The following is a 72089-nucleotide window of genomic DNA, read 5'->3' as shown; positions in this document are numbered from 1 at the left end:
AATCGTGCAGCTTTTCTTTGTATTTTATTAATTTCACGAATTAAGTCTTTCTGCACCGGATCTATACTCTCGCTGCATATTCAAGGTGTGGCCTGGCGAGTGCGAAATAGCACCGTTCTTTTACTTTCTCAACCGGAAATCCACCCATTAAACGCTTGACGAATCCCAGCTTCTTCAATGCTCTGACAAAAATATCTCTTAAGGCCTGCTTACACGGTACATTAACACGTACGTGTCTAAATGCATGAACGCGAGAAAAAACGCCAAAATGCACCGTGTAACCACTCAACTTAAGCGAATGGATGCACAGAAAATAGAACCTGTTCTAATTAGGTTCATGCATTCATACGCGTTCCGTTCCGATCCACAAAATCATTTATTCACGATACGTTAACTCGTACGTGTCAATCTGTCGCCATAATGTTAAAAACATCCACCGAAAATACATGGAGCTAGTAGGGTGACCCGAACAAAAAATTTCACCGTCGTGCATTTGATCACACTAAGTTCGAGTCCCTTTTCTTGCCTCCACACATGGACGTTGTTTAAATTCGCCGATGGAATTTAAAAGCCAGAGTGATCACTAATACGGCGGGATGGATGGCAACGTCGCATGAATGATGAATGAATGGTTAATATTATTATCAAATTATATGCAAATTACATAATATATGATTAAAATGCAATCATAACATATTAAAAATATCATCAGGAGATACAAGAAACTTGAGACTATTTAACCTCAATAGCAGAAATAAAGTTCAATGTGTGAATTAGGTGTGGGCATTAGTTTTTCCCCCGTCGACAATAAAGGACTTTACTAAATGCTGGGCGTAATTTAGTTAGAGCATATTATTTTTATTTGTCAACGGCAGGTGGCCTAACACCCCCTGCCACATGCTTATTGAGGCGGCTAGCCGGTTAGTATGTAGATGTAGATTTAGGTGATCAAAACAATTGTTAAATAATTTAAATTGTGTTGTGGATTAGTTCTGTAAAAGGGTAACGCACCGTCTAAATAACGCCCGGATGACGAATAACGTTTAATTAATGATAAAATGCGTAAGTGTATATATTTTTATTAATGCGATCATTAATGTATTGTGTGCTTTCGAGTTAATACTTTTATTTATGCTGACAAGAACGCATGTAATCTTCCTTTTTCATTCCGTTAGAATTTTTCAACCGCCCACTTGTCGAGAGTCAGAAATGTTGAAACTTTTACTTTGCGATGTCCGAAGTAGATGATATTAGTTCAAAGGAATTTTACAATACAGAGGATAATAATGGTTGCCGAGGAGAAGAGAGTTGAGAATAATAACTTCATATGTTATGCACTGAGAACAATGATAGGAAAACTACATAGTAGTAGTGATTCTGTTTGATTAAAATTAGCTTTTCAATAATTATTTGTCCGTAGAAAACTGAAATATAAGTTTGTGCTGGTTTTTATGGAAAAAATGAAAAGGGGCTCTTTAGTTTAAAGCTGATACAATAATATAAATTTCTTTCATTCGAATAATTTCATTGAGAACCGGGAAGTACTAATCATTGCCCAGGAAAATTACTGGAATATTTGTTGGAACATTGCCACATGACATAATTGATTCGAGTTCTTTGTATACCGCCAATGAATAAAGTCATATTAATTTTATAGAGTCCGTGAGTGATAAATCTTGCGAAGAAAGGAAGCTAGGACCGTCCAGACGAATATTAACTTTGTTAGTAGCGAATGGGATAATTAGATGTGGCGTTTAGGAGGGGCGAGGGGGTCAAGCCGATTTTCACTCAATCTCACGTGCGGGACTAGTGGTCCTTGCAGAGTATCACGTAATTTTTTTCATAAATAATGATAAAATATTGCTTTTTAATAAATCGAATGAAGGTTAGATAAACGTATTTACACTTTGAATACGCATTCAATTCTGTCACGATAATAACGCATGGTAGTGGGTCATGGTTTTAAGTTATTGATTTTTCATTTTACCACTAAGATAATCCATGAAATATAGAAATAAAGTTCGCTTGACTGCCTCCTTTGTTTCCAGTATCAATTTCAACGATTTATGTGAAGAGAGAGAGAAATTTTTATGTAAATATTGACTCTGATTATTGATTAAAAATGAGCCTCCGTATTAACTTATCCAAAATAAACGTATCCAAAATAAACCAGATAAAGTTAGTTAATTGGTGATCTCGGTGGAACAAAGCAACTTTGAATTCTAATTTGTACAAATCCAATATAGTAAAAGAATCTTGTTCAACTTGTGATACACTAACATCGTGTAGTCAAAAACTTCAATTTTTTGTGTTATATATTTAAATTTTGCTGTCTGCCTATTTTTAAAAGAAAGTAGTCGATACGGTGTAATATTTCCCAAAATTTTTGTTTGCTATGTATTTCTTTGTTACTGTTTATTCTACGAATTCTCTAGTGTTACTATTATAATAATTAAAGTTTTATATTTCTAAGTCAGTTTACATATTTATACAAATCTTTCACTGCTAAAATCAAGTGGATATAAAGAATTCCACATTAAAGTGCAATCATTAAATCTGTTTTCGAGAGATTTTAATATACCTACCCTATTCAATGTCATTTTAGCAAGCTCCCTAAAAAATAGCCCGTTGTTTAAAAGTCATTGAACAAAAATGTGAATTTCTAGAGAATTATTTGTGTCCTTCTTTTTAAATAAACATCCTTTGTTTTTGCATCCATTTCCACGATTTTTAAAGACATACGGGTATAATAGTTTGAGTCATTCCATCTCAATTCCAAAAAGCTTGTCCCGTAGGGTCTCAGATTTTGATGAATTCATGGTTGATAGTTTATAGTTGAAGCTGTAGGTCATACTAATACTACTATGATATAGACTACCAGAATATGAGTACCCGTCCATATACTGGTATTAAAAGTAATCAGAAAGCAGCACGGGAGAAAAGGTAAACGTTAAAATATTTTTAAAAAATCATTCAGGAGTTTATTTTAATTTAATTTTTGTAATTCTAAGACAATGACTGAGCTACATTCTAAAGAATAAATTCTTGAGCCAATTCTGAGATGGATTATTTGAGAAGAGTTGGTTGACAATGTTTTAAACTTTAAGATGTAACAATAAGAGGGAAGTGCACTTTATAAATATTTTACTCAGAGTGGCTTTCGAAAGGACTTAGCTGTAAAATAAGCAGTAAAATATGGCTCTACGACAATTTGATAGTTAAATTGTGGAATTTATATGATTTAAGGCAATTTTTTTGAAAAAAAAAATCGATAATGTATTTAAACCACAATTGAAAAAATGAATCCAGGGTATTTAGTTTTCGGTTGATGTAGACCCATACAAGTATCAAAATCTGTGTCTCTTAGGGACAAACGCTTGTTGAATTAAGGTGGAGTGACCCATGTATAATAATCTAACCCCCGACTTTAATTTAATTTTTTGCTCTCTTCTAGGTGCAAGTCATCCCCGGACGTGAGGGGAAAAATGAAAGGTGGAGCAGGAAGAATGATGAAGAGAAGAAGACGATGGCCTCGCGGGACATCCAATGCTTATTCCTTTTATGTTATTCGGAGAGATTTGACTCGAATATCAATCCAAATTCTTGCTTTTTCAATTTCAGAATGAATATTGAAGAATTAGAACACCATTCATCGACTTGAGTTGAAGGCTGGTAAGAGTGCAGTTTTCCTCGGACGCCCTGCATTGCCGTATATTTTCATCAGGTTTACATCAGGTAATCTTGAACGTGAAATGGTATATTAGGGCCGACCTGAACCACACAACTGGAGTTATGAGAGACTCCTGGTGGAAAGTCAATTCACACTCGATTATCAAAGCACGAGCTCTAGGTAACAACAGTACACGAAAGGTAACGGCTCGAAGGAGCAAGTTTAAAAAGATTTCGAAACAGCGCTGAAACAAAGGTACTAGAAAGTGCACTTTAACGTTATTTACTACGAATGAGACCGGTCCTAGGAGACAAAGAATGCATTCTTAGGCAGGAAATCCATGTGGGTATTTTTGTGTGTAGTTTTTTAAGGTATTTGGGTGGGTTTTGTACTAACACCATTCATTGCAGGAGTGAAGAATGAAGAAAGAAAACGTAGCTGAGGCCCCGAAGATTGAAGACATCGCAGGGGGCCTCGAAGAATGAACAGTGAAGATAATGTGTGTGTGTATCGGGAATGAGTGGACATTGATAATCCCTCGCCTGAACTTAGAGTGCTTTTTTGTACATAATTGTAACATGTCTGTAACTCTTTCCTTTCCAGCCATGAAGATTGAAGACATCAAATTGAGCTCGAAGAACGACAAGAATCCGATTGCGTGTGTTTTTTTATCTATCGTGTGATTTCGTGTGATATTTTTCTGCGTGTGATTATTTATATTTGCGTGTGCTGCGAGTATTTTTCCGTTGCGTCGCGTTAGGGCTTGCATGTTAGTGTTATTTATTTGTTTGTGCATGCACTAATCTTACCTCTTCACAGATTCAAGCCATCGCTGGACTTCAAGGAAGGATGAGTGAAGAATGCACGAAGAAGAGACGATTGAAGACGCAAGTGTTCACAGAAGAGAGAAGAGAATCATCGTAAGAAGACGTGTGCGATATTTGCGGCTTAGTTTTGGTCCCTTCTGGCCAATGAATAAAAATTTGCGTAAGGCTAGGCGTTTTTTCCGTGCGTTAGTTATAGTTTTTTGTGCCGTGGTTTTGCATTGCGGATTCCATTGCGTCATGCATGAATGTGGCTTTGGCGAGGTGGGAAATTTATGATTTCCTATCGATGCCATTGTCACGTTCTTGTGTGCTGCGTTGGAGTAGTGCAAATCCTCGGAAGGGTTATTTATTTGTGTATGCACTAACCCGCTCTCTCCCTAGGTCCGCAAGCCATCGCTGGATGTGAAGAGAAGAATGAAGATTCATCGGAAGAAGAGAAGACAGAAGAGGATGGTATCTCGGGACCAGAAGAAGACGGCATCTTAGATTTGGGCCCCTCTGGCAAATGCACATAAATTTGCGTAAGGCTAGGCGTTTTTTCCGTGCGTTAGTTTTAGTTTTTTGTGCCGTGGTTTTGCATTGCGGATTCCATTGCGTCATGCATGAATGTGGCTTTGGCTAGGTGGGAAATTTATGATTTCCTATCGATGCCATTGTCACGTTCTTGTGTGCTGCGTTGGAGTAGTGCAAATCCTCGGAAGGGTTATTTATTTGTGTATGCACTAACCCGCTCTCTCCCTAGGTCCGCAAGCCATCGCTGGATGTGAAGAGAAGAATGAAGATTCATCGGAAGAAGAGAAGACAGAAGAGGATGGTATCTCGGGACCAGAAGAAGACGGCATCTTAGATTTGGGCCCCTCTGGCCAATGCACATAAATTTGCGTAAGGCTAGGCGTTTTTTCCGTGCGTTAGTTTTAGTTTTTTGTGCCGTGGTTTTGCATTGCGGATTCCATTGCGTCATGCATGAATGTGGCTTTGGCTAGGTGGGAAATTTATGATTTCCTATCGATGCCATTGTCACGTTCTTGTGTGCTGCGTTGGAGTAGTGCAAATCCTCGGAAGGGTTATTTATTTGTGTATGCACTAACCCGCTCTCTCCCTAGGTTCGCAAGCCATCGCTGGATGTGAAGAGAAGAATGAAGATTCATCGGAAGAAGAGAAGACAGAAGAGGATGGTATCTCGGGACCAGAAGAAGACGGCATCTTAGATTTGGGCCCCTCTGGCCAATGCACATAAATTTGCGTAAGGCTAGGCGTTTTTTCCGTGCGTTAGTTTTAGTTTTTTGTGCCGTGGTTTTGCATTAAGAATTCCATTGCGTCATGCAGGAATGTGGCTTTGGCTAGGTGGGAAATTTATGATTTCCTATCAATGCCATTGTCACGTTCCTGTGTGCTGCTTTGGAGTGGTGCAAATCCTCGGAAGGGTTATTTATTTGTGTATGCACTAACCCGCTCTCTCCCTAGGTCCGCAAGCCATCTCAGGGTATGCTAAAAGAAGACACTCGGAAGAAGATAGGATGGTGCACCTTACCGAGCCGGCTTCTTGCGGCTCTACATGAGTTGCAGCAGATAAGGAGCGGTATGATCTCATAATAGTCATTCAAATTTGGTTCATTTTTCCCACATAAATTTTTAAGTTAACGAGTTGCTTGAAAATGTTCAATGTTGCATTTATTAACGGAACTGGGTTGTGCTTATACTGAACTTCTGATTTGCCCCTTATGCCATTTAAATTAACAAATAAACTTAATATCCTCCTCAATTTAGTCATTGACTACTCAGTTTGAAAATTGTACTTGGCGCTTAGTAATTGGAAGTGATATAATTTCATTGACCTATACTAACTTTGCATTGATTTGAAAAGTTATGAAAAAATATTGCAATGGGAAATATATTTTTTGTGCCAACATTTTTGTGGATGACTGATAATAACACATGAACGTATTCTTTAAAAATACTTTCGAGTCAAAATATCACCTCCCTTAAGTCTTCGTAAAATATTTTCACAATATAAAGCAGTCCGAATAACTTTTATTTATAATTAGTACCTAATTATCTGTTTATTCATTACAAATTATATTTTCCATCATGATTTCTCATTCTGAATTAGAATTATTTAACTATTTTTTGCCCTGTTAAAGGTTAGCCACTTCAAAGTCAATCCTTAATTTTTCCTATTTAAACAAAAATATAGTTCCATTTAATTGGAAATATTTTATTATAATAAGTATTATTAATTAATTGAATATTATTTTAATTTCCTCTGCAATACGGGAAATTTTATTTTTCACTTGAAGCTTTATAAATCCAATTAAAAGGTGAGCCTATTCACTCTGTAACGCCCATGCGCCATAAGAAAATTTATTGATTGATTCGGCAATGAAGCCGATTTTCGAGGACATTGCTTTGTCTCTTTATGAGTCTTTGTTTTTTTTTCAATTGCAGAGTTCGTTGGATGGTATTGTGTGAGTTGACTACTCGAGGCCTCGATGAACGCGAAGAGATCGGAAGAATACAGCTCGTTGCCGCAGGCAGATGGTAAGATTTCATGCATTCCTCTTCCAAGTTTTGAGTTCAGTTCAGGACCATTATTTAGTGATCATATAGGTACACTATAATTTTTACATTCAGGAACTTCGATGATAAAAGTTATGATTGCGTGAGAAAATAAATAAATATTTTCACTTTTCCAATTCGAAAATATTTAATTAAACCGCACCCAAAATCAAGATTTCGCGTTTCTTTGTAACATTCACAAAACTTAAGTCCCAAACTGAATCTCAAGGCATTGATTGGTTGACGACGACGATTGCGTTTGATTTCATATATTTCGATTTGAAACTTCATTTCTAATAAATTTAATTATTCGAATGACGGACAGTTATGGGGATTTTGGTGAATCTATCACACGTATTTACTTTGCTGTATAATTTTCTCATTGTAGCGTGGTGGTGGAGGTTTCCATATTGTCCTTGCTTTTGGTAACTCAGCATCCGTCATGCGTTCTCAAATAATTACTTCCTCGGAGACCCTACCTGAGTGAAATACGACATTCTGGTCATATTTTCTACCTTTCTGAAATTTTCCGTGAATTATATTATCCGAGTATAAGTGGTATATTAAAAAAAAGTCGCAACAATAATGTTACAATGATTGATACTCTTTTTTGTTTAATTTTGGGTGCTTAATTTCCGTTGGCGCTTTTTTCCTCGCTATAAAATATTTATTACGCCATTGGTGTCGGAAAAATCAGTATACATTTTTCATTTTTTTTGGCTGTTTTGTTTCTGGAGTGATTACTTAGACCTCTGGCTATTTGCATGCTCTTGAGAATTAACTTATATTATCTCTTTCGTATCAAAGACTTAATTATAAAATTACATCCTACAAAAAATATTAAAATGCATCCTCCTGGATAGGTGTGGTGTCCTTAATATGAATGCCATATTTGTAACTTCTGTTTTCGTCTTTTTAAATAATTTCATCGCATTGATTTTTATAATTTCATTATTGTTTTCCATTTCATAAAATAGTACATACATTAAATGTAGAATGGAATATTTTTGCTATCAAGTTTTAGTAATACCCATGAAGTCAAAGTAGGTCGTAAAAAAAGTTATATTAATTACACACTCAGCTCACTGTAATTATTTCCGGGAAAATTTTTACTATTGCCCAATCATATCTTTAAAATTTTAAAGAATAATGAAAATACATTGAAATATCGCCGATTAGATAAGCGTCAAATAATTTGGAACTCCCCGCTCTTGCATTCTTTTAATTTTAAAAATTTCTAGACACTTAAAATGTTAATATTTTCTGAAAGTCTTCCTCGAAATGATATTTCTGAGCTGAGAGTTAGCTTATTAGGTCTCTCGTTTGTTGTATAATGAGATTACGAAGCCAATTTTTTTTGTTATATTACCACAGGTGAAGCTTGTGGACAACGACAGCGATTGCTTTTGGAGACAACTGTTCAGGTCCATGAAATGGACACCTGAAGGTTACTGCGCCGACAACTAGAGACTTGAGGATTTTATCGTGAAGAAAGGAAGAATGAAGAAAGGAAGAAAGAAGACATCAAGCCTGAAGATAGTTGTTTTTTTTGCATTTTTTGTTTCAATTATTGTACAGGGTGTTTGTATATTTTTTATTAATGCATGTATTTTTTCCAGCTATAGTTAGGATTTTGCGGCAGGAGAGTAGGGATTTTATATTGCGTCCTACCATCGAGTAGAAATAACTCTGATTAGGCAGGTATTCGTGTATCGTGGCCACGATTCCGTATTTAAGCGTTTAATTAATTCAGGCGTATAAAGTAGTATTTAGGTAGGCAGGGCTGTGTGAATGGATGAATGTGATTTAATGAATGAGTGAATGGAATGTGATTTTATGCATGAGAGAGGAATGTGGTGTGATGAATGAGTGAATGGAATGTGATTTTATGAATGAGTGTGTGCTTGTAGTGGTAGTACTAATGGTAGTGTTAGTAGCAATACTGACACTAACTGTCCTTTCCTTTCACTAAATATCCCTCCCCACCCTCCCTCCCCCTCGAAATCCAAACTGCTCCCTCTACGTGGGGAGGGGGATAAACAGAGGAAAGTCCAATTGTCCAATCAATTGTTGATTTTAATGAATCATGTATGTTATCTCCTGCTTGAATTATAGCGTTGGGCTTTCCTCTGGCTAAAGCAGTATGGTATCCTAGTGCAATATCAAATTCTGTGTTTGTGCTTTGTATTTAGGAGGTTTGAAGTGATGGAATGTTATCTAATTTTTGGCTCGTGTAATTTTGTTGTTTATGTTTTAATTTTTTGTTTTTTTAATTCTTTTGGTTGAAATATGCTTTATGGTGACATAACCGATTTATTTTTCATTCACTTTTTAATATCTTAGCTGATTTTATCCACCAATTTCTGTTTTTTTCTCATTACTATGATATGGTGAATAAGTATTACTGTGTTCTTTTAAGTAATTAAAGTAATTTAAAATTTATCTACTGTATTTATTCATTTTCACTTCTCTTGATAATGTTGTGTTGTGTAATGGTATATTCTACAAAATTAAATATTAACTTATATTCCCATTAAAGCATATTCTTTGTAAAATACATTTTTGTTCATCCTTTTCGTTGCTATTGGAGATTTTTTTATAGAATGCATGATTCAACCATCTCTACATGCTAAAATATGGAAATGATTTTTCTATTACCTCTGTGCATATTATTTTTTGTAAATATATTCCGAATAAGCTTGAATTAAAAAAATTGAAGTACTGCGCTTTTTGAATCCTTTTTTGGTAGGCTCTTCTTCGATGCTGCTATTCTGTGCCCAGTCAGTTTCTAACCTGCCATCCATGTTATTGGCTTCCGCTGAGAGTATCAATATTGTAAGATAATTTTTGGCTTATTTACTGGTGAAAAATTCATAATTGTATTTTTACGCCTGGTTTTAATTTTAGTTATACTAACACTAAATTTAAAAATTAGAATATTGCTGACCTCACAATATGGGTATGTAAAATATTGCATAGGTTTTGCATGCTAACAAATTTCGAGATTGAAAAACTTCTGAATAGCTAGGTGAAAATGACACAACCGCGGTTAAAGGTCTTGAGAAAATGAAAACAGTACTTTAGTAATGAGGACACAGGGGTGGTAACCACCGATGTCAAAGAGATGGCATAAGCAGAGTGGTTACTAAGAATTCCAAGTTGCCAAGATTGCTCAAGTCAACATAACGATATTGTCAACTTGTAATCGCCAGGGTTCATGCGTGCGGCAAATGTTTATGATGTTTGTTTTGCACTACTTGGGCAGCCGAACTGACTTACCATAGCGTTTTTGCTAGGAAAAGTTATTTACGAGGTCTGCAGACTGTTATTGACGCATGAGGTGGAGTATCTGGACAAGCAAGGTTTCAACCCTAGTCTTGGAAGAATGAGTCAATGAAGTAGTATGTGATTAACTTTAGCGAAACTTTTTTTTCTTTGACCCCTAAAACCCCTGATGTTCCAATGACTGTGATCTAAGGATAATTGAATGACTATGTGCTTTGTAGGTATGGTTTTTTTGCAGCGGTTACATTTCACCTTTCTTACGCGCTGCAGTGCTTTTACTCCTAATTCGGCGTTTGGGATTTTTCATAAAATGAATAGGTAAATGAAGGATCTGATTCTTAAATCAATATTCCTTTATCTGAAGGTCATAATTTAAGGTAAAAGAATCACAATTTTCTTCCTTGAATATTAGAAAGAGGATCTTCTAATCGGCCTCTGTGTTCTTACCCATCGCGAATTTATATGGGTTTACTAAAGTCGCCACTCGCGTCGCTGACAGACATATATATCCGAGTTTGACGGGGAATTATAGAATATTTAGGAGCGTCCTCTGAAGTTTACATTCATGATGATCTGATTTATAAAATTCATTACTCTTTGATGATATACCTCTGCATGGACGTCTGTGGTAATAGCATAAAATAGGCCTCGACATTTCTTCTGAGTCTTGTTGATCCTCGATTTTCAAAAAGTGAAACTGTAGAGTGATTTTCTTTTTGAAATAAAGGCACTTAATTTCCATGCGTATTTCTTTGGGGGCTATATATTTTTTAATTTATCACTATTCCTCTTGTTACTAGTGCTTTATATTTTTGCTATATATATGCATGCTGGGTGGTATGTACATACTCCTATAGAACTTCGTCTATCTATATTTGACTCAAGATGAGAAAATAAGCATAGGATTCGATGCGGATTTTTTTTGTGTGCTCATGTATCCGCATTTATATTTGATATATATTTAACTAAAAATCACCGTTTGACGGACTAAAGATACTTAAATTTAATCTTCGAAAGCGCTTATTATTCTATTTGAGAATAAACTAAAAATACAGGCGGAGTAATCTAAGGTATAGTGGGAACTGTAAGTAAAGCATATGTTTCGATAGAGAGCTTCTTTAATTCGCTTTTCAGAAATCTTTTTAGCAGCATTTGCCTGACTTTAGCTCATAATATGATTGAAGAAAAGACAGGGTGGTATTCTCGCGTTATAATTCAATACATAGTCATTAATTTCATTGAAATTCAGCTTTTAACTAAAGAAAAAGGATTTTGAGCTGATACCCTCAATGGTTAGCGTTCAACATGGTAACCCTGGAGATAAATATTAAGAGTTATAAAGGGATGGATTTTCTAATGTTGTTATCGAGAGGCCGGGGAGGCCGAGTAGGCCACGTGCTATGTCCCCAACACAATTCAGTCGAGCTTTATAGGTAGATAGTGAGAATAGCAGGCCCGAAGCATCTCTTCATATGCCACACACGCGTTCTCATAGGTGTGATTGGCTCTGGGCACACCCGACCTCTCTTTTTCACATATTTTAACATTCAAAGGTCAACTACAACTCGCAGCAAAGACTAGCAAAATGCGTTTTCAAAATCTTTTTTTGCAGAATGTGCCTGACTTAGGATCTTAAGCGGATTATTACCTACTTTGTGTACGGGTACTTATTCACGAAAACCTCAATTTTGTCGAATCCTTGCCAATATCGTCGCCATGACGTACAAGGAGTACAACTGCAGCTGGCATATTTAGAAGTTCATAATTCAATTGCTGACGTAAGTACGCATATCACGGTATTTATTCATATATTTAAGATGGCAAAATAGGTATAATGATAGCTTTTTACAATATGACTAACTGACCCGGCGAACTTCGTACCGCCTAACAATCATTGAACTTAAAGTTTAATTACACCATTTATAAATAAAAAGTGGCTTCATCGATTTTAATCATATTTGATTAATTATAATAAAATAAGGATACTATTTCAATAAAAATACGTTAATGAGTATCAATATTGCTTGTCAGAAAGACATTTACAATTAGCTTTAATTAAATTTTTCAAATGCAATTTTAATATTTTGATTATATTTAGTCATTAAATTGTTTTATTGCTACGAAGTTCAGTTATCAAATTAGTAAAAACAAAACAAATAATTTAATTTGTAATTTTGACCGACTTATCAATTGTTGTTGCGTTACTAACTCCTAAAAACATATCACTATGAAAGAGATGAATTTATTTTGTGAAGTTATCCATTTTTAAATGTCCCATATGTTATCCGGGGCTGACGCGAATCCAAAGATCCTAATATCATTATAATCGGAGCAGCCATTCTCGAGTTATAAGTGTTCTAACTAACACGATTTTCGACTTTCTTTTACATACATAGATTATTCAAAAAACCGAAGTTTCATGCGGTTGTTTCGTGAGCTATAGGCAGTGAACTACCCTTCTAGTTATTTTCTGAGAAGAATCGTGATTTAATATTCGCTATCAGGAATCTCAGACACAATGGAACAATATATTTTAATAGCTGATTTCACAGTCCCTAAATTTTTGGAATTAGGGAAAACTCATGAATTACCGCTAACTGATTTTGAGTAGTGTATACGTTTGTGTTGATTTTTTGATTATTATTAAGGGTCGTGTTCTTCATTCTGATGTATATAACCTGTGTTTTCTGCTGTAGGTTATCGATGTAGTTATGCTGGAAAAGAGAAAATCTCTGTAGTACAAATCAGAAAATGATCCACTTAATCGAGGCTTTTTTTTACCCATACGCATGCTCGCCAACATCGGAGCAACTTACCGTTGAAGAGATAAATGAGTGTGTATGTATTTTTAAAAGTACGAGGTGATTCTCTTCGAACTTTATCATTAATAGAGTACCAAGGACGTTATACGTATGTATGGGTATCATATTGATAAACCATCGTACGCTGTTCCTTCGCTCAATATTTAAGTCATTTACTACTATTGTTTTTTTAATGACTTCCTCCGTGGACTTCGGGAATATCCATGGCTACACTTTTTCAAAATTCAAAACAAAAACACAGCCTTAACTACCGGCACTGGAATTTTGTTCCACCGACACCCTCAATCAATTTTTACATAGTGTGAACGTAATAATGGTTCATGAAATGGTGAATCCTTTTTTATCAAAGGCTTCATAGGCACTATCTTGTGATACCATGTGGACTATAAATTACTTTTTTCATCGTGTATCAATTTCCTGGGAGTCTATTCTCTAACCCGAACTTCCCTTCTGGTAGCTTCGAACTAGCTACCAGAACTTGCTACCAATAGTATTCCATAACTGGGAGTAGCTACATCATACCGAAATTTTCTGGTAGCTTTCTCAAACCGGGTATGGTGTATGAGAAATATTTCGTGCGAACTCAGTTTTTACTTTTAGAACCAATGAAATCGCTCGTTTCATTGTATTACCTGCGGGAAATCATAAAATCGGTGTCCCACGGTCAAACATGCACCAAAAATTTTGATGCAAAAATTTGTATGCAACGGGACAGGGATGTCCCACGATACATATCATTTGGACCAAAAACAAACGAAAGACAATATTTATGTAAACAAATTTGGGATCTTGTGGAAGTGAAGGATTCTTGAGTGATAAAGTAATATAGATATTTATAATCGTAAAACCGGTATTTAAGTGTCATCGAGAGATAACTTTGGTGGATTGATTGGAGAGAAAATAATTTTTTTATACTATATATTATGTAACCACATCAAAGATAAATTTAATAACTTTTTATTGCATTTATTACATCTTTATACATTTAGTGCTCTTCTTTCTCTTATTTTGGTGATTAACTGAGGTTTTGCATTATTAGTTGTATTCAAGACGCGATGCTAGTTAGTCGAAAGCCATCCGACTAGAAAGCTACCAGCAAATGCGAGTAGTTTCTACCGGAATAGGGAGGTACACTAGTGTTTCAAATGCACCAAACACGTTTTTAAAATTAGAGTTCAGAATACCATAATGTCGTAAAACCACAGTTTAAATCCTAATAGTGACTACTTGATTCGAGATAACCGTTCGAAATATGGAAAAATTCAAAGGCCGCTAAAACGGATGTCCATGTTGAATATTGTCCGTGACATCACAAGGCAGTAGCAGAAGGCAGCTTCTACGCCGTTTAGTTCTACCACTATTATTGCATAGAAATGTTACTGAATTTGAGGGTATCCGTTTTTTGCTGTCATAAAATATCTTCAGAATATATATGTGGCTGCTTCTCTTTTCAGTACATGACTTCATCATTGCGTAATATATTAATATTCATTTACGTGTCAACTTCAAGTTTGGAAAGAGTAGTGGGAATAGCACATTGAATATTTAATAAATAGATGATGGTAATTATTTTTCGCTGGGTATATTTTGGCACAATGCCGTTTATCATGCCAAAACTTTTTTTGTAAGAACTGAGTCAAACTAATAAACCTATTTCAGACGTTTGCTGCAAGACTTATTCGTTGCGTATGTATTCACACCGGCCGGCCCTTCGCAACTAGAATCATGGGATGTTAGCCTTATTTTCGTGCTGGCTGGTTGTTGCAATATTTGCTGTCCAGATTGGGTTCAAGAAAAGTTAATCTTGGTTGGGGGAAGGAAAATTCCAACGATTTATAAATGGTATACCAAACTTTGATGTATTTATGGTCACTTAATTTTTGAAAAAGGAGGACAGGTTCAACGCTCCATAGAAATGCGAGGCGCTTAGGCTAACAAGGGGAGACCACGTACCTTGCTCCGTCTTTTAGTTAGGCTGTAATTAATTTTCATGCGGTACCTTTCTCAAGTCATATATAAATTTAAAATATCTACCATAATCCGATGGGTCAGTTGGGGTAGTGGTAGCGTGTACGACTGCCACCCTGAGGACTAGGGTTCAAACTTCATTATGGTAGTATATTTTGGTGTCTTAATTGTGATCATACTGCGTCAAGTTTATCATTAATTTTAATCGCAGCAATCATAGACAAGAGACAACTTTTTTATCATCATAATGGCGTTTAGGTATTTTAGCAGTGTCATTACACACGCAGAGATACGACGACTACAAGGGTTGGGGTGCGCTAAAATGTTAATTTTTTCTTTGCTTATACTGACCCAAGGTTCTTAGACTGTAAGGTTGCCTCATTCGTAACTGCGCATGCGCCAGCAGAAGTCCCGTTACGTCACCGTAGACCTTGTATCCCAGCTGATCCTAGCCATTTCATTGTTTGCACGCTAGATATTGAGAGAGTTCCTGAGACCTTGCACCGCCTTGTGTTTAACGCGAGTCTGAACACATTTCCTGCAATGTCACTGGAAATCGTCTTTGTAATCCACTACTCATAAGACGAACTTTTTGAGGGTGAAGAGCGCCTTTAATCGTCGGATATGCCAGGCTCCCGTTGTACTGTGGCAACGTGCTCTAACAGCTTGTCGAAAACGAAGAAAGCTGGACGGAATGTCTCATATCACAGGCGGATGCTTAAATTGAAAAATATTTTTATTGTATATATTAACTAATCGAATCATTGGCCGTGTCTCGCCCCCCACACGTGAAAAAAAGTGGTGAAAGTGAATCAGTCAGACAAACTAAGTGGATATGCTAAAGATTTCGTAATCAAGAACTTAGATACCCCTATTTCATTGGAAAATCAGGAATTCTTCCCTTTTAAAGCAAATTGAACTTAATATTTTGCGCACTCATTCATGCAGGGACTATTTTGCAAATTCATCGTTTACCTCGTATGCTATGAGTAACATCGTGTGCCAATGGTAAGATATCAGGTAAACAAATTTCTAGTACTAAGACTGTAAATTTGAATCCTTTCGTATGCCTGTGATAGCTATTGAGGAATTTTCGAGGCCACGGTTGCGCAAAATTGTTTATTAATTTAGGGACAAAAGTTTTAGCGTGTATAAAAATATTTTTCAGGAATCAAGTGTTAAATCGTAGTTCACATAAAAGAAACTTACGTTAATTTTAATGATAATATTTTCTCTTGAACTAGTAAATTGGTTAAGAATAGCCTTTATAAACTTATAAATGTTGACTTGAGTCAAACCATATAATATTTTTATGTACTCTTTCGCGTTTATATTTACCTGCAAACTGTAATGAAGTAGACTCTACCCTCTATAATTAGGACTAATGCGACAAATTACCAATGTTCTGTGCTGTGTCTCCAACTTGGACAAAGCAATTATTAAATGTTACGTCTAGCAGAGGGTCTTCACAAGGATAAAATGTTTGAACAAAAAATGCATCAAGGAAGAGCAACTTTGGTAGTGCCACTAAAAAGATTTAAAAAATTGTTCAGTAAATCCTTTTACATAAATTCTTGAGCCTTATTATTTATACCCTCTTCAAGATGAACCTTGACGTTGGAGCAAAAATTTCTGCGACAGACTTATGATCGACCAAATAGCTGATATGCATTAGTCTAAGTTTTTGTTTCAGCAATAGGGTGGTTTCCTATTATTTTTTTATTGCCTATATCGGAAGATTATTACTCCTGGAGTACGTATTTCACGCTTTTAGATTTTTAAATGACGATAATTATTTTTCGCGATCAAATGAAAAGTGAAATTTTTCAAGCGCGCGAAAACGCGACGGGTAAGGAAATCTCTCCGTGTGACGTATTTCTGGTTCCCCCTCCCGCCTTGTGAGGTGACCTTGATCGAGGCTCTGAGCGCTGATAGGACGCAGGATGCTAGAGGGTAGCTGAGTACCTTGCTGTCAGGTAGCGCTTGGCTTAAAAAAGGTTTGTTAATACCTTATCAAACGAAGAAAACTTTCCGACCTTAGCCAGTTTTAATAGGTGATTATTAAGACATGTTTCCCTGAGCTCTGCGCCTCATGCATGCATTGGTAATCTCAGACGATGTATAACTCCTATCTTCTCCTATAGAAACTAGGTCCCTGTGACGTCACGTGGAGTGGCATCGCATGGGCACCCTTTTCAAATGAGGATAAAAATGGACCATTGCCATTCGTCTAAACCGGTATTTCTAAAAGGAAATAATTTGTATATTATGAATACAGTAATTGTGGGTAACAAATCGCAATCAATGCCTTTCGGTTTCTTTGATGAAGGAAACTACCCTATTGTCACTGAAAATTATCTAATTTGTTTCCTGCAGTGCTTTTTGGTGCCATGAAACATTTTTCTTTTAGGTTTTTTGACCAAAGGCTACAGTGGAAACTTTCCGTGGGATTTAAGATAGAGAAGAGTTCTCTGATTCGAAGGCTGTTCTCCACTCAAGCGGGCAACTATGGTGCTGTTTTGATAACGGCAATTGTTGGTGGTTCATTTTCCATTTCTAGAAATTATTTTACCGGGGAATTCTTATTTATCTTAGCATAATATTGAAGTTAGTTCCGTTTCATCTGTATGATATTTTGCTTAACGTATAACCACTTTGAATTCCTATTACGAATGATTTGAAAATGGTAATAACGGTAAATTTACAACTCTTTTCACTTTATATGCTTATTTTTTTCTTCCAATTGAAGTAAAGGATTTCAATTTCCTCTTGCATAATTCTCTTTATCTTATATATTTTCAAAGCCCGGCGAGGAATGAAAACGAGCATAATTTCTATTTAAAAAGTGGCGGAACTGTAATTATTTGAAGCAACTAATTAGTTTTAGGCGTATTTTCCTCCCAGCCATATTAATCTAAGTTTAAATTATATTGCGGAAGTAGCAAGGAAAACAGTGTTTTGAGAGTTACAGGAAGGAAGTGTGGACACGGAATTAACTCGCACACCTTCCCATTTCATCACTTCATCAGGAAATTATAGCGTCTGAATACACGAATTTATCTTTTTTTAAATCTTAACAACATTATTTCCATAAATCGGCATTCAATATAAAATTCGGCTTATAGTGTTCGATAGAGGGTTACTTCAAGAACTCGCGGCGGTAAGGAGTTACGCCCGCGGAAAGGCTAGAATTTGAAATGGCGCTGGAAGTTGGGTCTACAGTGACGTCAAGCCAATGGGAGCCCGAGTCGCGAATGAGGCAACCTTTACTCTAAGAACCTTGATACTGACCAACTTCCACATTAAAAATGAAAACCACTCTTGCAAGAGCACATACCATTAAAGGCTCGCGGCAAGCAACAATATGCGTACAGACAAAGTCAATAAGAACACAAAACGAATATAAAATGCCATATATCTCTTGTAATTCACATTAAGTACTTCAAAGGGAGTTTACTTACTCAGTACCTACCTCAGTACCTAGTACTCAGTACCTACCAGCTTACCTCAGTAGCAGTACTAAAAGAACCATTCCGAAATATAATTTCAATTAACAAATAGGATCAAATAAAAGTTGACAACCCTGGACCGGGCGCGCTGGCATATAAAATACGTCAATCTTTGAAAACCAAGGATTACAACATCGTACGTACATTCTGGGCTAGAATGGTCTCGTGTATTCATACAATGTACTTTGACTGCCTATATTGCGAGTTTTCAAAGTTCGAGGAATTGTAGCTAATTTTTTAGATGAGCAAGATGAACCCGTCACCAGTGGAGTATAAATTACGCCGCGCGACCTGCCGTGTACCTTTATACCTGTATCACCTATAAATGTACTAATTTCAACAAATAAACATTAACTTTAACAAAAATCGTTTGTTATCATATATGCACATATCATGGGCAAAGCACGCTTTTTGCCCGGTCGTGTAAAATAACAGTCGCGCCATAATTATTTAACAAAACTACTTTCAGTGTATACATTACATAGGTCTACGCGGAAGATGCTATATTTTGGCTCAACACACTTTCTGATATTACTGAGGTACCTATTAAGTAAATAATTATAATATAAATATCAATTTGATCTTACAATACCTTCAAATGATCTTCAAAACAGAATATCATCGATAGGTAAGAGTCAGGAGCAGCCTTGAACCATTTATTCCGTATGGCTTGTTCTTTAGGCACGGGAATGAATGTCTTCTCCAGGCTTTTGTTTCGACGTCGAGATGCAATTTGGAACAAAAAATAATTTATAATTCTTTTTTGAATTCATGTTTTTTTCCGTCCTAGCCGACATTTTTAGGAAGCAATCTCCACCGATTCTCGGAAACTCTCGCCGCGCTAAAGAAGGCGACGGAAAACAGCGATACTCCACTGGTGACTACTGCCTTGTGACGTCACATCTCAATCAAGATGGAGGCACTGTGTTTCAGCGCTACATGAAATTTTCCAACTTTCAAAACGTTTTATAGTGCATACCCCAGATGCAGGAAATAAAAGTGACTAAGTATACTAATGTTTATTTTTTAGGCTAAACTTTCAAATTCAGCAATAAAAAAAATTAGTGCATTTCCCTATACTGCCTCGCATGTGCATATAATGAATTCTCACTCCTCTAGATCTGATACCATTCCCTATCATCAGTGGGCGGAGTCACTTTTTCGTATCACTTGGTCGTGTGTCCTATACTGCTTTGAGTTGAAATGCCAATTAATTTCGCTCCCTATGAGACACATGCGGTGCGCCCATTCGACCTCGAGGGAATCATTTCTTCCGCTCTTATACTCGCCGTCTGCATTTCGTATTTGTCCACAATCAATGACAGCGCGCGGGAACGCTCCCTCCGAGGTCCCTACGAGAATCGGGAAAATTTCTCATTCCTATTGTGAACTTTCTTGTACCGATAGGAGATTTATTATTCATATAGGACCAATATAAGATCCTACAGGACCAATATAGGTTCCTATAGGCCCAATATTGGTTCCTATAGGATCAAGATAGGTTCCTATAGGAACCTTAATTGTACCTATAGGAACCTCAACAGGTTAGTTTCCTTCATCAAAGAAAACGAAATGCATTGATTACGATTCGTTACCCATGATTAGTGTATTCATAATACACAAATTATTTGGTTTTAGAAATCCCAGATTAGACGAATGGCATTGGTCAATTTTAACCTCATTTGAAAAATGCCAGATTGGCGCCCATGCGATGCCACACCACGTGACGTCACACGGACCTAGATGCTATACGAGTAGATGGGAGTTTTACATCGTCTGAGATTACCAACGCATGCAAGAGGCACGGAGCTCAGGGAAACATCTCTTAATAATCACCCTTTAAAATTACGTATGTTCGGAAAGTTTCCTTCGTTTGATAGGGTAATAATAATCCTTATTTAAGCCAAGCGCTACCTGCTAGCAGGGTACTCAGCTACCTGCCAGCAGCCTCCGTCGTGTCAGCACACATTTCCTCGCCCCAAGGTCACCTCACACAACTACAGCTGGAACCAGAAATACGTCACACGGACTTTTCCCAGCATTCATACTTAGCCGTCGCGTTTTCGCGCGCTTGAAAATTTTTACTTTTGGTTTAATCGCGAAAAATAGATATCGTCATTTAAAAATCTAAGAGCGTGAAATGCGTACTCCAGGAGTAATAATCTTTCGATTCATGCAATAAAAAAATAATAGGAAACCACCCTATTGTTCCCATAGGAACCATTGTGATCCCTATAGGAAATTTCATTACTTATAGGAAATTACATAATTCCTATAGTATTTCTTAAAACCCTATAAGAAATCAATGGGACATTTTCAATAGGGTACTATCGATAATAATTGACGATAAGTGAGGATATTTTCATGTTCCTTATCAGCAAGGTTGAGGGCAAAATAAAACGCCAGGAAACAAACGTGAGGCAGTTTATTCCTCCGAGGAAAATGTTATTAATAAATGATGGACATTGTGGTTGAGAAGTTGTTATGTATACAGCTCTAAACGTGCATTTAAATCAAATTTTTTCTCTCCTAATCTAGCAGTTGCTAAAATAAGATCCTTATCCTATAATCATAGTGATAGAAACGGGTAGGTGTAGTGTTTCACAGATATAATCGTCATTTCATATTAGTCATTTCTCCAGCTGCTCGCTCGCTCGTATTGTATGCTCTCCACAAAGCTAACCTGTAGAATTAAGCCTCGATACCTTAAGTTAATCTTTTATTCTTTCAAAACATCCGTCATTGTATTGCGATTCTAAAGATCGCTTCCTTCTTAGTAAAGATGAACTGATTATTACGGATGTCTTTGTTGAGAGTTTCCATCGCCTATCAACACCAATTTTTGCTCTTTTTAACTTTTAGGAACACACCAGGCGATGAAATAAACGTTCACGAACGTATATATATAGATATATATTCAAAATAATGTTTTGTGAATTCACTTCGCGGTATGGTGACATTATAAATTAAAAACTAAACCTTTCAGTATTCCATACAGTTCTATAATGAAAAAACTGAACCGGTTTCGATCTTCTCAGGTCTTTATCTAGAGTTATCGATAATGATAATGACCTGAAAAGGTGGAAACCGGTTGGGTTTTATTTATCTTTTTAGTTTATAATATTTGCCATGCCGAGGCCTGCCCTTTCCTTTGATGCCATACCCATTATAATTTCAATAATTATCTGCAAAAATAATAGCCTTGTTCTATAATAATCTTTTCATTTAATAAGTCTTTCATTTAATTATTACTCCCCAATACCTAAAAAATTGGTATGACATCATGAACTGTTTTCTGATATCTTTCTTGCATTTTGTATTGATTGTTAATGAGTTGTAATGCAATATGACAATATTTCTATTGCAACAGTAGCTGAGCAATTAGGGATATTTTTTCCCCTTTGTACATGCCATATCTGCAATTAGTATTTCTCACTAGATGTAGATAGCAGCTTCCTTTCCCTGACCCTTGATAAGGCACTCGGAGGCTGTTGTGCAGCAAAGGGGTGGTTAGGGGGATAAACCCCGCCCCCCAGATCTCAGAAAAATTTTTACGTTAATCCATTTTACTTAATTGGATTGATATTACTAATAGAATAGTGTAAGGATTAATAAAATTTCCCTCAGAAAACCGTAAAACTCACCATTTTGAACCGTTTATCTTAAAATTCCGCAATTTATTAATCTCGCACATACTGCTTATCCTGATGGGCATTCGAAACCCCCACACACCCCGGTATTAGTTTCACTTAAACCCCCCCAGCCTCAATCCCTAGCTGCGCCCCTGCTTGCAGGATTTGAGTAAGGAAGGGCAGCAGGGGAATGATTTTCTACTGCTGAAAACGTTTTTAAGGTCGAAGCCCAAGGTTACATTTCAGTGTGCCTGGTAATTGTATTTTTAATGGCTGATGAATGACTTTGGATGAATTCAAAATTTACTGGGATTTGGAATAGAAGTTGGTGGGATTCAGTCGATGTAATGTATTGAAATGCTATGATTAGAGTTTTTGTCTGGTGATGATGGAGGGAGAAGGTTATTCAGATGCTGGGACAGAATGTGATTCTAGGTTTTTGAAATGCTGAGGGAAAGTAATATATTTAGTTAGACACCAAACCATGAGAATGCAATAGGTACTTCTGCTATCATTCAGAAATCTTGGATGCTCATGTCTAACATAACTTGTTGACTAAAAATATTATCATATGAATTCTTTATTTAGATACTTCATACTAACTACCACAAATATTTTAAAGGAGTTAATTGTCACTGACAAGGGTAGCTCCCACATGGGGTATTTCCCTCTGCTTATGCTAGATCTGTGCCTTCAGGAGACTCATACTATTGTCACTAGGGTCTTACCGTGTAAAATGAAAATATATGCATTCATTAATGTGCATTTAATACATATTTAATTTCAGTTTTAACCCATTAGTGCATAGCGTCCGATATATCGGATGCGTGTATTTAATTTTTTTTCTGGGCTCCAGTTGACATGCACTACATTGCGATACTTTATTAACCCTTGAACAGCTAGCGTGCCCATATTGGTACAGCTGCAGTGGTCTAACGAAATTCGTATAAATTCTGACCCAAACATTATATAGCATGCTGTCTTCGCCAAAAATGATTTGAGGCTGGCACAATCCTTCCTCTACCCTTCCCCTACACTCCAGGAAGGAGAGGGCCTACCCACCAATGTTCTAAAATACCCTTCGTCTACCCTTGCTGAAGGGTATAGGAAGGGTACACCTACTTCCCTTCCCCTCATTGGAGGGTACGCCTCTTCACAATGGAGGAGTTTATTTTTTCAGTATACCTAAAGACGAAGAGTAGACTGTAAAGGGAAAGCAAAATCCTTTTCTAATAAATGCAACGTTGGCCTTCATCTAAAAATTTTCCATACGAATATCATGCAAAAGTGTCAAAATGCATAATGTTTCTAGTTTATATGCTCTTTTTGTATCGTCTTTTAACATCAAATCACTGTCAATATTATTGTACTCATTTATTAAATAATTTTAGCAAAACATTTCGAAGCACATTTCGAAGGCCTCTATCCTTGCTTTCTCCGCTGCGGTCATTGTCCATGCCTCACTTCCGTACAGGAGCATACTCCAAATGTAGGTTCTTATAAATTGTTTCTCTACTTCCATATTTACGTTTCCCCCTGTAAGCAGGTCTCTCTTTTGGTGGAATGCTCTCTTCGCCTGGGCTATTCTGCTGATAATTTCTTTCTTACTTATCCCGTCACTAGTTATCTTGCTTCCCAAATAACCGAATTCATCCACCTCTATCAGTTTTTGCTTCCTTATTTTAATGTTAGTGACTTCTTCTCTCCTGCTGCATACTAAGATCTTGGTTTTCTTCGTGCTTATTTTCAGTTGATATCTACCCATTACCCTACTCATATTAACCAGAATATTTTTCAAATTCGTCTCAATTTCTGCTATAACGGCTATGTCATCGGCAAATCTTAGCTTGGTAATTAATTCTCCATAAATATTCACTCCTAATGCCTTTTCTTTGATTTCATTAATGGCTTTATCAATGTAAACGTTGAAAATTACGGGTGGCAATGTTCAACGTTTACATTGAGAAAGCCATTAATGAAATCAAAGAAAAGGCATTAGATAAATTGAGTGGAGTAGCTGCGACTCCTCGGTATGATAATGTGGTGGTTTCCCCTTGCCTTCCACATCGCAGTACTAAAGCCGTTAAAGTAAATGTTACCACGCCCGTAGTGAAATGTGTGTCGCTGTACCGACCAGTATGGTCTCCACCTTCGCACATGCGAAGAAGAGCTGCTGCCCTCTCCCCCGGGTGATGAGAGGCATAATTATTGGCGGCCCCCAGTCACCAAGTCACGGTATCTTCACAGGTTTCGGTATCATTAGTGGTCTACCTTACCCAAGGGTAGCCCAATACCCCCTCAGAACACCGCCGCTTTTTGTCCACGACTGCTTATTCGACGAGAGAACTCGCAGCTAACCTCTCTATCTAAAGGTCGACCCACCATCCGCAACCCGGTGGACGCACTCGGTGGCTTTAAGCTCAGCGGCGAGCTATGGGTAATATTAATCCAAATAAATAAAATGCATTAAACTTAAAAAATTGTCTGAGCTCTGGGGGGGTTTTATCCCCCGAAACCCCCCTCACTGCACCACTGAATGGAAATATAACGATCAAACTTTCTCGGTGCGATTTATGTCATTTCTTGTGACTTGCTCATTTAAAATGAATTCCTTTTAAACCATTTGTCACTCATAAATAGTGTACATGTTTCTCTTACTATGAAACGAGGTTGGGTTTGGATTAATAAAAATAACATCATCATTCTTTACGTAATCGTCTTACAAAATGCCAATTCCAGTTTTTGATCATAATAACACCGAGCGAAGATGAGAAATTCTAATGAAGAAAGTTTCAATCATTAATGTATGTTTTCTAAGGCATAAACTAGTAAGAAAAAATAGCACACATTTTTCAAGCTTTTTAATTACTTTTCCTGATAAGCCAAAGGAATGATGCAAATATTTCCAAGTAGACTGTGTAATTATGATAGAATTCATTAAGCATTACATTTTGCATGATCACTGAGAGAATAAGACGTACACGAAAAAAAGAGTATGGGATGTATTACCTTTTTCTTTGTAATAGAAAAATTATTTAGTTGCAAACGTTCGATGTGGATATGCCCCCGGACCCATATTAACCAGGGCCTGCTACAAAGCCATGGCCAAAAAAATTCAAGGTGAAGCCGAGGGTATTTAGCAAGTACTTCGCTATGAAGAAATACATAACACTACCGACTAAGTGAGAGTGGGGCTTAGTACATATATCAAAAGTTCCTTAGATATTGCTCGCGTTCGGTAGAACAGTGAATTGGCCAACATTCCTCAGGCCCAATGCTTTCCAAAACTTCCAATGTACTTACCGTGCAATTAATCACGGAGCAAACAAGCAATCCCGTGCCCACTTTGTGTGCAACCAAATTTTTGGTTCTTTACTTTTAGGCGAAACTTTCCATTCCTCTTCTCCTTACGGTCGCCTACGTGACTGAACGCACTCTTAAAATGGCTGTGTTATAGGGAGTAGATTATTAATAATTTATTTAATAATTTTTGAAATAATGCATTATAATCATACGGTCATGCAATATTGAGAAGGTTAATATAATGCTGAACAGGAAGCGTGCATTTTCGGGTAGTTCTGCATCATGGCGAAAGCGATATTTCCTCCGCGACTCCCGCATTCGCACCGTCGGAAAATAACGAATAATTGGGTATCCTCGGGGTATTTTTAGAGTAGGGTCGTCGTCCACTCTTGAACCCCGAAACCGCAGTTTTAGTAAAAGAATTCGGAAGATGATAGGTAAGAATAATTGAATTCGACGAAACAAAAAATCGTTCACCAGTGTGTCAAAGACAACGAAAAACCATGCACAAATTTTTGAGGCGCAAAAAAGTTTGGAAACCATAAGGGGCCGCAGCGCCGTGACATGGAGACCAAAGCCTCGAGGGAGAGAAAGGGGGGAAGGGAAGTCCCCTCCCGGCTTCACCCGCGACGACTCTGAGGAGAAATTTGATACTCACGATAAATTAAATACGGGTCGCTGGAACGGAGTTCGCAGTCGGAGTTGATATATAACACCTAATGCGAGCCAATTAAAAATAGTGGAAGCCAATTTATTGGGGCCGTGTTCCTCTCTCATGCTCTGAAGAAATAGGCCTGTGAATGCGAAGATCCTATTGAGTTTACACCTATTCCGAAATTGTTGACGATGTTATCTTCATTTTGTAAGCATGTATTTCGTCAACATCACGCCACCGACCTCGGTGGCGGCTGGGTAATGTCCTCGTCTGCCGCACAAGAAATCGCGTGTTCTGAGTACCGCCTGGGTAGGTTTCCCCTATCCAGGGCTTGGTTGTTCGTGTAATTAATTGTTAAATTTGTTTAATACCCAATATAAAATGGCTCAATATGATCTGTATTCGGTGGTTTGGGAATAAAACAAAATAAAAAAATAAATGAAATATCAGTAAGTATTGAATTGTGGTTGATAGTGTCATTTTGACGAAATGTAGAGTGTTTTTACGTAACAAAATGCAGGGTAGTGAAGTAGTATCTTAATCACCGAAGAAGAAAATCGAAATTAGAATAGAATTCCCTTCATAATACAAAATTATTGGGATGCTTATCTTGGAAAACAAAGGAACCTTTTTATCAACGCGAGATATCCTCCAATAGTGGTAGTTCGTCCTCAACGCTGAAATCTCACGCTTTAATCCTTGGTTCTTCGTTTTCGTAGCACAATCACTGTGATCGTTTGGCACTCACTAGTAAAAGGTGACTAATTTGCTCGGTAAAATCGTGAAAAGAATGTTTTTCAATCAATTGGGAAGAAGCATTTGTGGTAATACCCGTGCGAGCCCCCTTGTAGAAATCACCCGTCTCGAAGAGCCTCAAAATCGCAAAAACCCTTCGAATCACGAGGCAATAAAACAATAAGCGGCATTTCTACAAACGGACTGCTGCTTTGAGTTGCAAACTTTTTAAACGCTAGGTAAAAATCGTAAGACTGGGGTAGGATTTGCGGTCACAATAACGCGGTAGGCAGGGTAGCGCCCGCCGCCACTCTTGCGCCCTTTCTTACGTTTCTATGACAGACCTAGGAGAATGTAGTTAGTAAAATGCGGGTGCAGTGCGGTAAGATATGGGTTCTCCAAGAATTCCGAACTATTTCCTTGCAGTCGCGCGCTTTCCGAGACAAGCTTCTGACTTGCCAGCGCAATCGTTGAGTCCGGAACATATGTATATGCATCTCATGAATAAGATCGTAATTTGCACATTAAAAAATCAAAAAAATAACACTTGTGGAAAGTGTAGAAAATCGTAATTTCGTCTCATCTTTAGCGAAATATCCTCAACTATAACTAAGGCTGAACAAATTTCCGCTGCTAATCACCGCGTCGGGTGGTTGGACACTCAGGCACACAACTTGATAGGAGAGGTGGGGGTGGCAGTTTAGTGCAAGATTTCTCTTTTGAGAATTAAAGTAGATTATTTTTTTGTAATGCGGTTTAAAGCCTTATGCGTAGCAATGTGAAAAACATGAAGTTTTCCTCTAACCATGTTATCAATTCGTGAAAAATAAAACATTTTAATCGTATCATAAAAAATGCAAACTATCAATAGAAAAGAAATTTTCACTACTACGTCATCTAAACATACTTATTCTTGTTATGGTATCGTTAAAAATTACTCATTTTAAAACAAAACGCAACTGTACACATATACTCCTGACACTTTTCTCAAAGATAGGAAATAATTTTTGAGATCATTTCATGTTAATTTGACAGAAGACTCTGTTTGTTGCACGTCTTCCTTTCCCAAGGCTTCCATTCTTTTCGACGATCGTTTCCCTTGGGGCTTGCTGGACTCTTCTATCGCACCACAAAAGAAACGCAAAAAGAAAAAACGGCGATGCGACCATGCGACCTCAAAATCAAGCAGCAAAGAAAACGTTTGACCGGCCGCGGCCGCCGGTGTGCTGTTGAGGGGAGGGCCTGCGTGCTGTGGAGGGGAGGGCCAGGAGTGAAGGATGACTCGCCGAAGAAGGAAAGGTGTTTAAGAATGACTCGAAACGACTGCGCGTTATCGAAAAACTGGTTGCAAGGTTTCACAATTTCCAAAATTTTAGCTTTGATTTACGACGTGTGGCGTATGTATAGCCTTTGCTTGTAGTTGAAGGATTATAGGAATTATGCTTTGGTCGGTTGAATTTTCTTTACGTGATTTTGTGGCATGGTGATGGTCAATAAAAAATAGAAATTCGTGAAATTAAGCTACAAATATCTCCTATAGAAAACCTGGTAAAAAGACCCGTCTCCGTCACAAGGCACGGATTTAGCCTTAACTACTATTCTGAGTATATACCTCTGAATCAAGAAACTGCTATGTACCTATGACGAGTGAAGCACAAACTGGTTTATAGAAAGGGTCTGCATCGCCTTCCGCGACCGTGCCAGGGCGCCCCCTTAAGTTAAAAGTAATTTTTTTTGGCAAACAGTAAATTATAATATCAACTCTGGTATTATATGTATTTTATGCAGCATACAATGAATACTTACCATAAGTTTTCATTTTCTCGATCATGAATACCAAAGAAAGAGGATTCTGAAGTCGGTCTCTGGATATATTGTCACCCGCCGCGCTTTTAAATGCGTTTACAGAAGTCCTCAGTCGAGTAGCTAATGGAAAAATTGATTCGATATTCAGGGGGAAACAAGGTATAATTAATGCATTGCAATTCGATACCTCCACAGCACAAACGCTCAACAATCGCCCACCGAATCAAATCCGCTCATCTAGTACCCCAACAATATGAATCCGCTCAGCTGGCAGAGTCCGGAGCATAACCGCTCATTTCCTATTCGCCAAGCTTGGAGGTGAGCGCTTGTGCTCGGGACACTGCCAGCTGAGCCACGACCACCTCGGTGGTCGTGGCTGAGCGGGTTCGTATTGTTGGGCAACTAGATGAGCGGATTTGACTCGGTGGGCGATTGTTGTTCATTTTTGCAGTGGAGGTAAAGAATTCTTTACAGCAAACTTGGGTATTGCCCTAAATTGAGCCATGGAACTCACTTAATAAGTTATAACAGATAAATACTATAGAACTTCGATATATTATCTATTCTTCGTCAAACCTTGTCAACAAGTTATTATCAATTAATAAATTTATTTGGTACAATGTGGCAGACATAGGTTAATAAAAATCATCTGGAGCTGTCTTCTTCCGTGATGCCTTGTGATCTGGTAATCGTCCGAAACTTTAGGGAAGCCGATAAAACCCCCAAAGAGACCACCGTGTCCTCATCAGGGCTGGTGAATAGATGACGAAGAGTGTCCCATATGTTGTCTTGCGATGCGCTCTCGTTGTTCTTTGCATTGTTGGTACAGCGGATTTCATGTTGATGGTGTTTGTGAGGGGGTGTATTTTCATATTATTTACATTCATGATGATACGATTTGTCAAATTCATAATTTTTTTTAAATTCCTCGCATTTGCAAACATTAAACTGGAAATTATTGGAAAAATTGTGCATCGCATTGCACTCATCAGCATGCCTCGGACATTTTTGGGAGCCGATTTAAAGGCGACCGGAGTGGCAACAGAAGTCAGCCTCCTATGTGATGGAATTGGGTGTCTTCTATGCAGTGTCCTTGGTATCAATAATCTAATCGAGGTTCATCACAGGGCTGTGACATTCGCCCATTCAGGGAAGGGGGGGGGGGAATAGCTAACTCTAGGCCACCTTCTGCTTCTAGCATTATTGTTAGCGGGGGAAGGTGCCCCTAAGCTTCATTCTAGATTGGAACCAAGGACTCTTCGAATAGAATTCCAATACTCCATTCTCTGGCACTCCAAGCCTCCCTTATATTACGCATTAAAGTAATCTTTAGTTTTCAATTTTACCTTATACGATTTTTTTAGTTCTCTTAAGGGGAAAATGTCATAAGTACTAAAAAATCTAATTTCATTTAAAAATCCAAATTCAAACTGCATCGTAAGAGAGCTTTAACTTGGCAAAATACTTATCTCGATTAATGCATTTGACCCAGAGGCGTTATAGAGGTTTATGGTTTTGATCAAACGATAATAGCTTTCCAGGAAAAGATAAGTGATTTCAATGCCATAATTGAAGAAAATACCTTTGATTAGATGGTTTAATCTCATGTGGACTCTCGATTGCCATGTTGTTCGTGTTTAGTTCATGTTATCCATGCTTCTTCTTGAAGGTCGTTCTCTTTCTCAATTCTGATTTGAAATGTGATCACATTTTAAAATGTGACAGCTTTGCTGCTTCGCCATTATAATTGACGATCATGAAATTGTCTCACCTAGTTGTCAATGTCATAACACGTAAGCCGTCGTTGCTGATAAAAATTATAGAGTGACATAAAAAAAGGACATTGTAAGCCTCATATGTTTCATTTGTGGCACTTATTGGGTGATACAGTTCTTACCCGAGATTTCCTAGATAATTTCCTCGGCGGCTGGCCGCTTCCTACTCAACGGGTGTTGAAAATCGAATTTTAAAAGGAAGTGATTGAAATAATATCTATTACTAGACAAACCCCTTTTTCGTGAGCTACGTTTTTAAACATATTTCTCAATTAGAAACCTACTACACTAAAGGCGGAGTTCGTTAACAATTGTACGGCATGCATTGAGTTAACGAATTTTAACAATGGGGAAGAGAATGTTTATAGTTTGTTCTTAAGGTAACACTCTGGGATCTGGCTGATGTGTTAACTATAGTGGCTTCATAATGTGTTATCGGATACAAATACTGGTAGTCATACACAGCCGGACACAAGTACTGGTAGGAGGAGTTTTTTCAAAGATTGCACCTTGCTTGCCGTTTGGAACACATCACTCTGTTCTTCGGGTAGAATGACAAGCCGCCATTGCAATGAATAAGTACTTACCATAAATGCTAACGTGGCAGAACAACTTCATCTTTACCTCTTAATTCACTCTGCTGCTGCTGCTCCATCGAAGCTGATGTTTTATCTTTATTTATTATAATTATTATTGTTATACATTTAATCTGCTTATATCAAGCAAGTAATTATGATGGCTGGATACAAAATGCCAATGGTACAAATTATGGCATCGACATAAATTATTGCATTACAATTTTTAACATCAAACTTGGGCATTGCCCCAAAATTGAGCCATGAACCTCATTTAATATGTTATAATAGATAAGTACATCAAGATCCTCGCTATATTATCCATTCGTCGTCAAGCCTTGTCGATAAGTTATTATTATTTAATACATTTATTAATGACCATGTGGCAGACCTAGTTAAATCAAAATCATCCGGAACTCTCTTCTTCCATGATGCCTTGTGATCTGGTATTCGTCCGAAACTTTAGGGAAGCCGATAAAACCCCCAAAGAGGCCACCGTATCCTCATCAGGGCTGTTGAATAGATGACGTAGTGTGTCCGCTGTGTTGTCTTGCGATGCTGTTTCGTTGCCCTTTGCATAATTCGTACAGCGGATTTCATGGTGATGCTGTTTGTGAGGTGCTGTGTTTTAAATAAATCGGAATTAGTCCACTACATTAATACATAACAAAGTTACCGCTAGACTAAAAAATTGCAAGCGTTACAACGCGAGAATATTTTATTTCAACAGAATTTTTTAAATTGCCGTCATCTCTAAGCACAGGAGACGGAAAACTTTAACATGTGCGAAAAATCCACAGAGGAAAAATCATTCGCCTTGACCGGGATTCGAAACCAGATCCCTCAATTTCCGGCCGAGTGCTTTAGCCAGTTAAGCTACCGAGGCGTCATTCTCCCCTGTGGAAATTTGTGGACTATACCGGACAAGGTGGTATGGACTGCTGAGCATATGATGCGACTAGCAGTCCAGGTCGTGCGCATGGCGCCACAGCCGGAGAGCAAAGCCCGAACTTTGAACACTAGAGGTGTTCGCTCTGGACTTATTCAATTATACCGGGACTAGCCACGGTGATAACTTTTTACGGAGTCACCCGCAATGCACAAATAGTGCGAAAAATCCACAGAGGAAAAATCATTCGCCTTGACCGGGATTCGAACCTGGATCCCTCGATTCCCGGCCGAGTGCTTTAGCCAGTTAAGCTACTGAAGCGTCATTCTCCCCTGTGGAAATTTGTGGACTATACCGGACAAGGTGGTATGGACTGCTGAGCATATGATGCGACTAGCAGTCCAGGTCGTGCGCATGGCGCCACAGCCGGAGAGCAAAGCCCGAACTTTGAACACTAGAGGTGTTCGCTCTGGACTTATTCAAGTATACCGGGACTAGCCACGGTGATAACTTTTTACGGAGTCACCCGCAATGCACAAATAGTGCGAAAAATCCACAGAGGAAAAATCATTCGCCTTGACCGGGATTCGAACCCGGAAATCGAGGGATCCGGGTTCGAATCCCGGTCAAGGCGAATGATTTTTCCTCTGTGGATTTTTCGCACTATTTGTGCATTGCGGGTGACTCCGTAAAAAGTTATCACCGTGGCTAGTCCCGGTATACTTGAATAAACTTTAACATTTTCCGTCATCCAGGAAAAATATTACGTGTCGGCAGAAATGGTTCCTCAGTTATATCAACTGTTAAACATTGTAACTATGCAATACGTGATTAATTTGAATACAAATTTTCAAATTGTGATCTAGGAAATGTTGCATTAAAATGTTCGCTTAGAAATTCCCACTCACTACCTTCCCCTCTTCCCCTTTCTTCCACTCCTCTCTTCCCCCCTCCCCTCAACCCAGAAGCGCTTTGCTGAGTCGCACTGTGCGAGCGCCTCTCTGGAGTGTGCTTTAAGGGATGAAGCAGCTCCACGAAAAGAATCGTTTATGCCATCACTACTATGGAATCACAACAACGAAACTTGATGAATGGGAATTGAAATGTCTTGTCCTTTATGCCGATAAAAGCGAACTATTTAAAAATCAACTGAGTCTAAAGATTAGACGGATTCCATAAGACACACCTGAAACGAAGTTGCAGTCAAAGCAATGGAGGCATTAAAAGTCACCAAGCAAACAAATGAAATTCAGGCGATCCGTAAACAATCAAAATATTATGCTTCTCTGTTTTGGGACCAATATAGCGAGTTACTTTTTGAATTCATTCTGGCGGGTTTAACGATAAATGCAAGTGATTGGTGTAAAAAAACAAGCTGATTGCGCGGATCTTTTCAAAATGAAATGAGAGACCTGCTGAATTCTGGAAGTGTTCTGATACATGACAACGCCCGCCCTCTAAGCGCTGGTGCAACCCAACTGTTCTTTGAGCAATTTCAATGGGACGTTTAAGATCACCCTCCGTGCAGTAATGAACTTGCGATTTTTTACTTGTATATTTCGCCGGAGAGACAATCTGCCTCTGAGGGAAGCTGTTAAAGAGGACGATTAGATTCAGGATAACGGTAAAATTCATCGAAAGGCATTCGCAGCTACTTTCTATGAAGAGCAACCATCTTCGAGGCCATCGCGTAGAAAATTAAGGGAAAGTGTACTCAATATTTGCAATGAAATTATTATTAATCGATCACTTTGTCTTTTATTGATGATCCATTGGAGATTGAAAAAAAAACAGCCCTCGAAAATGAAAAAGATCGTACACAAAATAATTAAAAAAAAGAAAATACTCGGGCACAGAATACTGCCTCGAATCAGGAAGATCAAAAAAAGATAGAAATACTGAACACAAATGAAAAATATTCTTGCATAAAATATTAGCCATTATTTTTAAATCTATACTTGAGGTGGTTGGTTTCCCGGGGGATCAGAAGGCTACAAACCACGTCACCTACTGCCATCGCCACGACCTCCACCCAGGTATAATAATTATGCAATAATATTAAATATTAAGTGGTGATAATAATAAGTAATTTATTGCAGTTCTGGCTATCACAGTTCATGATACGAAAATTAATTGACATTATAATGGAAGTGAAAACCATTATACTTTATAGTTGAGTTGAACCTTTTAAGCTTACAATAATAATCGAATTAGCACTTATCACGAAAAAATGAATCACATATTTCTTATGTGTACAATGATTAAGGACTTCTCCTTGGTATTTATGTTTGGTAATGGGATGCATAAAAACGTGAAAGGAAATGTGTTAATGTATTTAATATTTGAACAGAAAAAATAGCATGTTTTGATTCTTCTACACCATCATAATACTCTACGAGCCACTTTTAGGGTGTTTGGCAGGGGGTGGTTAATCACCAACTTGCAGCATGCAATAGGACCACCGAATGCACACCGCACAGTCATAGTAATATTACGCATAAAAGCAAAATATGCGTCCATATTCATGTGATTTGGTTCGTTTATTCACGTTTAACTACTATTTGTAAATCCATTGCTTTAACGCAGTTAAATTAAAATAATATGTCACTCTGAGACTATTCGCAGTAAAACGAACCTTGTGACCAAAGTATGTGACGCCACGAGAGGAATGTATAGGGTCTCTTTTGTGGCGCCCTGACTCCCTTTCCCCACCCCCTCTTCTTCTCCTTCAATACCTCCCCTTAACAACCAGCTCTCCACCCTACGACGCGCCAACCGAACCTCTACCGAACGCCTTCGCGATGCACTTCGACTCAAAATTGGGCCAACAATTTTGACTCGAGCTATTTGCTCACGGCAACCTCCCCTTATATGCTTAGTGATTCCCCGACCTCCATTACCTCTCAGGACTGCTAGTAAGAAACTGTGCGTCACTCTGGGTTTTCACCACCATTCCATCATACCTAGTTAAGTTTGAGTGCCACAGCAGTTCGGTTAGGGAAAGGAGCTGTGGATCCTCTGTCACTGAAGTTTACGGGTAAGTCCTATTCTCGTAAATACTAATGAGTTTTTGTACCCACATTCTTGGCTTAGACTTCATGTTTCTTCCGAGTACAATGATTAAGAACTCCTCTTTTAATTAGTATCGAATTTTAAGTGTTACTGCTTAAAGATACTTCTGTTTTTTTACAGTTTACGAAAGGTGGAGTAACCAATTATATTAATCCAGTGAATGGCACTTCAATCATAAAACCAATCTGTCAACGATCTCTTCAAGACTTTTCCTCAACGATTGGATAATAATAATTGTTTCTTCAACACGATAGAAGCAGTGTGCATGTCTCATGGAATTATGTGAAGCTACCTGAATGTGTTACTCATCGTCATGAGCGAGTGCTCATTCAGATAAAGAGTGAAGTGAATGTGTCTAGGGTTCACCAAATAATTCATTGTCAGTGTTGTGTTCAATGTGAAGTGCAGAGGTGAATATAAGTATTTTGGAGAGTCGCTGTTTTAACTCTGACCTCTTTCGACGATGGACCGTGTAGCAAATAAAAGGTAAGGAGTCTTCTCCTCTTGCAGTTTGATTCAACATCGATGTTAAACAGTTTTTGCAGGAAATAATTTAAAATGAAATTGATTTAGTTCCATTTTTTACTGATGAGAATGAAAATTTTTGACCGAATTTTTGGGGTCTCTTTGAAAATGAAAATTACTCTTTCAATATTGTAACTATCGTTTTTTATAGTATAGCGGGATAAATTAAAAAGGATTTTCAATTTGGTTAAATAGTTATTAAGTGCTATTAATGCACTTTCGTTGTCGTGTGATTTGGCAACTAATTCTTAAAGAATCGACTGAGCTGATTTGTGATGCCTTGGTATGAATAATTAACTTCGTAATGCTCTAATACTTTAATTTTACACCTTATAACGTTAGTCACCGGTACGCCATTGCTAACATTTTTTACTCTGTTAAAGTGTCTGAAAGTTCAAGCAGTGTCGTGTAGACAAAGTTCTCAAAAAAAGTATCCAATGTCAGATAGAAAAGACCGACCGGATCCCCCCTTTGGAAAAGCGTGTTAAAGTGAGAAAGGTGTTTGGTTGGACGAAGTAGATAAGATTATTTTCCACTTCCCACTGCGCTGTTAACGCATGACCGTGCAAACCTGCGTGATGCAATAACCGCGCAAGACAGGGCCCTATTTCACCGCATATTTCCCCCTGTCACCCCTAATGGTAAAGAACGCACCACTATCGCTCGACGAAATACATGTTCTAAATTTTTATTATATTACTGGCTCTATATTTTTATCGACATATTACTGGGGACAACATTAAGCAATTCTTTTGCGTTTTTTAGGGTATATGCCTTCAATTGATCCCTTGCATACATACAGTCTAAATCTCAGACAAAACGCAAGCTGTAAGTGCTAACTCAATATTTCTGCCCCATTTTCTACTTTCGTTTGTTTATCAAAGATAAACCCCTCCCCATATTTTCCTTCGTCACCTAGTCCACGGAAAAATCGAAACCGTTTGAAAGCTAAAGTAAACCACGAGACCTTTGCTCTTGAACTGACATAACTCGTGAGTTGCGAAAGAATATTCATGTATATTAACCGAATAATTTGCCGGCTTATCTCATGTCTAAAAGTTATGAGGCGGACGAATTGTATCTCTTCAGCTTTCGTTGACTACGACCATTATTATTAAATCACGCAATAGTGATAAGCAAACCTCGCTGGGAAAGTCTAAATTACACATTCAGAAATATTCCCATGAAGAAAAGCGTTGATTAAAATACATAAACTATTTTAGTTAATGTTTATCAATTAAATATCATCCTAGTAGAGGCGACCAATATATGAAGTTGCCGAGTGCTCAAGCTGAAATTCATTGATTATTTCCATATACTTTTTCTCTACGGTTTGCAAGAATGTTATTATCGAATATGAGGCTTCGTTGATGTATTGCGAAATCTCCTTCACTTACTATCTATAAACACATAACCTCTTCTAAGCTAACTCTTAGTAGCGCCTGAAATCCACAATTAATTCTAACTGAAAATGGTTTTATTTCGGGGAAAATTATACCAAAATATGTATAATTTAGTGTATGTTTAAACCTCCTCAAGATGCCAGTTTTTATAACTTCAATGAAGAATAAAATTTGCCATATCAAATATAAATATTGTGAGTCGTTACAAAATGATTAATTGTAATGATGAAAACATAACGATATGACTTACCTCGAGTAATATTCGACGATGAAGACCAAGAATGTTGTCTGTCTTCACGGAAAGAAATCAATTCCATCTATCCGTTCTTATGCTTTCCTTGAAGTAGTATCTTTTGCAGGTGACTTATACCTTCAGTTGGTTCATAGTGAACCATTTAGCAATCTCTTACTATAAAGATGATGGCATCAGGTTACTCCACCCGGAAATGGCTTAAGTTGAGCTTGGCTATCAGGGAAACGAATCTGCGAATGACAAAAGAAAAAATAAATACAACTAACTTATTTTAATATTTTAATCAAGACCTATTAATTTCATCGGCGTGCACATGAAAGTATTCAGCCTTAACGAAACTCTTCTGACGCCAAGAAAGGTGTGATAGCTAATAACTAACGTCATTATAAATGAGCATATGTAAAAACGAAAATGTAATTTGGCATGTTTTATCGATATCTGTGGCATAGTGTAAGAAGATGATCACATTGCGGACTTATTAAAATATCATAGACCAAACCGAATTTTGATCATCTTTGAAGCAATTGAAAGCACATTATTTGTTTCATTGTTTACGCTCGACTAATTAACAGCATCACAAATTTTTATTGAGGTTCATTTGAAAATTTTTCTGCGATTAGACTTTAGGCCAAACACCAATTATGAGAATATCGATTAACACATTCGCAGCTGGCGTCTATCAATAGAATATTTCCCAATCCATGGAATCTTTACCACCGAAATACTACGTAGATTCGAAGTAGTATTAATTTAAGCAATGTATACGACCTTGATTGAATAGAGGCTACTAATGCTCAGTGTGGTTTTCATATTTAAATATTCGATAAATTTGATACATCGATGTCAATGAATCGATCGGTAAGTATAGAGTCTTTATGCACTAAAGTGAACACAAATAATCTTATCCCTAATGTACTTATGACATAGTGGGAACAGCCATGCTCTTATCGTTTGTTAACTCACTACATATCTCCACTATTCACAATCGTATGCAAACATTTTACATGATGAGCTATATTAGAGACATGTTTATGCGTAAGGATAATCGTGATTAAAATTACTTTCTCGGTTCACTATTTCATAAAAATTACTTGTTCTCACTTACCTCAGTTGATATCGCTGTATTTCTTCTCAGTATTTCTGTTGAAATGTAGCTTGTAGTTACCGCTCTCCATCCTCGTTTCCGCGTATTGAGACGGTGACTTCAACGAACGAAGGAACGGCTGAAACGGGCCAGGAAATTAACTTAACTAATTTAAAACGTTCAGAAGTGTGAACATGTCGAAACGACGGTTGGTGAAGGAATGGGGTGTGCTTTCTTCGTAAGTAGAGGGAAGGGGAGGTGATGCGTTGCGGACGACAGTTGAATGCGGACCGTTGATAGCCTGTGATACTGTTTTTCGTAATGCGATGACGTGTTTTGCAAACGTACCTAATGACCTTCGCAGATGAATAGAACATTCTGGAACATTGATCACGTGTGTTTCGACCGTTGGCCGCTTGATAAATTCGCGCTATTTTTGTATAACAGCGGCACCAAATGAACGAATCTCATTGGTTAATCGTATTATTGATTTTCCGCGCGATATATTTTATAATTTATAATATAGAATATGATCGTCACTATTGATGTATTTTATTATAATAAAATTCCAAATGAACTTTACGATATCCAGTGTTTTTTTTAGATTTATCGTTGCCTATATAAATAAATTGGATCGAAATTATCGTGACGTCAGAGGTACACGTGACATGGCTGACGTAGTTTCGAAACATCCCCTCCCTTTGTTTCTGGACTTCAGTTCGCGGCAAGTTCTCTTGGGGTTAAGAGGTGAGTACCTTAACTGTTTCTTTGGTGAATCCTTTTCATTTTATTTTCAATGCACTTTCAATTTATACCCTGAAGTGTAGGATACTTCGCAAATGCAATTTGTTCAATTCCATTCAGTTATCGAGTGGCATGTATTTTGAGTGACAATATTTATTACGCCAACTACCTTAACATTCCAACTTTTATTACCACGTGTGTTATGTGCCTCAAAGTTAATATTAGTGTCAGTGTAGTTTTTTTAATGAACGCTAGTGATAAGGAAATCTCCTCTCGGATTAAAGCCGTCATGTTTCTTAATCCTGTGACTTTTGCATTGAAATAATTTATTTTGTGAAAATTGGATGTTGGACGTCATTTGACGAAATACTAGATTTGTTGCCATAGCGAATATTGGATCATTCAAATCGTTTGACCTTTGACAAAGTACCTACTTCCGAGTGGAATATGTGTAAATTATGTCAATTACATTCCGTTATGATGTGTCGACATTTGAAATGAGTGAGTAACGTGTGAGTAGTTTTATCTTTACATTTATCGAGGTTTTTGGAACATCAAATAAATCGATTGAATTGCAGGAATCATTATCCTTACGGCAATCCGGTAGCTTACTTCTAGTACTTCAGCATGTTAGTTACTATTTTGACGAATGTCAATATGATGAATTTTATCTCAGTGACTGTAGGTATAAGGTTCCACGTCTAATTAACATTAGACGTGGAACAGTGTCTTTCATGCCAGCCACGCTGCTTCGTCGTTGATTGTGAGAGAACGTTAAATTTCAAAATGAAGCTTCTCTCCGCGATTTCTTAAGTTGTTAGCCATTTGGAACCCTTATTCTTCCTTATAATTTTTACCATAATTGGTACCTGAATGGCGAGTTATTCCATGTAATTAAACTTTCAACTAAGTATTTTAAAAAGTCCTTGATATTTGAACCTAGGAAATTGCAATCAACTTATTTCGTTCATATGTGCACCTGCCACTCCAAACCACGCCGCAATAATTGATCATATAATTTTGATGATGAGGAAAAGTAATAGAATATTGGAGGTCTTAATTGGATTTACAGCACTTCACTTGGCAATTTTTTTCCTTTGAGGTTGTTAGTATGATGATTTGTTGTAGCCTTTAATATCAACAGAATCTTTAAGTTATGCTCCATGTAATGCGTATATTTTTATTGCGTGAATATTGCCAGCCATTAACGCGAACTTTCCTTTTCAGGTCCTCTATTGAATTAGGGTTGGCGGATCAGTTCCTTGAAACGGTTGGTGTCAAATGGGGCATTGCGATGAGGTTTCAAGGAAGAGGAGGACTGAAGAAATATGGTGAGTCAATATCATTCACTTCATTTGATGGGCCTTTGATATTCCCATATATAGATCTTCTGCTTCTCTTGTTCTCTATTAGTAAACAAATAAGGACTAAATCCTGTGGGGTGCGCAAAAATTCACTTATTCTGTGATAATTTTTTTGACGATATTTCATCATTTCCTATTTTAAAATAGTGTTTTATGCCACGAATTCTCGGCTGTTTACTGGTATGAATATCCGCGACTATGAAGGCGAAGAGGAATTAAATCGGTTATAATGTTACGTAGTTCAGGTGAATTTTGATAGGTTCATTTTAACATTTAAACATGTCACGGTCTCTCATATCCTTCATTTTTGGTTTCTTAAATACGAGATCAGACGTCTTACTTTTCCGCTCATAACAACCACTTGTCATTCGTGAATTGACTTCCTTAGACTATCAAGATCAGTTTTTCAAAATATGTTCGATTAGAATGGTGTGTATTCTACTTTAAGTGGTGACTAGGCCTTCTATTCCCTCCCACTCTTCTGACGAATTCCGCAGTCCTCACTCGAACGATTCATTTCATTTTAATACAGCCGAATACCCATCAGTTTCTTCTCTGCTGTCATTGCCCATGATTCATTACCATAGAGAAGCATATTCGAATTGTAAGTTCTGATAGAATATTTAAAAACTTCATGATAACATTTCCTGCTTTTATAAGCAAATTGATAATTTATTTTTTCTGAAAAGAATTTACCCCTGGTCTGTTCTACTGATTATTTCTCTTTATTTTCTACACTTGCTTATTCTGTCTCCGAAATATTTAAACTGGTCGACCTCTTCCAATGTTTCTTTCCCTAGTTTAATACTATTCTTAACTTCCTGTCGTTTGCTACACTCTAATGATTAATGGTGATTTTAGATGGCATTGTTCGTTGTTCTACCCATCTTTACCAGAATGTTTTTCTATTTTACAAATATTATTAGCGTGTGCTGATTTCTCTTCATGTAAACTCCCAATATTTTCTTTGATGTAATCGGTGCCTTTATAGTTGTAAACTATGAAAATTACGGGAGAAATAACACATACTCAGATCAATAGACTTTGTTCCTAATTCTTGATTCTTCATAACTGGGCTATATAGTATCACCCCCTTGTTGCATTTTTTTAAATGAATTGGTGATCATTCACATGTCATTGTTCAACATTTTTAATTACTTCATTCAAAATTCTAAGCATGGAATGCCAATCCACAATACTGCTTTGTCAAAATATTCAAGGAAGAAAAAGACTAAAGGAATTTGGCGAGAACCTCGGCGACCTCTTCAGATGTTTGTTTCCCTAGTTTAATGCTATTATTTTGTACACTAATATTTAATATTCGATATCCATTTAAATTGATTTCATACTTATTTTCCCTCCTATATAAACACGTCTTATTCAGATATTCAATCCACCTCTTCATTTTTATTAGCATTAGTCAAAAGTTCTCCGTTTTTGTCACTTACGGTATTCATCATACGCTCATTAATTTGAAGAGGTTACCCTAGCGAGCCTCTACTTTTCCTTGCGCACGATGTTTTCATATTCCTCGACCGCGTTTCTCTGGCCTCCCTGCCTTCATGTCAAGTATCGTTCCTCATTCTCCTTTGATATTCCACAGCTTACGTATTCTTGTACTTAAGTGGTGCTGAAAGTTAGATTCGAGACTTTTGCGTGATCCATTCAGATGATTTTCCTTTTCCCAAGAACTTCTTCAGCTGCTTCCAATAGCCCACTGCTCAAATGTTACCGACTCTCTTCTTCTGATTTCTCAGTCACATCCGATGCTACTTTGGTCTACTCTGCGTCCTGAAATTGCAATTGATACCGAGTTTTCTTAGTTTTCTACATGCCAAATGCTTTTCACCGCTTACTTCAGTTTTTAATTTTTTTTGGGTGAAATAGCATTGGTGCTAATAAGAGCCTTAGGGTGACTTTTACCGTCAATTTTCCAGTTCTTCAATTGTTTTATTTTCGCTATCGTGTCGTCCCTGAAATCGTTTTTTCCTTATAATCGCTTCGCCTGGGCTGTTGTACTGATTTTTTCTCTCTTGTTTCTACACCTGGTTATTTTTCTTCCGAAATATTTAAACTGGTCGACCTATTCCAATGTTTGTTTCCCTGATTTTGTGCTATTCTTGACTCCCTGTTTTTTACTACACTTTAGTATTTTATGGTGATAATGTTTCTGATTCTCTTCCTCTGATTTCTCGGTCGTATCCGATGCTATTTTGTTCTCCTCTACCTCCTGAAATTACACTTGATACTGATTTTACTTAATTTTCTGCTTACCAAAGACCTTTCATAGCCATCTTAAATTTTTATTTTATTATTTTGGGTGACATAACATATCTATTGAGACATAGTCTCGGTCGTTTTAAGCCTTAGGGTAATTTTTGCCGCCCATTTTATATTCGCTGAATCGTTTTCTCTTTGTAGAATTTAATCAGCTTAGAATCTATCAAGTCCACTATCTCTTTCCTTATCTTCTTAAACTGTGATCATTTTAATTTTGTATTCGTAAACACTAGCTTGTGTTCTTAGTCTGTCTTTTATTTTGGATACATCATTCCTGTTTCTCGTCTTTCCTCCATCTTAAACTTTGTCAGTGAATGCATTATATTCACCGAGAATAATCATATTTTCTTCGCCTATAATCTGCTTGATTATTTCCGCGGTACCTTGATAAACTTACTCCACTTCTGCATTTCATAGCATTTTTTTAGGCTTACAAAATTTCGGAGATGCAGTACTTATTGGCTTCAGTTTAAATCTTGACCATTACCAACCATTCATCACGCATTAGGTTGCTTTTTCATTAGGGCTTTTGCTAAGCATTATACCGATTCCAGCGTTACCGTATAGCTACCCTTCGAGTATTAGTCTGTAGCTTACACTCCACAAGTCTCCCACTTCGAGCATTTTTTTCCCCGATCCTTAATTCGTCGAGGAGCATTCTTTGAATTTCACCTTCTGGTTTTCTGTCTGTTTGCAAGTTCGACGCATACTCACGTTTCTTGTTCCCACCTTTAAGGAAATTCAATTCGTTTGATTTATTTACTCTCTCGTATAGTCCGCCCTGAAATTTGAATGAAGAACTATTGTTGTTTAACAAAGGAATATTTCACTTAACGTAATTCCGCCATGTATGTAATAAGTGGTTTAGCTATTATATACACGATAACCACGGTGGTGGTTGTTCCTAGCCTTCTACGTCACAGCTAATATAGCCTTTTCATTGATATTACGACGCATGTATCGAGAAAAGTATCAATTTTTTATCACCTTAAACCTAAAGAAAGATATTTCTTTACTTTAGCCACAGATTCCTTTATTTTACGGAATGGTATCATAAAGTTACTTCTAATTAAAAGATAATTCTCCTTGTGGATTTTAGGCTTTTCAAGGCCATTTGGATAGGCTACGTATCTTTCGTTGAGGGAGGAAGTTTAAGAGCTCCGTAAGCTAATCAGTAAGAGAAACTGATTATCTTAGAAATCAGCCTTAAATTATTCACCCTGGTTTCAATGTACTATCATTTTAAAAAGTATGTAGACACCCACGAGCCCCACTTAACTGATGTGGTAGGGTCGGTAAAAACTTGGAAGGTTGGCACATGAGGTACCCTGCATCCCTCAACAGTACGCCAGCAGGACGGGCGTGGGGGCGACAGGGCTAGCGAGACTGGAGTCTAACTATAGGCTCAAATGCCCTAGCGAATAGAATGCTCTGAGGAAACTCATGTCCACGCACACGTCGGGACGTCGCGTCGGAGTGTTTTCTTGCGGGCTCCGTGGCGAGGATTTCCTCTCTTCAGATTCATATTTGGACTCACCGTGAACGCGTAATGTGTATGTGGCCCCGTTGCTGAGTTGGATTATTTCACGCGCATTTGATGCACTGAAGTTTTGGGGGGGGGGTTCGAATCTGAGCCAATGGTATTTTTTTGTGAAAGGTCAAATGATAACATAATATATATAGTTTACTCGATAAAAAAATTAACACCGAATTTTTTCAGCGACTAATTTTTTAACATAAATGACTCAATTTGCCTTAACACATTTATTTTAAAGCAAGTTCATTCAAAGAGTGGAAATAAGCAGGGAAAGTGTAAGAGGTTGTATTTGAGTGGAAGTTGCGGTGAATTTCACAGAAGGTTCCAATTTGATGTAATGATACTTTTCTTCATTTTTTTAGAGATATCAAAACGTCAATGCAGTTGGCTCAAGAAAATATTATTACTGATTTTTTTATCGGTTGAATTTGCTAAAATATTGATTTGAAAAACTAACACAGTAATTTGTAAACAAATTGACCAAAATGGATGATCACCTGTCTTCAAACTTTTAATCAGGATAACACGTGATTTTTCTTTGAGGATTTTTTTGTTGCTGTAGAATAGGTGCTTGACTAGTTAAACCATACTATTTATTCTGTTACTTAATATTTAGTAGAGTTATTCGCTGTCTCTACAACTTTATGTTGACTTTTAGCAATTGATCCAACTAATTTTTCTCGTGCATGTGTGCATAATTATTTTGATGGTTTTTAGGTATATTAGGTAATGAGCCGGTATGTTCTTCTTACGCTGCCAGTGACGATATCAGAAGTTAAGACCATTAAGATTTCCTAATAAAAATGTATTGCTATTATTAATCAAAAGTTTGTGAAATATTGAAGAAATGGATTATATACATTCAGTCATAAAAATATATCTAACAATAGCCGTCGGATTATTTAGGATGAAAGATTTCTTTAGCGGTGTCTTTGGTTCGCACAAACGCTTTCGAAAGGAGAGCGTCGGTACTTCTAATCACGCAACTTCCCAGATTATTTCGTGAAAAAGTATTATAAATTTGATAACTACGATTTTCGAAGGAATTAAAACCATTTCTTTGCTCTAGGATCATCAAACCGATTTCAGCTAAGAATATGTTTGGTTACTTAATGCAAGTTCTCGATACTACGCGTAGGTATTTTACTCAACGGAGAATTGACAGAAATAAGTCGCATGGGCACGACGTCGCATCATTACAATTATGTACGCTATCATTAGTCGCATCATTACAACTATGGCAACTTCCCTTGATGATTTCCTCTCAGTGAATTAAAATGAGTGTGTTAAAATACATAGATTCATTATTTTTATAAAGTTAGTCAGTAAAAAAGCCAGTAGTAACATTTTCTTGGGTCAACTGTATCTTCTGTGTTGATTTTAGAAATGTCTGTTTTACAAAATGAAAAAACGTTATTGAACTTCTACGAATTCGATCTTTCATGGAGAAATTTTATAATTTCACCTATCTGTTTATTTACAAACTGTTATAATTATTTAAACGATTCCATCGTATTATTTTTGCGGAAATATCCTAATCATATTGTCCCTCTGTAATAATAGTCGTTCATCGTCAGTAATAAATAGCTTGCCCCTACAAATGATTTTTCTTCCATTGGCCAACAGAGATCAGCCTGCACAACTTCCAATTTATTATTCTCCCTTGACAAGCTTGACAAGTGGAGCTCTCCTCATCTTTCCGGATATGAATGGAGTGCAGCATATATGCATAGTGCCCGTTGAGCTGACAGCATAATAAAATGTCTTTAATTTGGTCACATCCTGCCTGTTTGGGTGTCTCTGTCTCAGATGCCACGGTGCCTCAGCATAAGGATTTATTTCTCCTGTTCATTTCGAATATTAGTGTTGGTAGTGATATGGCAGACTTGTGGATTCTCATGCTCTATCACATATTCCACCCTTGGCGGACAGTATTGCTAACTGACAGAAAGTCAGCAGTTTCATCTGGAGAATACAATAGGTACATCAGATATTGGCGATATTACAGTAGTGTTTGGCAATTTAATGCCAACTGCTAACAGCCTTGGTAGCTTCATAGTTAGCAACAGATTGTTTAATATCTGATTCCTGGGAAGATAAATTCACCATATTTATGTTATATGGTGACTTCAGCAGATGCCTACATACCATTTTCCAGAACTCAACCGCTTAGTATGTGCCATCAAGGCATGTCCAATTGCTCGTCCACTTTTTCTACTCTCTCCATAAAAATACTATCCCTTTGTGGTCATTCTTCTCTGGACATTCAGACAGTCTGTGGCCTTCCTAATGGAACCGATAGCACTCGATATCATACATTTTACCGACACTAATTATCGACATGGCTCAATCGAAACAATGGTTTCTTTGTCTTTTAGTCGATGAAGAAGATTCATTACTTTCGACAAATAATCGTCCATTGATCGCGATACCTCCAATTTGCAGTGCCACAAACATCGCCGTCTGCCCCAACCGTTGTCCTCAATACAAATCCCGCGTCCAAAAGATCGCGTTTCGTAATTTGGTGAAGATCTCCATTTTTTGGCAACATATTACTGTCGTTGTCAGTTTTGGGGACCAATCCTTTCTATAAATTCTTGTTCTCGAAATAATTCTTTACCAGAAATTTCCAGTCCTTGTAATGTCTTGCACACTTTTCAGTTTTGGAGTACTCTCCAAGGAAAAATGAGGTCCAACACAGTCTTCCATTGTACTCTTTCAATCGCACATACGCCACAGACAGTCAAATTCTCCCGCGAGATCATATCCAAAACGATGATATTTATGAAAAGCAATTTATTGCTTCACTAGTTTTTTTGCCAAGAACTGTAACCTGTTGGAATTACAAATGTCAGTCGTGAGCCGTATGCCTCGTTACCAAGAATATTTTTTTTTCTTTTGTTTTCTATTTTTTTCTGATAACCGTAATTACGGTAGGGTACTTATACCTGCAGGTGATACATTATATGCTAAGGCTACGTGACGGGAGAAGCTATTGAACTCAACACTTCAATGGCCTTTTGGTTGCCTATCTATAAATATCAATTTCCTCTAGTGTATTCTAAAGCTAACCTAATGCAGATTGTCCTACTCCTCAGCCATAATCCCTTTATTTTGCATGTATGGTAACATAGAGTTGCTCCTAATAAGGTAAAAGGTAAATCTCCTGATTGATTTTAGCAATGGTAAGGTCATTGGTTTGGACCAAATATCTCTATCTAAGGGAGGAATTTTCAGACCTCCATCACTAAGAGAAACAGATTTACTTAGAAATTAGCGTCGAACGATTAACTCTGCTTTCAATGCTCCTATTGCCTTCCTCAATGTCCTATTACCTCGTAGAAATTCAATGAATACAATTCCAACCACTCCGCAGCAGATTGGGGAGCAGACTGAATGACCCGGACACGCGAGAGAACACACAACCACGTAGTGCTGACGACTCAGAAGACGAAGTAGTTTCTTGGTGATTTACGACACAACAAATCAGAGCCTTCTTTCTATTTTCACTGAATTTATTTAAGATATATAACTTAATAGGTGCGGAGGATTACGATAGTGCATCTCCAGCTCCGTAATGATGCATGGTGAGCGAGAAGCAAACTTCGGCTTTACAATCTTCCATTTTCTGTTATCATGTCTGCAAATCCTCATTTTTCCTACGGATTATTTGCATTTAAGTTTTTACTACGGGTATTTGGATTGAATAGACTACTCGGTGGCCTCCTTAATGCATTAGTCCATTGTCACAAAAGCTCTATTACGTCATATGAAGCGTAAGGAATCCATCAATAATATTACCTTTTGCAAGTACTCATCCAGTGTAGCCTTACATTTGTTATGGTTGCCATGGAGATTTTACCCGCGGCCAGATTGGTTGTATAAATAAACCATCTCATGAATAGTAACAACTTCTGACTAATGAGTTTCTTGTTAGATCTCATTAGCTGGACTTAAATTTGTGACTCTTAATAGATTTGATGTTATTGAATCCGCTTATTGGTTGAGCTCACTGCTATCACCGGTTGATTAACTAAAACTTATCCCTTACATGCTTATAATCACATAGCTTGTCATTGCTAACCTAAAACTCACCGTCACGTAGTATCATATTATGATGCATTTCACCATCAATTGTACATCATCTTATTCGTTCACTTATCCGAAATGAAATCTATCCGAGACTGCAGCCAAAGATCTCTTTTCTTTGTAAAGTTGAGTCAGATTCATGAATCCGGAATCACACCATCATTTTTCCATCCCTTACAATGACTGGTTAAGCGATAGGTTTTCAGGGACCAAAATAGTCATCGCTCATTGATCCATCATTTATTATGAATCTCGCGGTCATTCCCACCGTCCCTTTTTCCATCGCTTATTACGTCACTTTCCGTATCCATAACTCTCGTTCAAGTAAGATCAAAGATTGGCATTAAAATCTCTGTAAGCGGCCGAGCGTTCTGATTGGCTGATAATTGAGCCAATGAACCCTTTAGTTCTGTCGACGAATAATACTAAGAGTCTCATCCTAAAAAAACTTGCTTGCCTCCATGAAAACAAAACGTGAGCAAACGTTCGCAGTTGGCGCGTTTCCCAACTCAAAACTTGTGCGACTCTCGAAGTATCTTAGAGACGGTTTCTTGGCAAAAGAAAGGTGCGCATCCCAAGAAAAGATAATTTTCGGTAATTACCTACTGTCGTCTCCACTGAAATGTAGACCGGTTGCGAATCGAATGCAGTGAAGGTACAGTCGCTTTCACGCTGTACAGGTGGGGCCGTGGGAGTGTTCTTTTCTTTCGGTCTCCTTGGCGAGGCTTTTCCTCTTTTTAAGTGCATATTTGGATTCAACGTTCACATAATGAGTAGATGTGGCTCCGGTGAGTAGGTTTGTTTCACGCGCATTTGTTTCTATGAATTTTTGGGAGGATTCGAATCCGAAAAATTATATTTATTTTTTGTAAAATAATCATTCTTAAAATCATCATAATAGACACAGGTGACTCAATAAATAATTAATACCGAATTATTAACAACGTCCGAATTTAATAAAATAATGACTATGTATTTTAATGCATTTATTTTTGATTCATTCACAGCTTGCGAGATGAAATAACTGAGGATGTATGTTCGTGTCATTTCGGCTAATTCTGTCGAATATCAGTTCAGATAAATTCCTACTCTATTAATTACAATTCTCACTAAACACTTATACTTAAAATAATTTTGATAACAATAAAAGAGTAAGAAAAATAATTGTAATTCGATTGATTACTGGGTAAGAATTTTAATTTTTTTACTCCAAATTTTGAGCTATTTTGTGGTGAAATGGACATTCTGATTTGAAAACTGTAGTTAGATTTCTTCCGACATGTTCAGTTTTTCATTGTTTCTTTTGTAATTGTGACAACACTCAGCTTGATTGAGGGTCGTTCATGGGAGACATCATTTCCCTCCAATTGACCGACATTAACCTCATACGATCGTTGCCGGATGACTGACGTCATAGGAGGCCAGCATCAGGTGTGTAGTTGTGTAGTTATTCAGGAGACATTATATTGAGACGCAGTCGCGTAGTCCGAAGTTAGCTTAATATGCGGCTGGCATTCACTGATATTTTATTGTTAATACAAACGCATCGGTAAAACATGCCTTTTATACATTATTCAAGTATTCCACCGATTGAAGTTGGTTTCCATGGAGTACTTCAGAAGCATTCTGGGTTCTTCCGCTTACTTTAAGTACTGCTCTTCAATTCACAATAAAGCCTACTCCCTTTCATTCTATCTAATAATTATATTCTTGTCCTTTCTCTCCCTCGTCTACGTAACATTCTACCATCTAACACAGTTTTCAACATCCCCTCCCCGCTAAGTACTCCCTTTATCCATACCTTCTGTCTCCTTCGTGTCTCATTTAAAAGCTGCCTCTCCTCACTCACCATATCCTGCACTTCGTCGTTCCTCCTCCTCTCCGTCCACCTGTCACAGTTTCCACCGCGACGTCCTCTCCGAGCCGATCAGCTGACGGAATATTTTTAGTTCCGGGGTATTTCCGCGATTTTCAGATCGCGCACGAAAACAGGATTTGGCGTTCAACTCCCCTCACCCCTCCCCTCCTCTCCCTCCACTCCACCCCTCCCCAAGGTGCGTATAATAGGCCTATTGTGCGTGCCTATTATACGCACCTTGTCCCCTCCCTGTATCTCTCCCGAAACATGCGACGTTCGCGTACTCTCTCGGTCTCTTGCACTCCACTCCACACCCACCGAATCAGCGGGTCCTCCCCGCCGTGTCTCCCCATACACCCGTCTAGGGTTCTTTTTCGGGCCGAGAGTTTCTTTTCTCCCGTAAGATGTACTCCGCCATATGGCAGTAGAGAAGGTTTTCTTCCTCTCCCAAGTATGTGGAGCAAAATTATTTTATTAGCAAAACGACAGGAGATATGTTTTATTTATTTTTTTAGTCTTACAAAGTGTTGTAAGTTAATGTTATCGGAGAGTGTGACCCATATGTGTGTGATGAGCTAGAGAAAACTACACGAATGAAGGCAAAACTTTGAATGGTGAACAGTTTGACTCAGAATGACTGTGAATTATCATGAAATCTTTTTGGAAATTAACCTTGTGTCTTTTCAAATCCATCTTGCCGAAAGAGACTGTGATGTACTTTCACATCCTATGCATGCACCTGGCGCTCTATAGAAAAAGAATCCAACTCCTGACGCGCGGAGGCGAACCCTGCCGCGCGATCGAAAAATCGATGTAATTTCCGGCGACGCAAACTTATTTCAAAGATAACTGCATAAGCACCTCAAGAAATCTTCAAAGAATGCTCTCATATAAGTTACTCCGCGTGACTTTGCCGAAAAACCATTTGAAACTCTACCCCAATGTAAAACTTTGTCGAAAAACAGTATCCGCCATTTTGTAACTGCACGGTAAGAATTTATCGATGATATTCTTTAAGATTACGGAAAACTAAAGAAAAAACAACATGCCAACAGATTATGTGGTTTTTTATTCTGCAAGAATCCACCCATAACTTCACCATCTACTTACTTTGGAAGATTTTCAGAGAAAATTGAAGACGGGCGTTTTTATGAAAATTTGTTCACGTTTGAGTCTCTGTATCTCAGTAACGATCTATGTCAAATGAAGTACATATCCATAAATTTCAATCATTTCTGAGTATAATTGCAGAGTTTCAAGTTTATAACTCAAAAAAAGCCATTTTGTAATTTTATCCGGCTTTTTCCGATTTCCGCCCACGCTGCAGCCTGGGAATGCGTCGAACAGTTCTCCTTCTCCATTCTTCGCCACACCCACATCTCGAATTCCTCCGATCTTCTCTCGTCCTCCTTCCTGAGTGTCCTCATTTCCGCGCCTTAAAGAACTACGATACAGATCAGACTCTTCAGCAACCTTTTCCTTAAACTTTAACATAACATTCCTCTGAGAAGGTCCTTTCTGTTCATGAACGCCTCCTTTGCTAATGCAATTCCCTTCCTGATGTCTTACTACTGTGTCCGTTTTCCTCTAATATTCTACCTAAATAGATGAATTGCTCCACCTGTTTGAGTTTTTCCCCGCCCACCTTTATCTTTAGCCTCACATACCCTGCTTTAAATGCTTTGCAAAACAGCAAAATCTTGGTATTCATTTTATTAATGTGCCTTTTAATAGATTACCTATAAATTTCGTTTGAATATTTCTAAAATATCAAAAACAGGAGGATCAGATTGGTACTACTGTTCTAGATTCTGGCGTTCATTGCAATTTCTTTACGTTTTAAAATGCTGGCAGTTTTTAGTTTTTATTTGCATTTATATGAACTGAAAAAAATCCTATTTTGAATGTTCGTATTATAAACGGAAAAATTCCACTGCATCACGCTTGAGAAATGCACTGATCAGGCAAACCTGTTTTGCCTATTTGAAGGTGAAAATTAATGCTCAAGATAAGTCATGGGCCCCTCACAAAGTGAACAAGCAGTATGTCTAGAGTTTACGGACCTGGAGGAACGGAATGCAATACATGTCTACCTATAATATCATAGTATCATAGTGCACCTATAATATAATATATATATAGTATGCATATAATTTGCCGTGACCCTAAAGATCACTCTTGCTACTGCTTTCTGCTAGCAAAAAAAGTCTAGCGAATATGTTGAAGATCGAAGTGGCGCTTATGACGAATGTATTTAAATTGAAGATGATGACTCGTATCATTCAAAACGATAGTAGGTATGTGATGTGAGTAGATGTGTGACCCAATTCATTATTCATTTATTATTACTGAATCCCCAGGTGGCTTATTTAAACATACCATACGGCTAAGATCGGATGGTAAAACATGAAAGTTGACTGCGAGATGAATAAGCTTCTAGGGACTAGCTTCTTGCGTTTCATCTACTAGATATTTATTTTCACTTATGTTAGATTCACTTAGAAATCAATTATTAAAACGAATTAAAATTATTTGTGGTGAATCCATTATTTTTTAATGTTTATACATGGTTAACGCTTTTCTCCACTCATTTCTCCCGTCGGCTAATCTCTTCACACAAATTACATTTCTTGTCTTTCATATCCTCCTTTGCCTGCTCCATCTATTTCATCTGAGGTCCTCTATTTATGTTCTTGCCATTTACTTGTTCCTAGACAATTGTCTTCATCACAACATCGTGTCTCAAGATGAGGCCCTACAAGGGTTCGCTTATTAGGGTTTCATGTGACTTCTTTGCACCACTTTTCGAAGGCATCTAGCTATGATTTCTCCGCTGCTGTCATTGTCCATTGTCCGTGGAGGATCAGTGGGAAGAGATTTTCCCTATTGACCTTCAAGTCAAAATCTTTTTCAGTTCTTAGGATAGTGGTTGGGAAATTCCAAATTGATGATTTTATGATTTTAAAGCATTAACTATCAAGTCTTTTCACTATTAATAATAGAATATTCTTTTCTTCATTAATTTTTAACGCAAATGGAAACGTAGTTGTTGCGGTTTACGAACATGAATTTTTGGCTTCTTCATGACACGTGGCAAACGCTGAGAACTAAAACAATTACTTTCTGCTTTTCAGTATTGCCCGTGCATGTAGATTATCTATACTGCTAATCACACGGCAGGAAGCATCACATCTTCGAAGTGCTTATATTTTCCTCACTCGGCTGTGCATTCACTTTTAGAATTGAAATAGAATTTTTCATGCATTCTAGTTTTTCACGGCTTTCCACGATGAATTTTCATTCCAGGCAGGTCAGTGCAGTTTATAGTGCCATTGAACACGGATTTTAAGCCCTTTTGACTTATTTATTCCGAATGCGATGGCTTGCATTTGTCAAGAGTGACCTAATGCCCTCTCCCTAAACGAAAATTCTAATCGAAGAATCCCAGTGTTCCTCACTTTCGCTTCATTAACGAGGGCACGAACGACCTTCAAAACAATTAAGAAATGATTCTGTTTTAGAAGAAAGACATCCGTGGAAGTCCTTCCAGAAACGTTCTTACAACATTACCCTAATCTCTCAGCCTTCTTATACATATCGCTTTAATATAGGTACTCACATGCTATTTTATCCCTGTGTTTTTAATTTATGTATGAAATAAGGGCTCATAAAGCCTAAGGCCTTGATTATATAATTTTCATAGTGTGTCTTAATCAATGACACATTGTAAAATATTAAGACGTAGTGGACATCGTAGCACTTTTTCTCGATAAACCTTAGACTGCAACTTTAAATTCACCTATTAGCGGATTGAAATTTGAGAACATTATATTCCCATTAGATCAGTATATATTGCATTTAGTGGGATAATTATTGCTAATTTTGGATGCGTATTTTGACTACTCAGTGCTTACGCAATGAGTAAATGGTGCAATCTTTTCGCCTTAATCTATACTCTGAAGGAAATGCTTGTTAAAGTACATCGCACAATCACCTTTAACACGCGGCTAAAAGCAACTTGGAATGTTTACCAAGCCGGGAAAATAATCAATAATATGGCAACCATAGCATGGTAATCAATTTTCAATCACTTACACATTTTTTGACATTCATTCGAATTATAAATTATTGGGTAGCAATTATTGGGTTTTATAACTGTTAGTTTTACTGATCATAGATGAGAAGACCAATGTATGGGAATATAAAAATAACAACGTTAAAGAGTGACATCCTTATTTGCCAATGGCCTTTTTTTACCTTTGAACTATTTTCGCCAAACCTAATCCATTGGTTAAAGATTGACCTAATTTCAATGTATAAATAAATAGTGTGTAAAATACAAAACTATTTTCATTGGCATATCTTGGTAATTACTCTATACTTACAGGATTAATATTATTTATAATGTCCCGTTTGCTTTCGACGTATCTCTTACGTCGTGGCAACTAACGTAACTTTTGTTAGCCTTGGAAAGTGTCCTTTTGTTAGCCTTAGTGTCCTTAGCAACAGTTTATAAACTTTTCATGTAATGCGGGCTTTAATTTAATTCTCATGGATAATTTCGGACTTACATACTAACTTGAATTCTCCTTTCTTTTTTTTACAGAATGAAAGTGTACGCAATAATCTGCTTTTGAGCCACGTAGAGTGAAATCACCAAATGAAGAAATTCGAATCATCGGCAGGAAAGAAAATACAAGAAGAGGATTCAATGGGGGGAAATGATAGCCTCTTCATTGCTAGGAGTTTATAGCTGATGGTTGATATTTTTGTGCAATGCCCTGTTGTTAAATGTATACGACTATTACACATACATTCACATTTACACACAAATAACACATGGTATGAAACAAGGTACAATGGTACATGAGATCTCCATCGATGGTGACGTCAATCGAATATAACAAATGCAAAGAGTCAAAATAGACTCGAAGGGTGAAAAATAAATGCATGGTGAAATGGTTGCAATCAATGAGAGGTTATAATAACTGGTACCAGGTGGAGTGAATAAGAAAAATTCACAAAGGCCATGGCCCATAAACAAGGTTAAAAAATGATAAAAATAGCGCTAAATATATGGTTCCCAAATGAATAATAAAATAAAAGGCCTTATAAACCTTTAGTATGGTTTATTTAGATTATGAGCTCAAAAAAATTAGGTAGTGGTGTGTGTGTGCGTGCGTGTGTGTTGTGGCCATTTTTTGTGTTTTTCCCCTTCTTTTTTGATTGTGTTTTTGGGAGTGTCATGTATATTTTTGTATGTGCATACTAATCCTACCTCTTCACAGAATCAAGTCATCGCTGGATTTGAAGAAAAGAAGACAACGGTCGAAGAGGACCAATACAAGAAGACAATGCGGGTGTTAGCTTTGATTAGGGCTGTTTGGGCCAAAAAATGTGCGTAACTTAAGGCTAGGCGATTATATGCGTGCGTTATTTTTAGTCTTTTGAACCAAGGTTAAGTATGTACGCTAATCCATTGCAGCGTACAGGCATGGGTCTTTCACTTGGTTTAGGTGTAAAGATACCCCCTGTATGTTGTCGTGGAGTGTATGCGAAGCTTTGGGGGTTTTGAGTGCAAGGGCTTTTTTTATTTTTGTATGTGCCTACTAATCCTACCTCTCCCCAGGCTCAAGTCATCCCCGGATACGAAGAGCAGAAGTCAGAGGACAACGGTCGAAGAGGACGATTAGCATGCTTTTCCGATGCTTGGAAAACATGAGTTCATGGCGCCATCACGTCACAGTAAGATTTAATTCATTTTTCATTCACAGGAATGCGTATTGAGATCTCACTTTGAAAAACCTTATTAATTTAAAAAATCAATTGAGAAATCGAGAAATTTTTCAGTAAAAGTCATACGATTTTGAGCAAGCACTTTATTTCGTTTTTAATTTACATATTTCACTCCCAGTTAAATGTTAACGTTAATGAGAAAATGTTAAAGATGTATTTTCAGCAATTCAATTGCAATGATCAGTGAGTGAAGTTAATAATTATATTTACTCTTTAAACTTATTTAGTCTATTTTACGATTTATCATAAATATACCTACATCATCTTCTTGTTAATGGCTACCGTCTCTATGTTGCTTATTATTTTATATAACTCCCTCATTTATTTGTTTTTTAAGTGCTCTTTGGTAGGCCTTTTCGCGTTTGTAATTCTGCATTTATGTTAATTTAAGCATTTTTCTCTTCTTAGATGTTCGAGTTTGTGGGAATTCGAATTTGGGAGAAACACAAGTGCTGTAGATTATGAAGACTTCAGAACAGATTGGACCAATCACTTAAGAGGTAGGAATTAATTTAATATACTTCCTTGTCAACTCATGCGTTTTGATTCATCACATGAAAATTAAAAATATAACTTTTCATACGAATAAAGATTATAATGAAGTAAGCTACTTTTTAATAATTTATAACTTTGGCTAAGTGTAAATAATGGCCTTTTCTTACCTGCTTACTTGCTTCTTTACGTAATGAGTTTTTATATCAAAATTTACGAGCTAGTAATAGTAAACTTTTTTTCTAAGTGTCTTCCCCTTTCGTATTCCTTGTTGAAATTGCATTTTATTCGAAATTGGATCCTGAACGCATCTTTGTCATTGATATTTCCAAATAGGTACCTACTTGTTAATTAATGTAATCCCTCATTTAGATATTTCGATGATGTTCGTTCTTACTTCACATTAGACTTCTCAAATAAATTTTTATTCCTAGATCCTTAGCTATAAGTAATATTTAAAAATGTTTTATTTTAAATAAGTGTTTTGGCATTAATGTAATCGTGAGTGAATAATGTAAAAAAGGTTTATCTCCATTCATGCATGAATTCAATGATGCATTACTGCGCTCTTGCGTACATAAGTACTACATTACATCACAACGCAAGTTAATCACAGTGCATCCCTTTAAAGAAATCAATTAAATAAATTATACAGCAATTCGTTTTGCTATTAAGTACTACACTCGCTAATTCTTTTTACTTAAAATAAGAAGCAATTTATTTCAGTCACCTTCAAATGTATAAGTTCATGTATACTGGGGTTTTTATTTATTTTGCCTCTTCCGATTCAGACTAACCGTATCCTACATAAGTCAATCTTGATTCAAATTTAATTTTTAGTACATAGGGGAAAACCTCGTTACGGTTGTTAGTTGTATTGTTAGTACAAGTGATGATTCTCATTGCAACAGGTGACTCTGCATAATGCTGCGATGTCCAGGAGAAGAGGTGCAACGAAGTGTCTCTCAAGAGCCGAAGATTGAAGAATGAAGAAATTGAAGAAGCGAAAGGCCTGAAGTCGTGTTGTTTGGATTGTGAACTATTTTGGTGTGATTTTTTATTGCTGTGTGCTTTATTGTATTTATTTATTGTAATGTGTTGTTGTTTTTTTACAGCCTTGGGGGAATATAGGCAGGAGAGTAGGAAATTAGAATCTCAGGTCGTCGACATGCGCAACTACCAGGGAATTCGATACTACCGAATCCGTACTTAGGTGGCTTAGCTAGGGCAGGAACTTAAGTCCGTATTGTTTTCGACCTTAGGGATCGCTGCGTTGATGGGTACCCACTTCAGGTTATCATGGGGTGTATCGTAGGTGTGTGAATGTTGTTTGGTATGAGTGAGTGAGTGAGTTTGTATGATTGTAGTAGTAGTACTAATGGTAGTGTTAGTAGCAATACTGACACTAACTGTCCTTTCCTTTCACTAAAAATCCCTCCCCACCCTCCCTCCCCCTCAAAATCCAAACTGCTCCCTCTACGTGGGGAGGGGGATAAACAGAGGAAAGTCTAATTGTCCAATCAATTGTGTATTTTTATGTTCTTTATTTTAATAATTAAAAATTTGAACTGCTTAAATTGTGGCGTAAGACTTTCCTCTGGCTAAAGCAGTATGGTATCCTGGTGTAATTTCAAATTCGGTATTTGTGCTTTGTATTAATAGGTTTATAGTGATAAAATGTTATCTAATTTTTTGCCCGTGTAATTTTGTTTTGTTTATAATGTTTTATTTATTTTTTAATACTTTTCCTTGAAATATGTGTCATGATGACATTACTGATTTATTTTTCTGCACGTTTTTATTATCTTAGCTGATTTTATCATCGACTTTTTGGTGTTGATTTCTTATATTTTCTCATTACTATGATATGGTGAATAAAAATGACTGTCTATTTTAAGGAATTAAAATAATTTAAAATGCATTTACTGTCTTTATTTATTTTTATTGCTCTTTATGATGTTTTGATGTGTAATGGTATATTTTATAAATGTAAATGTTAAACGGTATTCCCATTAAAGCATTTTCTTTGTAAAATACATTTTTGTTCCGCCTTTTATGTTGGTGTTTGGTATTATATGTAATAAGCATGATTCAAATGTCTCTGTGCTTATGTAATATGGCAATACTTATTCCATTACCTTTGTATATATTGATCTTTTGTAAGTTTATGCAGAATTAGCTTGAATTATTAAAAATTTGAAGTATTGAGGTTTTTTCAATCCCTTTTTCGTTTGGTTTTTCTTTGATGTTTTTATTATACGTCCAGTCTGGGTTTCTGACCTGCCATCCAAGTATCATACGTATGACCAATTCTCAATTATTTTTCGAATGATGCAGCAATCAATTTTTAATGTAATCATGTGGACGGCTTTCGCAATTGTAATATCGGTATCGATATTGTAATATTATTTGTGTCGTGTGGGCCACATTTATATTTCATATATTTCATTCTCTTTATTCGAGATAGAAGTCTAGGTACCTTAGTGAAAATGACACATCTGCGATTCAAGGTCTTGAGAAAATGAAATAGCTACTTTTAAAAGCAAAGAAAACAACCGTTGCCCTATTGACGTCACAGAGGTGGTAGCCGCCGTCAAAGGCATGGCGAAAGTAGCTTGGCTGGTAAGATGTCCTAGTTTCCAAAATTGCTCTCGTCAATGGTACAGTAAACAAACCGTATTGTCAATTTCTTGATCTCTAGGGTCCATGCGTGCGGCAAATGTTTATGCTTGGTCCTCACTATCTGAGCAACCAGCATAATTTACCATAGTGTGTTTGGTTGCAAAAGTTATTTGCGAGGTCTCTTGATCACCCAGTTCACCACCAGCGGCCATACGGAGGTCATTTGTTATTGACGCATGAGGTGGAGTATCTGGACTAGCAAGGTGTCAACCCTAGCCACGGAAGTATTATGCGATTAATAGTGAAACTTCTTTTTCTTTGGCCCCCTAAAACACTTGATTTTCCAATGACTGTCGGTCGTGATCTAAGGACAATTGAATGACTATATGCTATGCACTTTTGTGCTGCGGTTTCATTTCACTTTTCTTACATGTTGAACTGCCTTCACTCGGGATTTGGTATTTTTCATAAAATGAATAGTAAAATAAAGGATCAGTTTCATAAATCAATAATCCTTTATCTGAAGGTCATAATTTAAGGTAAATGAATCGCAAAATTTCCCCGAATATTAGAAACAGGATCTTCTATTCGGCCTCTTAGGGTGCGGTCGTTGAACGCTTCCACTGCTTCGGATTGCCACAGACGAGCTCCCAAGCGGTTTGTTAATCGCTACGGAGCGCTATAGGTTAAGGTGTGACGTCACGGAAAACGTCACACACCCGTTTCCCGCCTCGCTCCAGACGCTCCCGTGAAAACTAGGGTCTGTGGAGGAGCGAGTCATTTTTTGGCGGAAATTCGAAGGGAATTCACTGAGGCATTGGAGAGTTTACTCACGTTGCAGTTGTTGGACGCTGAATGTGGACGCCTTATTTCTATTTATGTGACTACGAAATAACGGAGTAGGCGCACTTAGTAAATAGATGTAAATTTAATAGTGATTTAGATAAATATATAGCAGGCACTATCTCTCCGTAGACATTCTCGTATCTCCCCCAAATTGAACTCGAATGTCTCTGGAAGCAGCCTTTACATTCAAAAGGCAACAAAAAATTATTAAAAGGAACATGTACTATAAGAAAGGATTGTAAGAACATATATCGACATATCAACTCATGCCATAAATTAAAATCTGAAGAGAAATTGGATACAAATGGAATGGATTAATGTTTTATAATAGTCGTTAGCCATAATAAGTTAATATGTTTCAAGTGAGAAAACGGTAGAGTACCTACATTTTCCTTTACTAGGGTAATGAGTTTCAATTAAAATGGGTAGGCGAGGGTGGGTGTGAGAAATATGGTCCAAAGTTACTAGCTTAACTTTGTGGAACCTCGTTAATGGAAAATAAAATTCAATTAAATGATATTCGAGCGTATTTATTAATATTCAATGACCATAATCGCCTAAATTCGCATTTAAAACCATCTCTTCGATTTCATAATCCCAGTTTGCCCGCCCTCGTTCATTTCCGCCATTTTGACTTCGCTCCTGACCGGTCCGAAAAGAAATTCTCGTAGCGAACGTAGCGCCTGTGGAGCAGTGCTCCGCAGCACTTCCGTCTGTAGCGCCTGATAGCGAAAGTAGCGTTCATTGGACCGCACCCTAAATGTGTTGCCACCCACCGCGAATTTAAATGGGTTTACTGAAGTCGCCACTCGCGTCGCTGACAGACACATATATCCGAGTTTGACGGGGAAATAAGGAATAAGTAGGAGCGTCCACTGAAGTTTACATTTGTGATGATCTGATTTATCAATTTCATTACTCTTTGATGATCTGCCTCTGTATGGAAGTCTGTGGTAACTGCGTAAAATAGGCCTCGACATTTATTTCAACATCCTCGATTTATAAATGGTGCAACTGCAGACTGATTTTCTTTTTGAAAAAAGGCACTTAATTTCCATGCGTATTTCTATGGGGGCTATATATTTTTTTAATTTATCACCATTCCTCTTGTTATTAGTGCTTTATACTTTTGCTATATATATGCATGCTGGGTGGAATATACATACTCCTATAGTACTACGTCTATCTCCATATGACCCAAGACAAGAAGATGAGCATAGGATTCGATACGGATGTTTTTTATGTGCTCATGTATTCGCATTTTTATTTGAGGTATATTTAACTAAAAATCAACGTTTGACGGACTAAAGAAAATTAACTTAAATTTAATCTTCGAAAGCGCTTATTTTTCTATTTGAGAATAAACTAAAAATACAGGCGGAAATGTGAGGACTGCAAACAAAGCATATGTTTCGATAGAGAGGTTCTTAATTTCGCCTTTCAAAACCATATTAGCAGAGTCTGCCTGAATTAAGCTCTTAATTTGGTCGAAGAAAAAATATTGGTCGTATTCTCCCGTTATAATTTAATACATAGTCGTAATAATTTATTTCATTAAAATTCAGATTTTAACTAAAGAAACAGGATTTTGAGCTGATACCCTCAATGGTTAGCGTTCAACTTGGTAACACTGGAGATGAATTTTAAGCGATATAAGCAGATGGATTTTCTTTTGTTTTTATTGATAGGTCGGGGAGGCCGAGTGAACCACAATCTATATCCCCAACACAATTCAGTCTAGCTTTATAGGTAGGTCGCAAGGAAAACAGGGCTGAAACATCTCTTCATATGCCACACACGCGATCTCATAGGTGTGATTGGCTCTGGGCACACCCGACCTCTCTTTTTCACATATTTTAACATTCAAAGGTCAACTACAACTCGCAGCAAAGACTAGCAAAATATGTTTAAGTGTAATTATCTACTTCGTACCTGGGGTCTTATTCACAAAGGCCTCGATTTTGTCGAAACCTCGACAATGTCGACGCAGTGACGTAATAGGAGTGCAACTGCAGCTGGCATATTAAGAAGTTCATAGTTCAATTGCTGACGTGCGTACGACGGTGCACCGTCGTGCGTACACGATCATGATCACGGTCTCTAATCATATAGTTAAGAAGGCAAAATAGGTATAATGATACGTGTAGTTGTATAATTTTATAATATGATTATTACAAAAACCGAACTTTCATGCGGTTGTTTCGTGAGCTATCACCTGTTAACTACCCTTCTAGTTATTATCTGAGAAGAATCTTGATTTAATATTCGCCAACACGAATCTCAGTCACCATAGAAAAATATTTTTATAGCGGATTTCAAAACCTCTAATTTTGGAGTTAGGGAAAACTCGTGAATTACCGGTAGCTGATTTTGTGTTGTGTATATGTTAGTGTTGATTTTGTGATTATTATTACGGGTGGCTTTCTTCATTCTGTTATATCTTAGCAGTGTTTTCTGCTGTAGGTGATCAATGTAGTTATGCTGGAAAAGAGGAAAATCTCTGTTGTGTAAATCAGAAAATGATCCACTTAATTGAGGCTTATTTTTTTCCTATACGCATGCTCGCCAACATCGGAGCAACTTACCGTTGAAGAGATAAATGAGTGTGTATGTATTTAACAGTACGAGGTGATTCTCTTCGAACTTCATCATAAATAGTGTAACAATAGTTATACGTATGTATGGGTAGTATGATGTTACAATTTTTACTTATTGTGTACGTAATATTGGCTCATGACATGGTGAAGCCTTTCTTATCATAGGCTTCATAGGCACCATCTTGTGATACCACGTGGACTATAAATTACTGTTTTCATTGTGTATCAATTTCCTGGGGCTCTATCCTCTATCCTCTAACTCTAACCTCCCTTCTGGTAGCTTCGAACTAACTGCCAGAACTTGCTACCAACAGTATTCCATAACTGGGAGTAACGACCTCACACCGAAAATTTCTGGTAGCTTTCTCAAACCGGATATGGGGTATGAGAAATATTTCGTGCGAACTCAGTTTTTACTTTTAGAACCAATGAAATCGCTCGTTTCATTGTATTACCTGCGAAAAATTATAATGTAGTCGTTCTCGGCTGACCTTTTCTTCCGGTTGAAATTAACATAGTTCGTTTTAAATTGCAAAATGCTGAGTAATTTTAGCTTTCATTATTGTAGATATATGTAGAAATAATTATATTAGTCCATGCGGTATATACATCAATTCCATAGTTGCGTTCGATGTAGCAGTTTATGTCACGAATGTTAATCATAACCACTAGGTCTTGTAAACATAGTGAAGAGAAAATGAAAGTAAACTACAAACACATAAAACCAATGACATTGTCGTTCTAATTCCCGAGAACGTTTCACTCATCGCTCCCTATGCTTCTACATGTTTGATACAAAATTTTGATGACAAACTGTTTCTGAGCAGAGATTGTTCCTTATGGCGCGTGTATATGAGAATTAGTATTATTTCGGGAATATCTTCAACAAAATTAATGGGAAAATGGAGAAAATTATTTTTGAGAATTACGTCATTTCGCTCAGATTGGCTTAAGCAATCATTTTAGGCTCACGATATGCTTCCAACGATATTTCCACAAAATTCTACAGTCGTGCCATTCTCACGACGGTTAAATTAATATTTAAATGGTTTCATGAATCAGTATTATATGCCAACAGCCAACCTTGCACTATTGCAAGCCAAGGCGATTCATTATAACTTGACCAACATAATGATAAACCAACCTACGCTGTTCCTTCTCTCAATATTAAAGTCATTTACTACTATTTTTTTATTGACTTCCTCCGTGGACTTAGGGAATTTCCATGGCTACACTTTTTCAAAATTCAAAACAAAAACACAGCCTTAACTACCGGCACTGGAATTAAATGCGTATATAAGGCCAAAGAGACTCAAATAGAAGCAGGATGAGATCATGAACACATTCATTCATGGGGGGAGCAAGACATTTGTTATCATCTATCATGAAACACCTAACGTTGCATTATAACTAGTGATGAGTCGGTTCAATTCTTCGATTCCTCAATTCTGGGCCAAGAACCGGAATCGAAAATGAGTACTTGCTTAGGTGAAATATCGATTCCTATTCCAGGAGTACTTCAAACCACAAATTTATACGACCGCGTTTCGAATAGTCATTTCAATTTTCGCGCCTCGTAATCGTAATAGCAAAATACACGACCATGCACACGACAGTGGAACCCCGATCTATCGTTCCCGTATTCATCGTTCGCCGTTCCTGGTCCCAAATAAAGTTCCATGCAGACAATGTAATTTTTTCCCGCATCCATCTTTCCCCGAAGTATCGTTTAACAAGTTACAATCGTATATCAAGTTACACGAGAACAATAGAAACGTGTTTCACGCCCCCCCCCTTTCTTGCCCGCTGAACTTTTTCAGCCTACCTGCTTCAAAGTTCCCAGTTTCTGGAGGTGAACTGCTACATGAATCACGTATTAGCCCAAAAGGTGTCTAACATTGAATTTCAGCAATTGCTATTATACTTTTAAGTATTAGATTGAAATTTTAGTAATTTGCACGTATTTTCAAAATGAACGAGACCAAACATGACGTATTTCTAACGTTTTTTTTAAGCATTTTAAGCAAGGAAATATTTGAAAAAATACGATGGTGATATCTGGCGAAACTTGTTTCTATCCTCGTAGCTAAGCTTCTCGGCAGTTAATGTGGTATTTTTCCGAAAACGGGATATCAGGTTATCAATTTACGAGGAATACTCTAACTCTCACTTGTCAGAGTTACGGACGAAAGGATATCTTCTCAGGATATTTTGATTCTCCCTACTAACAATTCGAACTCATCTGCTCATCTGGTGCTACGCTAATTAGAAAAGAATGGGCAAGATGCCTTATCTTTAGGACAAAAAATTTCATGGCGCAGTCATATGGTCATGTTTCGCCCTCTGCAGTATGCTCTGTGTACGCTGTAACCGATAGCAACACTTCAGAACTTCACATCGTACGAGTGGTTCCGTACTCTCCAGGGTGGGTTGACCTCAAACTAGGGAGTATTTTCCGTGTGAGTTTAATAAAATCAGGTTTCGTTTTTATTATTTTCATTTTTATCCGTCTTCGGACCTAGGCCCTTCCGAAGAAACATGCAAAAACTTTAAAAGATGGACTGAAAATAATTGAAGATGAAGAAAAGAATCCTGGATAGAAGCGCGTGAATATTGCAGAACGCCTTGGGTTTTCCTTTAGCACATGACGGTATCTCTCGACCAATCACTACGCCGGCGAAAGCGGTTGATTTAGGCATAACATGCACATTGCTCTCCTGAATACGTGTCTTGGAATTCGTGTTTGATGGATAAGAAGTTTTGCATCTGACAGAAATCTATAATAACAGTGTCAGTAGCGTAGCCAGGAATTTTGTTCGGGGGGTCCAAAACCAGCGGGGACGGTTTTTGAAAAACAGGGCACTAAGTAATGGGTTTTCCACTAATTTTAACACTTTTCATAATCGAAAAAATTTCATTTCTCAAAGAAATATTTTGTAAATTGTAAATTCATGTGTTTACAACATTTTGTTTTCTTTAATTGTGATTTACATTTCGGGGAAGGGGGGTCCGGACCCCTGGTCCCCCTCCTGGCTACGTCACTGAGCAGTGTGAATACCGACTGCAGAGCAAACCTTTATTTAGTGAGGTTGCGTATTCCTTTATGATATTTGAAAGCGATACTAGTTGAATCAACAACATGACCTAAGTGTCTCGATAAAGTACTAGTATTCCTATAATCAGCTAAAATCTTGTTTGAATCCTTTAACGAATATCATAATTACATTAAAAAATGCTGTGTTTCCTGGGACATAGGCAACCTAGCAAACATTCCCGCATTGATCGTTTTCCCGCATTCGTCCATCCCTCTGAAAAATGATAGATCGAGGTTCCACTGTGTAGATTCTAAGTGGCACACCACTTCCGGAGGAGAAAATGCAGACCAGGGAGCCTGTGACAGGTAAATAGCCAATGATACATTTGGAAAAGTACCCAAAGTCACCTTAGCAAAAACTGTTGAAGCTGAAGTGGAAGCTTATTTATCAGAGATGAATGCACCACCAAATTCCTTCCCTATGAAATACTGGAAGACCTGAATCTCCTACCCAAGGCTGAAAGTAGCAGCGAAAAAGTTTCTTGCCATACATTATATTATAATTACATGGTGATGATATGAACGATGCTTTTGTCTACTGATTCCTTCTCAGAGTAATAATTTTTTAAGTGGTTGTCTTATTGCCTGTAATTAAGTGATATTTTCTTGGAGCCTATGGCGTCAGAATCAATGGAATCGGTATTGGTAGAATCGGAATCGAAATGTCAGAATCGGGATCGGAATCGTTAAAATTTTGGAATTGACCCATCACTAATTATAACACAATCATATCCATCTCTCCAACGGTCTGCATTTATGTAACACTTAAGTCTCTTAACCTAATCACTTCACAATAAAGATCGTTCCTGAAAATGCACAGGAAGGTTAACCATAAATATATAGACACTTGAGGTCTTGTCGCTTCGAGATACTTTGCATAGTATACACCTTGCGTAGGACAAACGAACTGATATAGGTAACATGCTCATCATTTATTCCCAATAAATCATTATTATTACTATGAAAAAAGGACTTAACCCACCCGCACGCAGAAATCATAAAATCTATCCGAACCACCAACAACAACAAACAGTTGATTTTCTGAATGAGATTTCCAAAGCGTATTAAATGCATCCAAGATTTGCATAAAAATTTTTAATGTAAATAGACCCATTACTTATATTTGCAACACAATATTCCATTGAAAACAGAAAAATTTATAAAATCTCCTCTTCCTCATTGGTTGTGAAAACTGTATTAGAAAGTTTATTAGAAAGTAGACACAGAGTCGGAGCTTCCAAAAAATATTAAGATTATTCTTAGTATTTCAAAGATTGGCAAAACTGCTGTTTAATTTCTGATGCAAATATATTTTTCAGTTTAAGCAAATCAATTTTCTTTAATGAAGTAGGTACATACTTTTCAATCTCCACTTTCATGGCCAAGGGCCATTTCAAAAGTCAGCTGGCAGTGACAGTAACTTTGTGTTGAGCAAGGCTTCATTGAGTCGCTTTCTGGATGAATTGACTGAAGCTATGAACTCCCTCAATGTGATTTCCAATTGGTTACCTTTCCTATTGATCCCTTTGTGAAAAAACTATTTAAAAAAAACTGTTGAAAATTTCAACAGTTAATTGGGACCACTGCTGAATCCAACAGTAAGCGTAGAAAATCCAACAATAACTGATGAAACCCAACAGTAACTTCTGAAGTCCAACAGTAATTGTTTAAATCCAACATTAACTATTAAAATCCAACTGTTTTTTCACAAAGCATAGCAAAGGAATGAAGGGAGATGATTCGAGAGTTATTTCAAATACTTGAATTTTGTATGTGAATAGTTGATCTTATAAAAATTATTTAATAAACAAATTTACCAGTACCATTGTGCCAGTATAAAGTCATATGAGTACATATTTTCAAAGTGTAAGGAGGAGGAAACTGCTGTTAAAGCATGCTTAAATAATTTATATGCAGTAGAGTAATATAGTCTCATAAATCTTACCTATTGCAATTCATGCATTCGAAATTATGTTAGCCTTCCCCTATCTGAATTTGAAAAAAGAAAGAACACCATGATGATTTTGTGTAGTACTCTTGTCCTATAGGAATTACAGAGGAACTAGATTCACTGGAGTAGTTGGCTTTGTTGATGGAACTCATATTTCCATTAGGGCTCCTTCTACATACCCACACTTATATGTAAATAGAAGGGGATACCATTCAATAAATACCCTAATTGGAAACATATTTAGTTTATCTTTATATACCCAGATCATTACTGGATTTATTCATTAGGTAGGTAGATAATATTTTTTACCATCTTGAATAAAATGAGTGTTCACCTTTCCATAAATATGTGATAGTGACCTTGTGCTGCTAAATTGTGTCTCAAGATTCCCTTGAAGCTCTCATGATTCATATTTCTGGGGCCATAGTGAAGCTCACAATGAAATGAGAAGGGTATTGAAGAGCAGTGTTAGATCAATACATATAATTGAGTAAGTCTTGATAGTAAATGAGTACCTATTTCAGCCAATTCTTACATAAAAAATAATAGAATGCTTTAGTTCTAACAGTACTATGAACAGACAACTATTACATTGCTGATTTTAGTACAGCCTTTTGTGAAGGATGAAGTTAATTTTGTTATAATTTCAATGCATATATATATATGTCTATAACTCCAACCGTATTATCTGGTATACTTTATTATGTAGATGACTCAGGATACCCTCACTTGGCCTGGTTGCTAACCCTTATAATAAATGCTAATGCGGCAATGTATACACTGCAAGGTTCGATCCACAGTTGAGAGTTTTGTCAGAGTAATTCAAAATCACATTAAATATCTTTTAAAGCACCATCTTTGGAATGCTCTACGCTAAGGCTGGTGGAATAACAACAGTATGTTGCATGCTTCATAACATGTGTGTGAGAGGAAGTGCACCTCTCTCTTAGTGTATACAGGAAGATGATGAACCCCTCCCCTTCTCCTAACCCCCCTATTATCCAAGGAAGAGTGTTAATTCATGAGGCACAATGGATGAGAGAGGGAATAATGTTACGAATTATTAGTTAGACCATGCTTAAGAATATTTTATGAGGGATATTTATTAATTGTTCATGCATTGCATTTGCATATATACTTTTGGAAATAGACACACATAAGAAAATAATAAAATTAATATAAAGTTTATTCAGTGAAATATTGAGCCTTATGTCTCTATAGCCATTGAAATATACCATTATGTTATAAGGAAAACTTGCTATAGGTTTTAAAGAAACACTTTTGAGAAATGCATGTGATTTACAGGTATGCTAATGAGGTCATAAAACTAACAAAATTTTCATGCCAAGGTAAGTTGTTATCATTATTATTAGGTCATTAAGAGAATATCTTTTTCATAAAATGGGATTGTTATTGTTACCAACTCAACATTTACATATAGAATATTTTTATTGAAGCTAATGATCACGGGTGCCAACTTAGAAAAAATATTGGGGAGGCCCAAGCCAGGGATCTTGCCCTGGGAAATTTTATAAGTATTGAGTTTTAAGTTGTTTGGGCCTTTTAGAAGAGTCATATGATCATCATTAGAACCCTGATAACTTTAATCTCAATATCTGGACACTCCGGGGAAAATCGACAAACCTGACACATTTTTTTCTCACACCCATAACGAATTTTTGAGGGGTCTCAGGCCCTCACAGGTCCCATGGAGTTGGCACCACTGCTAATGATATATTTACATATGAATTCATATTAGCCATTCTCTGGCAATGTTGGGGAAAAAATTTATAATTTAGTCTTACATGATTAAAAATATGAATGTAAATTTCCATGTTATGCTACATTGAAACCTTCTCCCAGCATAATACTTAACCTTCGAATGCTTTTAAATAGTGATTTCAATGGGAACAAAATGTGTTGGAGGGATTTAATTTAATCTTTCATTAAATTGGATACATAAAATGCAATATTGAATTAAAATCCCACACTTGTCTCTGGCATCCAATACTACTTGGAAGGCCATTATAATATATTCTGATATTTCTTTCATAGTCTCCGCCAAACTAGTTAAGGCTATAACCTTTGCCTTGCTGTGGTATGCCCTTTCCTTTGATGCCATACCCATTATAATTGGATAATCATCTTCAAAAATAAAAGCCTTGTTCTATAATAATCTGAAGTCTTTCATTTAATTATTGCTCCCCAGTTCCTTAAAAAATTGTTATAACATCATGGACTGTTTTCTAATATCTCAATATATCTAACATGACAATATTTCTATTGCAACATCAGCTGAGAGGTTAGGGATATTTTTTTGGCCCCCTATGTACCTACTATATCTGTAATTAGTATTCCTTACTAGTTCTAGATAGCAGCTTCCTTTCTCTGACCTTTGATAAGACACTTGGAGGCAGCTGAGCAGCGAGGGGGTATTTGGGGGGTTAAACCCCACCCCTAGAGCCCAAAGAAATTTTTAAGTGTATTCCATTTTACTTGACTGAATTGATATTACTAATGGAATGGTGTGAGGATTAAGAAAATTTCCCTCAGAAAACAGTAAAATTAAACCATTTAGAATCATTTATCTTTATATTCCGCAATTTATTAATCTCGCAATTACCGCTTACCCTGGTGGGTATTCCATACCCCCACACACTCCGTTAGTAGTTGCACCTAAACCCCCCCAGCCTTAATTCCTACCTGGGCCCCTGCATGCAGGATTTGGGTATGGAAGGGCTGCAGGGGAAATGCTCCCTTCTGCTGGAAACGTTTTTAAAGTTGAAGCCAATGGTTACATTTCAATGTGGTTGGTAATTGTATTTTCAATGGATGATACACTTATATAATTACTTTGGATGAATTCAAAATTTACTGGGATTTGGAATGGAAGTTGATGGGATTCAAATGATGAAGGGAATGTGATGCTTAGTGAATGCTATGATTAGAGTTTTTTCTGGTGATGATGGAGGGAGAAGGTTATTCAGATGCTGGGACAGAATGTGATTCTAGGTTTTTGAAATGCTGAGGGAAAGTAATATATTTTGTTAGACACCGAACCATGGCAATGCAATACTTGAGCTATCATTCAGAAATCTTGGATGCTCATGTCTTTCATAGTCTGTTGACTAAAAATATTATTATTTAAATACTTTATACTATTTATAAATTAGGTACTTCATACTAATTACCACAAATATTTTAAAGGAGTTAATTGTCACTGCCACCGGGTGCTCCCACATGGTGTATCTCCCTCTGCTTATGCTAGATTTATGATGCTAGATAGTCACAAGCTTGAATTTCGCCCACCTTCTGAATTCATCGAGTCCTCGATTTTCGCTTTGTGAATATCACGGAATGCGATTTCCTAATCCTCGACATTGTCGCCTCGACGGCTTATCATTGTCGAGGCTACATATATTTTGACCATGTTGCACCTTAACCTTTCAATCTAATTGCTAATCCGTTTTGGAAAGCGCTGCAGACTGCCTGGAGGCGAAAACTATTTCTTCTGTCGAATGATTTTGTTGTAGGGAAAAATAATTTCAATCTGCAGGAATATTTCTCGGGTTTCCCACCGGGTGTCGTATCGGGTTGTAGTTCCCAACGTTTCCATGACTAAGTCCGTCATCGTCATCAGGGGGTAAACCCCATTAACCCCTGATGACGATGACGGACTTAGTCATGGAAACGTTGGGAACTACAACCCGATACGACACCCGGTGGGAAACCCGAGAAATATTCCTGCAGAGCATACGCCGGGAAAAACTCAGATTCTACATAATTTCAATCGTCTGCATATATATTTATCGAAATTTAAATAGGGCAGTTTCCTTAATCAAAGAAAACGAAATGCTTTGATTGCTATTCGTTACTCACCATTAGGGTTTTCATAACATACAAATTATTTGGTTTTAGAAATCCCAGTTTAAACAAATGGCATTGGTCAATTTTAACCGCATTTGAAAAAGGCCAGATTGGCGCCCATGTGATTCCACTCCACGTGACGGACTTTTCCAACATTCCGACTTAGCAGTCGCGCATTCGCGCGGTTGAAATTTTTCACTTTTCGTTTAATCGCGAAAAATAGATATAGTCATTCGAAAATCTAAGAGCGTGTACTCCAGGAGTGAGATGCGTACTCCAGGAGTAATAACACTTCGATTTAGGAAATAAAAAAATAATAGGAAACCACCCTATTCTTCTTCCTTAATTAATTTTTATAGATAAGTACTATTTAAGTGATGCGTCAGTACTATTTAGTGAGTAATCATGATCACCTTTTTCATGAACAAGATACTTTCGTAGAGTTCCCTTTCCCATACTGAAAGCAATGTGATGCTGTTTTGAATAGGCGCTTGCATTGAACTAAAAGGAGTAAGGGTGCGAAACACAGAAATATTCTCTGGTGCAGGGGAATTTTTTCCATTGCAATTCACGTATTTTATCGCCGATCACGCGACAGGCTTCGAAAT

General features: G+C 37.2%; 3 long non-coding RNA genes across 3 annotated transcripts; 2 read left to right on the top strand and 1 right to left on the bottom strand.

Annotated features, from left to right (window-relative positions):
• Nucleotides 1-31192: 31192 nt before the first annotated feature.
• On the bottom strand, nucleotides 31193-38589 carry LOC124160430. Its single transcript, XR_006865161.1, has 3 exons — nucleotides 38366-38589; nucleotides 37258-37490; nucleotides 31193-31739 (listed from the first exon to the last, which is right to left on the bottom strand). It is a non-coding gene; the product is annotated as an uncharacterized LOC124160430 (long non-coding RNA).
• Nucleotides 34932-55159, top strand: LOC124160428. Its single transcript, XR_006865160.1, has 4 exons — nucleotides 34932-35044; nucleotides 35200-35565; nucleotides 40316-40419; nucleotides 54823-55159. It is a non-coding gene; the product is annotated as an uncharacterized LOC124160428 (long non-coding RNA).
• A 603-nt stretch (nucleotides 55160-55762) lies between these two features.
• On the top strand, nucleotides 55763-57832 carry LOC124160126. The gene is made up of 3 exons (XR_006865084.1): nucleotides 55763-55961; nucleotides 56421-56512; nucleotides 57416-57832. It is a non-coding gene; the product is annotated as an uncharacterized LOC124160126 (long non-coding RNA).
• The last annotated feature ends 14257 nt before the right edge of the window (nucleotides 57833-72089 follow it).

Source organism: Ischnura elegans, chromosome 6 (genome assembly GCF_921293095.1).
Source record: "Ischnura elegans chromosome 6, ioIscEleg1.1, whole genome shotgun sequence".
In the NCBI taxonomy this organism is placed as follows: Eukaryota; Metazoa; Arthropoda; class Insecta; order Odonata; family Coenagrionidae; genus Ischnura; species Ischnura elegans.
This window is presented reverse-complemented; position numbering and strand designations above follow the sequence as displayed.